The 72,089-nt window shown below is 38.3% G+C and overlaps 2 protein-coding genes across 8 annotated transcripts; one reads left to right on the plus strand and one right to left on the minus strand.

Annotated features, from left to right (window-relative positions):
* Positions 1-1,615: 1,615 nt before the first annotated feature.
* Positions 1,616-22,612, minus strand: MTFR1 (mitochondrial fission regulator 1). 3 transcript variants are annotated; one of them, XM_087707002.1, is made up of 9 exons: positions 22,419-22,612; positions 19,157-19,217; positions 17,573-17,716; positions 16,985-17,083; positions 12,808-12,935; positions 10,805-11,064; positions 3,757-4,006; positions 3,219-3,369; positions 1,616-2,683 (listed from the first exon to the last, which is right to left on the minus strand). In XM_087707002.1, exons 3-9 carry the CDS (start codon positions 17,636-17,638, stop codon positions 2,624-2,626), a joined length of 1,014 nt encoding a protein of 337 aa, XP_087563128.1. In that variant the 5' UTR covers positions 17,639-17,716; positions 19,157-19,217; positions 22,419-22,612; the 3' UTR covers positions 1,616-2,623. The 3 variants fall into 3 exon arrangements, with proteins under 3 accessions (XP_087563128.1, XP_013911700.2, XP_087563130.1); XM_014056225.2 differs by having other exon boundaries at positions 10,829-11,064; positions 22,419-22,598; XM_087707004.1 differs by lacking the exon at positions 19,157-19,217 and having other exon boundaries at positions 22,419-22,611.
* A 2,313-nt stretch (positions 22,613-24,925) lies between these two features.
* On the plus strand, positions 24,926-41,299 carry ARMC1 (armadillo repeat containing 1). Of its 5 annotated transcripts, none has more exons than XM_087707006.1 (7): positions 24,926-25,208; positions 27,558-27,754; positions 29,561-29,652; positions 34,091-34,280; positions 38,032-38,148; positions 38,259-38,333; positions 39,140-41,299. In XM_087707006.1, the coding sequence occupies exons 2-7, from the start codon at positions 27,581-27,583 to the stop codon at positions 39,329-39,331; spliced, it is 840 nt and encodes a 279-aa protein (XP_087563132.1). In that variant the 5' UTR covers positions 24,926-25,208; positions 27,558-27,580; the 3' UTR covers positions 39,332-41,299. The 5 variants fall into 5 exon arrangements, with proteins under 5 accessions (XP_087563132.1, XP_087563135.1, XP_087563131.1 ...); XM_087707009.1 differs by having other exon boundaries at positions 24,926-25,102; positions 27,555-27,754; XM_087707005.1 differs by having other exon boundaries at positions 24,927-25,208; positions 27,555-27,754.
* The last annotated feature ends 30,790 nt before the right edge of the window (positions 41,300-72,089 follow it).

Below are 72,089 nucleotides of genomic sequence, written 5' to 3' on the forward strand. Positions count from 1 at the left end.
AATTATTGGGGACCTAGTATTTCTGAAAAGAGCAATGCCTCATACTGATAAGCTAGGACTCAACGGGACATAATGGGATATAACATCTTTTTTTAACTACAGCTCCTACTGCTAGGCTTGTATCGTTTCTTTGTGGAGTGTTTTTTATTTAATCAACTTACAGGCTACCTCAACGACAATTGCAACTCATGGACCAATTTATTAATTTAAATTTAGTAAATTTATTACCAATTTATTAGAGAATAAGAATACAGTTGCTAACATTTTCTACTTGATCTCCTTGCCTAGATCAAGATTAGTAACTTCTTTGATTCTATGGCTACCTCTAATCTAAATCATGTTTTCAGTATCCATAGCAAATATTGTTCTTTGCACTATAACATTAAAGGTTGTAACAGAAATCTTTTTATTTACATAGCTTCAGCAGTGGTAACACCATACCATTGTAATGCATATAGTTAGTCCTTGATCTATGACAATTGAGAATTTAAGTCAGGGTAGTTGTTAAGTGAGTCATCCTGGTCATTAAGTGCATAATGTAGTAGTAAGTGTGATGCTTAATCACTGGGTGTTTTTGCCAGAAAATGGCAAAAAAATTGCAAAATGCAATCATAAATGTGAGCCAAGTTGCCAACAGCCTGAAATGTGATCACATGACCATGGGTTTGGGAGCAATGCAACATTTTGTGATGGCCTTTGAGGCCAATGTAACTTTGAATTAGTACTTAAGCAACAGTTACAAATTCTGGACTATTCACACAAACAATTATTTTACAACACGACCCATCCATTTACATACATGAAGGTTGTCTTAAACAGCATAAATTAGCAGTAATAGATTAGGTTATGAAGTTGAAAATCTTTTGACTGATAGTGTGCTTAACTGTACCTTCCTCTCATTGGTCTGTTCCCACATCATCCCATTTTATCTAAATAATTATTAGCAGGGACATGATTCATCTCTGTTGCTATACAAATCAGACTGGACAGTTTGAAAATATATTTCTTTTCTGGAGGAATTTTGTAGGATTAGCCAGGATTGGACATAACAATACCCAATCTGGCTAATCCTGCAAAACCTCCTAAAACAACAGTTCAGGTAAGACTGTCATTTTCTGGAGGAATTTTGCAGGATTAGCCAGGATTGGGTATTGTTATGTCCAATCCTGGCTAATCCTGCAAAACCGCCTAAAACAACAGTTCAGGTAAGACTGTCATTTTCTGGAGGAATTTTGCAGGATTAGCCAGGATTGGGTATTGTTATGTCCAATCCTGGCTAATCCTGCAAAACCGCCTAAAACAACAGTTCAGGTAAGACCAATTGTTAATTTGCAAATAATGAATCAGCCACAATTTGGCATTTTGAGCTGTTGGAACATTTGAAGCAGCTGTTCCAAGGTTAAAATACTTTCCGTATCCCCTATTTTTAAAACTATTTTTTCCAGACTAAAGCAAACCTGATTTAGAATTCATCAGATACAGGTTCTATCTTTAAATATATCCAATCCTTTTAATGCATGAATCTTGTTCAAAATTTTATTTGCTTTAGATGTTCTTGGACCCCGTTGTGCAATATTCTTCGTTCAAGCATCAAAAAATGGCCAGACTAATGTAATATATATTATACTGTTTTTTAAATTTTGAACAGTGTTGGAAAAGTTTAAAAATACTGATGTAACTATATGATAATAAACATTAAAGTATCTGGGAGCAATTTTACCTGATCAAATTAAAAACATTTTCATATTTGAACAAATTTCAAAATGAAAGCTTTCAAGCATTTCATGACATTTAGCTTAAATTTGCTCAGTCTCATTCGTAGATAAAGCACATTTCCTTGTCACACTGAATCATTCAGCAGTTTGCAAATACTGCACAAGATGACAAAATAATGACAAAATATTCTGTTCAAGAAGTAAAATATTTTACTCAGCAGGAAAGCTGGTCTTCAATGTTTTTGTTTTTTCCAATTTCAAATTATTTTCTAACTTATTTGACAGTTACTATCTGCAATTCAGTTCAACAAGAGCTTATGAATAAGCAGGTCTGAAGGTCTATGAAGGAGGTCAACAATGCTAACTATTAAGTTTCATTAGTAGCTGTTGATATGCTCATTATATGTGCATAGAATGAATGTGCAATTATAGTGTTTCATCCTATCTAAAAACAAGATCAAGCTTTGGCTAGTTTCTTCTATATAAATATACCTCCAATGCAGCATTTGCTTTAAATTTACCAATTTTGCTGAATAATAATAATAATTCTTAAGTCTTGTTACCTTCACCCTATAGAAAGAAAAGAGGCTCCAGTGAAGTCTACTTCAAGTTCAAAATGAGATGTCAATACAGGCAAAATATGTCCTGCTATTATATTCCAATTATTACATCAGAGTTATAATTTAAACTATAATTGCATTCACATGTTTAAGAGTAACATTTATAACTTAGTGTTAGCCAAATGCAGCATGTACATAAATACTAAAACCTGTGCTAGAACATGGTAATTTTTTCATTTATAAACTTGTTCATGGAAGCAAGGCACATAACTCAGTATTGTAAAATTATAAATCTAATTTTCAAAACTGTTGAGACAGTCCTTTTATACTGAAGCATGATTTTTCTTTTTAACAATTTTCAATTAGATTCTTCATTTTTCCTGTAGGTTTCAGCAGGTGTGGGCCAAACTGAAAAGAAAAAGAAAGCATAAACTAAAGGAAAAAAATCCATGTATTTTCCCCCCTTTCAATGTGTGTATATAATGAGCTGGACTTTTTACTGACCAGCAGTTCATGCCTACTACTAAAACACCTAGATCAACAGCTGGGGAATTCTACAATTTTAAGTCCATGCCTTTTAAATGTGCCAAGTTTGAAATACATTGCTTTAGATTCTATTAGTGGGAGCACTAAATGCACCAGAATGAAAGGAACTTTCCCGGACATGTTGCTCCTTTAACTCAAGGAATGGAAAACCAATCATAAATATTGGGACTGATAATAAGCCATTGTTAAAAGTATGAGTGGAGGTTAGTCAATCTCTTGAGATGAGGCATTCTGGAGATCTCTAGTCCTGAATTTATGTAAATTAAGATGTAGCTTGTCTTAGCCTAAAGTATGAACATAACCTTGGTGGCTTGTAAACTGGCTGATGCCTGATGTTAGTATAACCATTCCACACCATGGCTCAGCACAACATACAAACTTTTGACCAAGCACTTACCAGATTTGTTTCAGAAGTTGAAATCTGTTTATCACTTTCACTTGAACTGTCACTACGGTATCGATATGCAAATTTCTTTTTAAGAGCTTCAGCTATTACTGCAGCAGGATCTGTTGGATCAGCAGTTTTCCTTATAGTGCTTTCCTCCGGCCTTCAAAAGAATAAGATAAGGCTTTGACCCACAGACTTTGAATGATGCAAATACATGTGCCATTTTCACCAATGAACTTTTTTTTGCTTTCACACTTCAATGTCTTTCGTAACGACTCTAGTGATTTGATTAACTACCCCAGGAAAGTCAACATTGTAAATCCATCACAGTCATGTGATATCTCACATGACAAGAGTCACTTGGTTATGTGGTTACAGGTTCCAATATACTCTTTAAAATGGCTGTTTGAAAACCAAACTATGAACTTTAATCATGTGAATAAAGCAAACAAATGATTATCTCATCTCTATCTCTGCTTAGAAATAATCAAAATATTGCACTTCTTCCCTGCAATCCTTTCTCTAATAAGTAAAGGGGAAAATGTACCTTTTCACTGAGCGCAGCTTTACATTGTTCATGTCTTTCAGAATATCTAGCATGTTTGGCATTTCAAGCTTCTTTGGATCACCATCTATCAGAGTTGTGCCAGAATTTATTCTTTTGCCTTTGCGCTCTTTAATAAGGTCAATGGCAGAAACACTCTGCTGAAGTGGTGGTGGCGGCGGTGGTAGGGGTGGAGGCGGTGGCGGTGGTGGTGACGGTAAGTCAGAAAGGGATGCAGAAGAACCTATTCCAGCTGTAAGAACAATGTACATTTAAACATGCTGCAAATATGTTTAATAATTTTTTGTTTAAAAATATACCCATTATTGTGATTATCAAATAGAATCAGCACTGAATTGCTATCACCTAACACTATGTTCCCTCTCTGTTCCCTGGCAGTTTCCATTTTTAACACAAAATATAATGAAAAAGGTGATATTTCTTTTAAGGAAATATAGCTTGGCTGTAAATGGTTATACTGACCCCAGCACTGAAGCGGCTTTCTAGTGTATGGAATTTGTTTATTACTTTTCTGTAGAGCTAAACAAAAAAAACTTCTGTTTACAAACATAGTTTATTATGTTTTCTATTCCTGTTTCCTGCCTAGAGATATAGGAGTTAAGATTGATAGCTGTATGAATTTGTTAACTAAATATAAAAACATTTAAAACACAGAAATATCATAAAGCAATGGAGAAAATAATAACTATTTTTAGTTTTTGTAGTTATTTAGTTATTTTTAGATAACAGTTCTAAAGGCCAATGAGGGTGCCAGCCTAATCTCAAAAGGGAAACCATTATATGAGGGCTGTAAAATAGAAAACCAAGGCCCATAAACCCTGGTCCCTTTTACTTTCTACACATGGTAGACCATTAAAAGATACTGGGAAAATTTCACCATGAACAGGTTGATCAATTTCACTTCTACAGGGAAAAGGTGGTTTTTAAAAGTATTCTGCTGCCAAAGCATATATGGCTTTATAGGTTAATATACCCCACCCCCAGCACTTTGAACTTACTGCTATTCAATCATGAACGAAACAGGAAATGACCGTTGTCTTACCTGAACGGTCCTTCTACCGTTAAGGGAATCCAATCATGGGTTAACTTAGCCCTTTAGCCTTGAGACTGAGTATGTAAATTTCTAAACCACGCCAACTCTGGCTGGACTTCCTTCCTTTCTTCAGTTTTCGCACGAAGTCCACCGAGAATAAGTATGTCAATGTCAATGAAGCCGCAGGCAATCCTGGTACTAAAAAACAGTCAAGTCCAGTCAGAGATAAGATAGTCACAGAGTCACAATCAAGGTGGAGCCCTGGCCAGCCGAAACTGCGGGCGGGTTTGGATTCCCTTCGCAGCACCCATAGAAGGACCGTTCAGGTAAGACAACGGTCATTCTCCTGTGTGCTGCTCTGGGAATCCAATCATGGGATATGCCAAAGCAATTAATTCCCAGGGCGGGAACTAGGCTGGTCAGGCTCCTCCGCAGAAGGAAGGACCCTTTGCAACACTCTCCGCCCGAAGGATGCCTCAGCCGAGGCATAGACATCAAGCTTGTAGTGTCGAATAAAGGGTGAGGGTGACGCCCAGGTGGCCGCCCTGCAAATTTCCTCTACAGACGCTTGTGTAGCCCAGGCCGCTGTGATGGCCGCACTCCTGGTTGAATGAGGGGTGATCCGCCTGGGAACCGGTCGTGAGTGACTGTCGTACGCCAATGCAATGCACGCCTTCAGCCATCTGCCGATGGTATGAGAAGAAACTTTTTGTCCCATTGACGAAGGTTGGAAAGAAACAAACAGTGCTTCCGACCTCCTGAATGAAGCCGTACGCTTCACATAGTGACGAAGAGCCCTGCGAACACCCAGATGGTGCCACTGGCGTTCCTGAGGATGCGAGGGATGAGGGCAAAAGTCCAGTAGGACGAGTTCCTGTGTCCTGTGAAATAGCGAGTTTATCTTAGGGAGGAAAGCCGGGTCCAAACGAAGCACCACCCTGTTCGGATGGAAGATGCAAAGATCCGCGCGAACAGAGAGCGCTGCCAGCTCCGACACCCTCCTGGCCGATGTGATGGCCACCAGGAACACAGTCTTGAGCGTCAACAACCGGAGACTGATGGAGTGGATCGGCTCAAAGGGAGCAGCTGTGAGAGCTCTGAGAACCAAGGTCAAGTCCCACGTGGGATAACGGTGTACGGTCGGCGGTCGTAAGTTGGAAGCACCCTTCAAGAAGGTTCGGACCCGCGAGTGCTGAGATAAGGAGCGGCCTTGACCTCCCCCAATCACAGTAGACAAGGCTGTGACCTGCCGGCGAAGTGTGTTTGGTGCCAGGCCTTTGTTGAGACCGGATTGCAAAAAGTCCAAAACTTGAGGCACCGAGGCCTTGATGGGGTCGACCCCGGTGCGCCGGCACCACCGACAGAAGGCTTGCCAAGTGGCCTCGTAAATACGGGTAGTCGACGGGCGACGGGCTGCTTGAATGGTGGAGATGACTTCATCGGAATAGTGAAGGGCCGCTAGAATAGCCCGCTCATGTGCCACACGGCTAACTGTAGCAGTTGGGGGTTCGGATGTACGAGAGCCCCCTGGTTGACCTGAATCCGATCGTCCGGAATCCTCCACGGACGCGAAACGGACAGATGGACGAGGTCTGCGTACCAGGGTCGTCTGGACCACATCGGGGCGACCAGCAGCACTTCCGCCTGTTCTGTCAAGATCTTCTGAATGACCGACGGAAGGATCGGGAGAGGAGGAAAGGCATAAAGAAGGCCGGCCGGCCACGGACTGCGCAGAGCATCTACCCCCTCCGCCCCCGGGGTCTGGTATCTGGAGTAAAAGCGGGGAAGTTGCGCGTTGTGCGGGTGTGCAAACAGATCCACCTCGGGTTGGCCGAAGCGGCGAGAGAGCTCTTGGAAGAGAATGGGGTGGAGTTGCCACTCCCCTTGATCCACAGTTGCCCTGCTCAGCCAATCCGCTTGTGTGTTGGCCGCACCCGAGATGTGTTCCGCCCGAATCGATGAGAGTCTGGACTCCGCCCAATGGATTAACTTTTCCGCTTCCAGCATCAGAGCTCTGGACTGGGTGCTCCGTTGGCGGTTGATGTGAGCCTTGGAGGCCACATTGTCGGTCAAGACCAACACATGGTTGTGAGAAACAATGTCCCGAAACTCCAGGAGGGCTAGATGGATGGCTCGTAGCTCTAGCCAGTTTATACTGTTCGTCAGCTCCTGATCCGACCAGCGTCCCTGAGCCACCCTGTCCAGGGTGTGAGCTCCCCAACCAAACAGGCTGGCGTCCGTCGTGACCTGAATGCGTTCCGGTTCTTTGAACGGGCATCCTCGGAGAAGCCTGGAGGACATCCACCAACGCAGGGACCGTCGGGCTTTGCTCGAAAGCCGCACCTTGGTTTGGGAATGACTGGTATGCGCTCTCTGGAAGGGCAGGAGAAACCACTGGAGCAGACGCGCATGGAACCTGGCCCAGGGAACCACTCCGATGCAGGAGATCATCTTCCCCAGCAGCTTGGACAATGTCACCAGCGGTACCTGTCTCTGAGACAGCACATGATGTGCCAGGTGGTGAATGCTCTGCCTCCTCTCCGGGGACAGGAAAACTTTGCACGTCACAGAGTTGATGGTGGTCCCCAGATGAAGCAGGGACGTGGTCGGGCGCAAGTGGCTCTTGGGCAGGTTGAGGACAAAACCATGATTGCGCAGTGAGTCCATCGTGACCTGCAGGTCTAGCAGGGCCTGGTCTCGAGAGGGCGACAGCACCAACATGTTGTCTAAATAACAATTGATGCGTATTGGAATCGAGCGAAGGGAGGCTGCTAGCACGGCCAAGAGCTTGGTGAACGTGCGCGGGGCCGATGAGAGGCCAAATGGCAAGGCCCGGTATTGAAAGTGGCGGTCGTTGAAGTGAAATCGCAGGAACTTCCGATGCGCCAGATGAATGGGCACATGGAGGTACGCTTCTTTGATGTCTATTGAAGTCATCATGTCGCCTTGGCGGATGGAAGCCAATATGCTCTTGAGAGACTGCATTTTGAATTTTTGGTATTTGATATAATGATTGAGCCATTTCAAATCTAGGATTGCCCTCCATCCCCCGGAGTTCTTTGGTACTAGGAACAAGATGGAATAAAACCCTAGGCCTTCCTGCCCTTTGGATACTTGTTCTATGGCCCTGATGGTGAGAAGATGGTGTATCTCGGCGTCCATAAGATGCCGCTTTGCTGGGCATCTGGGCACGGGGCACCTGATGAACCTTCTCGGGGGGATGGATAGAAATTCTAGAGTGAGTCCCAAGCTCACAACCTGAAGGGAGCAGGTGTCTGATGTGAGCTCCGCCGACTGATGAGCGAAGGCCAGAAGACGCCCCCCTATGGGCCCTATCCCCTGCGAGTCACCGGTACCTTTGAAAGGATCGGTTGCTTGCTCCCCGGAAAGACCTCCTATTCTGGGGCTGCGTCTGACCCTGCTGGCGACCCCTATCTCTGGTTCTAGCGCGGTCCTGGCCACGATCCTGTGCCTGGGAAAACCCCCTGGTGTAGTTTGGGACATAGGGAGCGGGAGCGAACCCCGAGTCCCCGGATCGAAAGGGCTGCCGTCGATTGTAAGGCTGCTGCCTTCTGTTAATACGAGCACTGGTAGAGGGAAGGACCTTACGCTTATCCTGTGTTTCAATGAGAATGGGATTCAACACTGAACCAAATAAGGCTCCGCCCTTGAAGGGCGTGGACGATCCCACTGTTTCTGGATCAAATCAAGAAAGAGCTTGGGAGATGGGATAACATCCTGCAAAGCCACCTGCTCAGCAAAGAGACGCTCAGTGGCATCCAGACCTACAGCAGCACTTTCCTTGGAAGCCGCCTCCCCCATGTGGGTGGTGGTCTTGGCCTTATACAGCAAGGATTTGAAAAGAGCATGCCTGAATAGTCCAGGGGCAGTAGGCTGATCTCTAGGGAGGCCTTCGTCATCGGAAAATTCCCTATCCAAGATTTCACCTTCCTCCACTAAGGCAGATTCTGCACTAAACATGGAGGGTAAAGGCGAAGGAGGATCCGTTTGTAGAATGGAAGAATCCCCTTGCAATGCCTGGGGAACCAGGCCTGAGTGGGCCGCAGTGGGTCTGGGCGCCTGGGATCTACGCATTAACTCTGCATCCACCCCTCTAGAAATGGCCTCGGAAATCATGAGGTATAAATCAGAGGGAAGGCCCAAATCCTGGCCCTCCATAGGCCTGAGGCCCGCAGCTGTGGGGGTGAATGTGGCAGAAGGCCCAGCGCGTGGGGGCGAACGAAGAGAGACCCCACTAGCTTCAGAAATAATTGGTGGGGATCTAGGCCCAAAAACCCCCGCCTCAGGAAGAGGGGCCTGGGGGAGCTGAATATCAGGAGACCAACCTTGCTCATTAACACGCACCGGAGAGATATTTTGCTGAGTCAGAACTGGAGGTGGGCAAATGGGGCCCCCAGATGCTTTTGGGGGAACCTTGGCCTTGTCTTTGCGCTTATGCGACTTATCCCGGGCAGCGGATGAGGCTCGAGGCCTACTACTAGAGGCCCTGGTTGCGGCCCTGCCAGGCCTAGGGCTAGCCCCCCCCTCGCCAGGGGAACGGGGCTCAGAAATTGGCTCTACAGTACCTTTAACTACTGATTGATCAGCCATGATAGGAGATTTGAAAGAGCTCAAGCACTGAAAACAAAGGAATCAAATTGTACACCACTCGCCAAGAACGCCACGTGAAAGCAGAGACAGAGACAAGCGACCTCCTCCCTGAATCAGCAGCCTCGAGTGAGGGAAAAGGGAGGGGCGGTAGAAGTGCGCAGACTCCAGCGCGCGAACAAAATCTGCCTTCTCATCCCCGGGTAGCAACACGCATGCGTGAAATCGCTCCCAAATATGGCGATCGGCATCAAAGGTGCGAAATTTAAATGCAAATGGCAGGGAAAAACCCCAACAGCCGATCCATGCAACCCTCCGGCAGCCGCTCCAGCGAGAGGACGAGGGAGGTAGACGGAGAGAGGGGGGGGAAATAGCCCCGTCCGGCCACAGCTTCGGATCCGACCACGCCCGCAGGCGGGTGCTATCCGGCACCAGAATAGCGGCTCTGGGAGACTCACCGTCCCAATGCGCCGAAACAAAGGGAGGACAGACAATAAGGCCGTTTACAAAGCCGGCAAGATCGTCTTACACTCCAGCTGCAGAAGCCCTTAAAGGGGAAGCACCAATGATGAGGAATCGGGCTGGCAGAAACTGCCACCTTACCTCATAATAGAAAGAAATCCACAGAAAAGGAACAAATACTAATCCAATAATCCTGAGAAGTTTGTCAATTAGTCAAGAGAGAATTGAAATACGTCTCGTAGGCTTGGACTGAGTAAAGAAAACTGAAGAAAGGAAGGAAGTCCAGCCAGAGGAGGCGTGGTTTAGAAATTTACATACTCAGTCTCAAGGCTAAAGGGCTAAGTTAACCCATGATTGGATTCCCGGAGCAGCACACAGGAGAAATAACATTTCACTGTTGGGTAAAAGGAAAATTGGAAACACAGGCAAAAAATTATGTGTGTCAACTGAACCTTTCACAAAATTGTTTTTAGATACTTTATAAGAACAGTCACATGATAAGTCTCATTTTAAGATCTTCCAATCAAAATCTTTACGATTAGCAAAAGTTTGTAATACAAATCCCAAGATCACCTTGACTCTTGATTGTCTAATGTAACTTTGCCCAACCTATTACTAGTATTATTCTTTCCAGTGCACCAGATTACGCTTTTCATCACATGCGCTCAGCAAAGTATGCTGGTTTACAATCATGGGTGCTATCATCTACCACAAAGGGAAAGCAACAGGTTGTGGAAGGCAGGCAAAAGATCATATGTGCAGAAGGGGACAGATAGAGAAGTATGCCATTCCAGATCTTTCATGTCAAGTTAAAGAGAAAGACTACCACAACTAATTTTCTAAATGTCGTAATTTATACACCAAGGATATTTGCATCTGAATCTAGTATTTTTTTGACTAAAGGCATAGCACTTAAAGCTTACTAACATTGAGGAATGGGCAATTTGATACCTGCTGCCAAATTTTGTTCTTGTAGGCTCACAATTTTGGCTATTTGTGCTCTTAAATTAGCAAGCTCATTTTCCAATATATTTATTTTCTGCAATGCTTCGTCATTTTTGGCTACTGCAGTTTTGGAATCTTCCATTTCTTGTGATTTCTTGGGCAACAATTCTTTAGTACTTGAATCTCTTCCTGAAGAGCCTTCACTTTTAAGAAATGGTTGGGATTTTGACCAGCCTTCTGATCTATAATAATAAAAAAAAAGTTTGTTTTTTTCATCATATAGCATAAATCTCTTGATCAAAGTTAAAATTCTGTCTATTAAGCCAAATGACTTATTCTCTGCAAATGTAGAATGCTGCCTTTGCCATGTTTGTATTTAAGCTAAAACAATGTTTAGGAAGTTCCTGTAAACATCAGAAACCATACTGTGTTTTGTTGGAAAGAAGGTGAAGGCAAAGGCTTCATTTTTATTCCTTGGCCTTCAGCACAGATGTTAGAAATCTAATAGCATTAAGAAAAACATAAATTGTATTTAAATAATAAAATGCTTTCATGAACAGATGGTTTAGAAATTAAATTCAACCACTGTTTTTCAATTACTGTATCTGCAAACAGTGCAGAAAAATTCATCTATACAGATATTATTAATCTAATAATATTTTAACAGCTTTTTTATTCTAATTTCTTGGTCTATCTGAGCTTTAAAAGATGTCTTCTACTCAGATGCTTAAAATGTTACAAGACATTTTATAATTTTGCTTTACTGATTGTTCTCTGGTTTCTTCTACTTTCTACCTTTATAACTGCAGCAACTGCTAAAGCCCCTAAAGATCTTGTGCAAACACTTTTCCTTTTGTACTAGAACTGCTGTCAGTCGTCCCCCCCCCCTCTTTTCAAGGGCTTTCACTATACATGACCTTATCTAAACCTACTTCACAGTAACTAAATCAAAGTAGGAGAAAATCAAATAATATATTATCAGTGCTTTCATTTTCATATTTCTTTTGCTTTGTTATTTTTTAAAATTATCTGTGAACTTCTCTGGATAGAATCAGATTATTACAAATCTAGCCAATACATAAATTCACATGTTTTCAATACTGGAGTATCAATAGAATATTCTTCCCCATTCTTTTATATGTAAAAATGTAACAACGGTCATCATTGTGCCAAAACCAGTTGAAAAGAACTGGAAAGAATCTAGATACAGGAGGTCTTCAACTTACAACCATTTGTTTAATGACCATTCAAAGTTATAATGGCAAAACGTGCTTATGATGAGTTCTCACTCTTATTACCATTGCAGCATCCTTATAAGTCATGTGATCAAACTTCGACTGCTTGGCAACTGGCATGCATTTACAATGGTTGCAGCGTCCTGGAATTGTCATTTGAAGCCTTTCTAGGGAGCTTCTGACAAGAAAAATTAATGGGGAAGCTGAATTCACTTAAATAACCGCATGATTCATTTAACAACAAGTCATCTGCTTAACAACCATGGAAAAAACAGTCATTAAATGGGGCACAATTCACTTAACTTGCTTAACATCAGAAATTTTGAGCTTAATTGTGGTTGTAAGTTGAGGACTACCTGTAATCTATTTCTTTAAAATGGATTTTCCTTTCCTAGAGTTGCAAATAACATTCTGATTCTTTCTCAGAACTCATTCTGGCTAAAATAATATTGGACATCTATTTGTTGTCTACTACCCAGATATTTTGGTACCAAAATAGGAACATACTATAAAAATATATGCTTATATAACCATGAAGTTATTGCGTAAACAGAAAGGCTAGATAATAAAACATATTTATTACGTTTTTAAAAGAATCCCTAAAAATTGTTTTTTCCCTTGATCAATAATATTGGCCAGTTTTCATGTTATCAGAAAACCTGTAACCTCATAGAAATTGGTTAGTGGTCAACAGGTTATCTATGAAAGCTTAAAGAGCCAGTAATAGAGGATAAGCTTTGAGAAACATACCGGAACCGTGTATAGACTTTGTCTCCTTCATTATCTTCTTCAGCAACCCACCCTACATCTACAAGGGAGACTACTGCCTCTTCTTTTAGTTGGTAAGATTGAGTGCTTTCTGCAGGCTGAGAAGTAAGCTAGATTGATTGGATAATGTTGCATATTAGAACACATGCCTCGATCACTAGGACATCACCATAAAGGTAACATGAAGATAAAATACATAGTGCAATCATGAATAGAGATGGAAGGGAAAACAGGTTTATACCAGAGTTAAAACACCAGTGTTTTTCTCCCCGCATTTAGGCGAGGTTTCAAATTTACTATGAATCCAATCTAAGAAATCTAAGGAATGTATTACAGCATTAACATTTCCACTGTTGTTTCCTAATGCATGGCATGACATACAAATTGGGTACTACATATCAAATACAGGTTAGGAAATGTACATATACTAACAAAATTACATAGGTGAATAATCTGATTAATTTCAAACTATTTCTCATACATATTGCATTATATTTGGATGAGAAACCAAAGACAGAAATTAGTTTCAGAGAAAGAAACTCCAAATCTTACACTAATTGTTTCTAAATGTTATTTTACTGTACTTGTTTCCACATTTGGCAGCCCAGGTAAGGAGCCATCAAAAGTACTTAAAGAATAAGAACTACTTTCTAGAAATAGCTGAAGTTAAATTCGTCAACACTGTAAGGTTATATCTATCGAAAATCAAGCCCATGCTTGCTATTCTACAGCATTTAACAAAAGTATTGTCACTGTGACTATTCTGGACAATATTGGATCATTGTGACATAATTTCCAAAAAGGAAAAAAAGCCTTTTAATAGTTTAACACTTTATTCAGAGATCATTTTCATGGTCATGTGAAACTAGAACTTTTCTATATTCAATAATTGCAAGTGGATTAGAACTTCTTGCTTGATTATTATTTCAGACTTCAGTTGCTTTTTTGGAGACCTGCCATAGGACAAACTCAGATTTGTCTTTTTTCAGGCTTTAAAATAGATAGGCAACTAAACTCAAGCATTGTGAAAAGATTAAACTTGGGGCACCAAAATAAGTATCTAAATTTCCCATCTACATTTAAAATATCTAGCTAACTATACTAATTAAGTCTCATACACCCTATTAAAGTAGAAATCCAAAACGTATTTGTCTTTAAGAAAAGTTTTAATTTTTCAGCAAGATTTTGCTCTTAGGTTTCCAAAAATGACAAAACAACGCCATTAAAGTTCTTTAGCTCATTTTCCATGCACAAGAAAATAAGAAATACAGAAGTTAAATTAAGCTTCTTAACAATCAGATTCATATGTAAGTAAATACCAATAGTTAAAGTGAACTTTAGTGAAAAAAGAGAAGACTGACTTACAGTAGGCTCAGTGCACGATCCTGTGATATAATAGCTAGAGAGCAAGAAAGGAAGAAAAAGGGAAAGAGAGAATGCTATAGAAAAGTTTCAAGAAAGCATGAAGACAGCTTTAGGTTTATTTTAAAATGAATAAACAGATGGCAGAGTTTATTCTCCTATCATTCAGAAAACTATAGTACTTTTCAGCAAAGGACAGGGAGAGAGAATTTTTTTCGTCTAACAACTATTTTAAATATCAAACACATGACAACTTAAAACACACTTGTATCTTTCTACTCTCTTGGGCTTGGTTTTAAACTGAATTTGTGCCCACCATTAAACTTGGCATTTCTCTTTGGTGAATGAATTGGTGGAGGCTTTCCAGAGAAAAGTTTTGATTAAGATAGAAGATATTAGTCCTTATTCTTTTATTCTATAAGCAATATTTTGAATCAATTTCTGCCCAGGTTTTATCAAAAATATTCAGAAGTCACTGACAGCTTAGATCAGTAATATCATGAAATAAATATAAAGGTAAATGACTTGCACATATGTGCTAGTCATTTCTGACTCTAGGGGGCGGTGCTCATCTCCGTTTCAAAGCTGAAGAGCCAGTGCTGTCTGGTCATGTGGCTGGCATGACTAAGTGCCAAAGGCGCACGGAATGCTGTTGCCTTTCCACCTAGGTGGTCCCTATTTTTCTACTTGCATTTTTACATGCTTTCAAACTGCTAGGTGGGCAGAAGCTGGAACAAGTAATAGGAGCTCAGTCCGTTATGCGGCGTTAGGGATTTGAACCGCCAAACTGCCACCTTTCTGATCAACGAGCCCAATAATAAATATAGCTACAGGTAAAATATTAAGGAAAGAAATATTCAATATTTTATCCAAGAAAAAAAGGACATGATGATATTCACATATCTTACAAAATGTTTCTAAGCTGCTGAATTTGTTATGTGTAAATATGATTTTATCTTTGAATGCCATTTCCACTCAAAAACTGTTACAAGAGTTCTATAAAATTCAATATTATTGACATTGAATTAGAATAGAAATAAATCATGACCAATCTTTCCAAAAACATGTTCTCCCTCCAACTTTGAAATATAACAGATTAGTTCTACTATAAATCACAATTACTGAAAAGTCTTTTCAGAATTCATTACTTAGTATGAAAAGAAAGTTCTATTTAAAATACATGGCAAAAAATAAACCTAACAGTAAAAATATACTGAATTTGACCTTTGTGTGATCAATGGTATTCATAGTTTGCCATTTTCAACATAATTACAAAATGATTTTAAACATTCTTATTTTGAAGGAACTATTTTTAAATCAGAAAATACTACCATTTTTCACCTACTTTTAAATATGTTGACATTCCTCCTACGTATGTTTTATTCCTTCTTGATGCAAATGTGTGTGCATCAGCAGGGTCCTAAACCCAATTATCATTTTTTACAATTTTTGGGCACATTCCTGCCAGTTTTTTGGCAAAAATATAAATAGGAATCTGGGGGTGCAGTAAAAAATGTCCAAGTGCATATTAAACATCTAAGAAAGAGAAAAACATCTAATTGCCATTTACTTAATCCACAAGAGAGAAAAAATAACATCCACAGATGTAATTCCTTAAGCTGTAGACAAAAGGAGTCCTGTTTCTACAATAATTTACAGAAAATTTAGAGCCAGCCACTAACTGCAAAAATTGTAGTGCTGTTCTACAGCATTATCTTAAAGTTAATGCAAGCTGCAATATTCTACTACAAGAAGAATCCTGAGGCAATCTCCCTCTCAGAATGAGAGATACACACTATTTGCCTATGTACAGTTTTGTCTTTGACTTTGTGAGCTTTATTATATAAAAATATATCCCATAACAAATAAATATTTTGCTTACTATTTCAAAATAAAATATGGTATCAAAAATTCCACACTTATCAAATGAACTCCTGTGGATTTTTTAGGCTGATATTTTCTTCTCTCCAGACTGATGCCACGAAAGCTTTAAGTGGCAATATCTTGCAGAATAAATATTTTGTGAAGTATATTTTACTCTGAAGATTCAGAGTTTAAAGAACAACTGACAGATTCTGGAATGTTTTAAAGAAATAGCAGCACGCAAACCAGTGAAGTTAATAATCTGTTCAGAAGGGAAATTATTTACATTAAAGTATCATGAAAGCAGTTTTAATAACTCTTCAGTGGAACTTGCAAATAAATTTCATAGCTTATCACTGGAAAGCTTCACACTCCAGTTTTGTTGGCTTTATGGGAAGATTACACACAGATGAGAAGAGAGTTATTCAGGATGTACTGTAATTCAGGATATATAGGTTGCACTTCATAAACTAGTGAGGCCAGGATATAACATTTCAGTTCAGTTGCATTTAAAATACAATTTAATAAAAAATAATTATATAATAAAATCACATCTGTTTCTATCATATAAAGAAATTAGAATTCAGCAACAACTTTAGGAAGTCTTTAGGATGTGTATTTGTTTCAGGACCTATGTATGCGCCTCAGACCAAACTTCTGTTATAGTTTCATTAGATATTTGAATTATTTTCTATTCTCATCAATGAAGACTTCGGGATCAGTACATCCAATTTATCAATCCATGTCATTTTCATTTAATTAAATTTTAATCTTTAAATTTAATATAACTACTAAGGAAATAATTTAATTTGGGGGTGTTCCTATTTTTTGTTCCAAACTGACAGAAAGAAACTTCTATCCACAAATAACACAGACCCAGATTTTTAGGTCTTACTAGTTTTTGTAAATCAAAGCAAACAAGTAAACATCTTACCTGAAACTGAACCCTTGGACACTGTATCAGAGAAAGGTTGGAACCAATTTTTCTTACAATACTTCTGTTTGGGCCATAAGTTTTATTTGACCAAAGCAACTGAAAATAAAAAAGTCTGTGTCAATATTACTTTACTTCGAAGTTTTACTTACAGTTAAATAAACCCTGTTTTTGTATAAGCATGAATCAAGTTGCATTGTAAGCCTGGATATACAGAAAACAGATTTAAAATTTAAGATTTATTTTATTATATACTTCCCAGAGTCATGCAAGTGACATGGGCAGCTATATAAATTTGATAAAGTGGCACAATATTCTGTCCAATAACATTTGAATGGCCTCACAATCAATATCTCTCTTAAACCAACAAAATTATTTTGATTATATTTTATAATGTAATGAACTATTCTCAAACATAATCCAGAAAACTTTAGGCATACTTATATTCTAAAATTCAGTTATATTTAAATCTTATACTGTGTATTCATGCCTTTTTAATGTCATTGGCATTTATGCATGCCATTCCTTATACATTATTCAGACTTTTAGTTTTTGCAAATATATCACTGTAATAATAGGTATACTTACTGATTCCATAATTAACCCAACTTGCATAAATATCACTCTAAATAGATGTTTAATCCAGCAGATCATCTAGAATAAAGTAAATCTTTCAGTAATTTGTAATTTGACAACCTGAGCTTGCTAGAAGGTAGAAGGTCCATAGTCAGCCTGGAGAGAAAAAAAATGCTTAAAAGAATATGCAACTGTTTCAATGTGAGAATTCATCTCAAAATAAATATAATAACAGTATTTTTCACCAAAAGTATATAACTGATACTGTATTTTCCCCAAAATAAGACAGGGTCTTATTTTCTTTTGACCCCTGAAATAAGCACTTGGTCTTATTTTCAGGGAGGTCTTATAATTTTTGAGCTGCAAAAGGCAGCGAGCGTTGTCACGGCTGCTGCTGTGTTGCAATATTTTGGGGGAGGGCTTATTTTAGCACATGAGCTCAAAAGCCCGATTGGGCTTATTATCTGGGAAGGTCTTATTTCAGGGAAATAGGGTAGTTTTAATTATACACCATCTTAAATTAAACACTATATTTTAACATTCAAAACAGGAAAAAAGGTTAGAAGGAAAACAACATAAGCAAGAACAATTGTATAAAAATATACTTTTAAAGTTATACAGGGTATACCACAAGACAGAACCCATAGACAAATCACAATATATTTTATTATTTTTTCAGATTAAAATGTTATTGTAGTTAGGAATGTTCAAAGATCACACTTCAAATGAGCACAAAACTGGTATCCAATTCAATTATTTAATGTAATTTATATAATAAATTGTCTATAGGACCAGCTGGGGTACCAGCAACTGAAAACAAGTATAATTTTGAAAGTACACTGTATTAAAACATTTAATATACTTTAGGCAAATAATATATTAAAAAGTCTGTATGGTGAGTATGGCAGGACCTGGAGACAGCAAAAGAGAAGATAAAGAACTGGAGGAAATCACAAAATATAAAGACTTGTAAATAAAAGTAGAATGACTGCAGCAAAAAAAAAAGAGCAAAGATAGTACCAATAGTAATAAGTACCTTGGGTGCAATCCTAAAACACAATGCCAAATACTTTCAGCACTGACAAAATCAGCATCCATCAATTGCAAAGGCAACTTTATTGGAAGCGCTTATATGCTACAATGATACCTCTTAACACCATGAAACATCTATATATCCGAAGTCCTTGGGTGGATAAAAATACTAAATGCAACCACTAAAATATATGGTTTAATAGTGTGAAATTTAATCCCTGAAAATGAATTTTCTTCCACAGCAAATATGCATATCCCTAAAGAATAAAATTCCTTCTTACTCTGCTCACAAATAAGAACAATTTAGTCAAGTGAACGTAGTTATGGTTATTTTGGAAAGTAATCAAATTTCTGAGCTTTGTAATGGAAAAAATGCAACCGAAGAAAAGGAAATGAAATTCAAGCAAAACTGCTATCATGAAATACTGGATTATAAACTTGTTTTAGTTGATGGTTAATTTCTCCTAGCAGAGGAAAAATACATTCATTTGGAAAGGCAGTTCCTAGTTTTAGCTTTATTACTTGTAGCGGTTTTTATTGGCTGTTCAGTTGTCAGTTTCTCACCTGGGAATTGCAGTTCATGACAAAAGCTTCACAGTTGACATTTTAAAAATATTCTTTTAACCTGAAATAAAATATAGTATTTGTTCTTAAAAAGGAGTATTGACCTTAACTAGATTCATTTTTGCTCCCGGAGCTCAAAGCATTTTATAGAGCACTTTTTCTTTCAATTTCTTTCTCATAAGAGCAAACCTGTAATGGAGTGAGAATGACTAACCCCAAATCATCATCCAATAAGCATCCATAGCTGAGGACTTTCTATAATACTTCAACATGTTAACTTTAATACCCATCTTGGCTCTCCTAAGAGCTTCTAAATGGAAACTCCTGTCTGATCTGGATAAAAAAGAAGTTATCCCATTCTCAAAATTAAATGTAACAACATAGTACATTTTGGCCTCAGTCATGGTTATAAGATGAGGAATACCTGTACAGTTGCAATTCTTCATTAATATGATCAATTAAAACAAAGAGATTTATTTATAACACAAATCTGTCCACAAAACATCCCATCAATCACTTAGAACGTCTCTTGGATTTATAAATTCTAGTAATATGAAAATGAGAATTTACATTGCTAAAAGGTATTATTTTGTATAATTATTTTGTAACAAGTACAACCAAGCTATCTGAGAACAGTAATGTACTACATAGAGAATAAAATAAACAAATGTGATTTGTTCAGTAATGTTTAACACTGACAAGATCAAGGGCAATCAGTAAGTTTCAGCTATTTTATTTTGGCTGCTTTATTAAATTATTTTTTATTTCTATTTTTTACTTTGCAGATATGTGGGTTCTGGAACGTTAATTATAAAATCAAGTTGAAGCAGACAGTTAAATAGTTTTTTGTGCTAAGGACATAACATTTAAAGTAGATAAGTTATTATTTTGTTTTTGATAGACGATCCAGTTGTGTGAAAGCTTGTTTACAAGTATAGAATCAAATAAATTAGTAAAATGTCAGCCTATCATTAATAATGAATAATGCACCCTAAATTTTAAGACATTTTTTTCCATTTTAGTTCCTAAATTTAGAATTCAATATTTAGAACTTTAAGGAGATATTAGAATGCTTCTTCTAAGGACTAAGAATCCAGAAAAATACTCTCTCTCATTTATACTGAAGTTGTACTGACTGTTGACTGTGGGTCAATGACTTGATGTCAACTGTAAGCAAACCATGATAAGATTTTCTCCATGGTGGTCTTTCCTTAATCTAGTCTTTCAGGTTTTCCAGTGGTGTACTCATCACCAATATAATTGCTTCTATTAGGAATTGTTTCTATGTACTATGTTCTATTATAAAATGCATTTATTATTTTGGTTTATATTGTGTATAATTTTTATTAACTTATACCAAGCTTAGTTATGCACACTTAATACAACTATTTTATAAATTGCTAACAAAATGACTAATATAGCCGTTATCACCTTTTTGTCAGTTGCTATATACTATGAGTACATGACCATTCCTTGGTAACTTTCTATTTGTCTTTGAAGTAACTTAATTGTGGCAGAATCAAACAAATGACTGAGCCAGAGGTTATAATAATCAACTATGCAAAATTACTGGTTTTGCACACATGGTTGCTACAAATGTTGCAACTCTTTAAGTTTAATTTATGGGAAAACATTTTCGTTGCAAATACAATTATACCGGTGACAAGCAAGTATCAGTACATAACATAAAAAGATCAGATTATTTTCTATCTAGCTTAGTTTAGTTGCAAATTCATTGTCAGAATAGTTTTATCTGATGTCAGTTATTTCATATAATTCCCTACTGCATCCATTTAACTGCAGAAACCAAATATTGTGATTACAGAGATTACAGACAGTTCTTGTTTAGTGACTGCCTCATTTATTAACCATTCACAGTTACAATGGTGAAAAAAGTAACTTTGTGAGCAATCCTCATATTTATAACGTTTCAGATCTGTAAAGCAAAGGAAAGCTGAAGCAGAGTCATGGGGTTACATAGTGATTTCACTTAATGATTAAGTTGGGGGTCCCAATTCTCACTAAATAGTTCTGTGTGTTTATCATTACCCTATTTCCCAAAATATTATTGAATCCAACCCCACAATTTTTTTAATATTTTCAATATATACTTCAATATCTTAACTACCAAGTTCTGAAGCATTTTGACTATAGCTGTCAGATCATGAACACATTTTCTAACAATAAAAGTAATGTAACAGACATAGCTAATGTCAGAGATGAGCAAATTTTTAGTTTTTGCCAGATAAAGGTTGCACTGGGAGATGATTCAAAGTGGGAGAGTGATGTGTTAACCATGTAGGAAGGATGATTTTAAAATCATTTTGAGTGAGAGAATCTTTTTAAATGTGCAGGAATCTTACCATAAATCACAGATGTTGTGCGCCCCACTTTGAATTTTCCACTACTTATTAGTTAAAAGCAAATTCTGGATGGGTTTACCGAGTTATTTATTTTGAACCACAGTTCTTAAGCCTATCGTTCACAAGACAGCTGAGTCTTCTCCACCCGATTATTTTTTTGTTGTGGTGCCCAAAGAAATAAACAAGGAAGAGGAGGAAAATCTGGCACTATTAGAAGCAACAAACGTGACCGCGGAAATTCCGTTTAGATGCAAGAGCAATTGTAAGGGTAAATTGCCTTCTCCGGAGCAGCCCAAGAGAGAAGGGAGAAGACAATCGAGGGAACCGGTGTAAACCAGACGAAATTTCTCAGATAAGCCACCGGGGCCTCGCAGAGGGGAAAAAAAAACATCCAAATACCAAAACACTACGCCCCGAAGAATTTAGAAAGGGCGCAGAGCAGTAATTTGAGAACCACCAGGTTTAGGCCTACCTCAAAAATCAGATCCTCCCGGAGACAGGATGACATAAAACGGCCCTCCTGCGCGTACTCTTCGTGCCCCAGCCGAACACGCTCCCACCCGGCTCTGCCTTGATGGACGGGGAAGAGGGGGGGGGGGGGAGAAGAGGCGCAGGGCCAGAACGGGGAGTCGCCGGCTAATAGGGCGCAAGAGCCAAAGCAGTTGTCGCCGGGAAGGCACGACTCTCGTCTCCCGCTTTGGGGAAAACAAAAAGCGGCGCCCGGCAACGTCAGCCGAGACCTTCGGCGGCAATGGCTCGTGTCCTTGACTCACGATTGGCGCGTTCTCTCTCTCCGCCCCGACCTGACAGGGCGCCGTTCATCTCACGCCCGAAACTTCGTGACAGGGTTGAACGGTGACAACAAAAGGAAGGCCCTGAGGTAGATGGAAGCAACTCACCCGCTCGTCAGACCGCTCCAGGGCTTATTCCTTGGCTCGGACTCTCCCGGAGCCGCTGGGTCCCCGCCGGCCAGCAATCCCTCGATTCCCTTCGTCGGTTTCCCTCAGCAACCAATCCTGCGGAGCGCCGGCAATAGGCCTGGCCAATCGCTGACGGCCATTTAGGGAGGCGAGGCTTAGCCTTGCAGTCCGGCTAGATGACGTCGTCGGTAGCATCATCAAGAAAGGATAGAAGCCCGAAGACTCTATGATCTCTGGAGTGACATCCGCTCCATAGGTCTCCCTTCTCCTCTCGATGGTTTCACTAAGTTCAAACCCCCGCCTAATGTTTCGGATGAGCTATTTGCGACAAAGACAGGAAAAGCCCTGCTCTTCAATATCAAAGGATCGCGTAAGGAGCGCCATCTAGTGCTATTTCACTACTATCTAGTGCTAAGTTTGCGTAAAGGCGGTAGTTTGCTTTTTCTGTGCTGCGGTAAATTTTGGCACTATTAATTGACCGACATGCCATACATCGTTATCTACTTAACAGCCACAGGTTTTCACCATAATGCTCTGTCCCAAATTGGTCCTTCAGGTCTTTCAACGGTATCTCATCACCGCTCCAACAGTGCCCATCTACGGTATCTTACTGCTGGTTGTCCTACTCTCGGATATTAGCAGAGAATCCTTAAAAAAAGAGCACACATTCAACATATTTTCAGATCCCTTTATTTTGCAATTCTAGTACTACACAAAATGTTTTATATAGAGTAAAACCAACTTATTAAAACTTAAAAGTCTTTTTCAGGGTTGCAGAACTGTATCTCTCCAAATTCATCACTGTAATCCTTGAACATTAGGTGCATTAGTTGTGCCTGATGAGAACTGTATTTCAATCTGTAGCAAACCAAAGGTTAACTATGAGAACACTGAACTACAGATGTGATAACCACCCTCAACCCCAAACACCATACCAACAGGTTAAGGATATTGGAAAGTTTAATATTTGATCCTTTGCTTTTGGAATCTTCAAATTTTGGTCAGGATGGATGCAATGCTATATCTATGGAGCACCAGATTAGCAAAGACTAGCATCTTGAAAGCATGTCACACTGAATTGTGTGAGAGGGTAGCTTTCTGTGATTTTGATGTACAAATAAAACAAGTCATTGCTACTATTGCAAACAACACTGTAGATGTTTATGTATAACTTAATCTACTATTTTTTTTTAAAATCTATTCTCAATTAAATGTGTACAGGATTGCACCCTTAACCACATCCATGTGTTTCCTAAAGACCAAATGAATTTGTCTACTTTAAAAGTATAGTACACCTATACACTTATATATTCTTGCTATCTATGATAGCAAAACTTTACAGAGTTTGTCATCAGAGATGCTAATTATGTATAGAGGCCTATTTTGAAGCACCATGTATGTGAGTGTAGAGTAGAAAATTAAAGAATTAGAATTATATTTATGGTAGCAGTTGCACTTCAGCAAAGTTATTTTCTGGGTATCATAAGCCTATACAAGAAACCCACTGATGGGTTTAACAATCACACAAACCTATGGTTTCTTAATAAGCAAGTAATTTGGTTTTGCTGGTACATTAAGCAAACTGAATTATAATAAAAACTTTGGTTTATAAATAGCTGGACTTATTCAATGTATAGTTATGTATAAATCAGGCCATAATGTAACCCTTTTGTAACTACTTATATATTTATCAGAAAACTATTCACAATGAGTCATTTTCGATTTTATAGCAACCTTGAGAAAAAGAAATTTAAACTGCAATTTAAATACAATTGTTCGTCCAACTCTATGTAATTTATTTTAAGGCAAACTAAGCCCAGGTTAGTACTTAGATGAAAAACTTTAGAAATGCCCGTGGCTGTTGTTTAGGTTGGGGGGGAAAAGCAAGAAAGATAAAGGCAAAGCATTTCTGTAGAGCTGCCAACAAAATTGCATACCTGTTTCTCTGAAACCAGGTACGGAGTTGCTTTTGATTCAAAGGAAAAATCTTGGACAAGTAAATATATAATTGCACTATAAAAATTCCACTCTACGTCAGCCTCTTAGGAGCTTTCTTTCAGGACTCATACAGAAAGAATGACTACACATTATATTCGACCCTAAGATCACAATCCTATATATTTGATTATTTGGCTAAAATAGTTAGGAGCTGCTAAACTCGGTGTGTGTGTATGTGTGTGTGTGAGAGAGAGAGAGAGAGAGAGAGAGAGAGAAGAACACTCTTGCCTTCGAATAAGCCTCACTACGGGAGTCCCCAGGCAAGCAAATGTGCGAGATCCGTCCCAAGGCGCACGGTTTACACATTGCGCCTGCAAAGCGCAAGCGTAAGTACCATCAGAAACCGAACCAGAGCTTCTTGGGAGTTGTAGTTGTTCAAAATGCCACCTAAAAAGTTGATTTCATTCTAACCCACAATGCCTCAGAATCCTTGACCCGGAATAAGCCAATCGGAGGGGGGCTCATAATAAGGCGAACCACGAATGGAGGGCAGACGCCTTCGGTTTCAGCCAATCGCGTCTCAGGGATTGCAGCGGTGCCGGAAAGCGGCGATCACCCGCCTTGCTGGATGAATGCTGCCTTGGCGGGTCGGCGATTGCACTTCAGCTGCTGACCTTCGCCGGGCGCCCGGAAGTTCTAAGCGTCTCCTCTGCCCGGGTCTCCGGGTATGCGAAGGCGGCGGCAGCGGCATTAGCCGATACGTGATTTGGAGTGGTCCTTCCTCCGTGGGGCGGGAGTACCAAAGCGCCTCCCCTTCTGCGTCCAATGAAAGTGAGGGCGGTAATGGGGATCCCTGGACCTGGGAATGGGGCTTGTGGGGGACGAGGACGGGACGGACGGGTGGGCAGGAAAGGGATGGGGAGTTGAGGTGGGAGTGGATTGAAGGTGGCCGGCAAAGAACACAAGACGAAGATCATGAACGCCGCTACTTCTTCGATGCCTGGAGTTCTTTTAGAGATCCAAATTATCCTCCTGGCCAAGACTAAGGATTTGCAATCACACAAGACCCAGTGGCAGTTGGCTGCTAGTTAAGGGTTTAGCCTTAGAGCTCAACTCAATCTTGTTAACGTTCAAACGGAAACACAGATCGGGTAATTAGCTTTTTTTTAAATGAGTGAGGTTGCAATCCTATTTACCTCCCTTAAAACCAGTGTAGTGATTTCGTTAATATTATAGGATCCCTCCCAGTGCAAGAGTTGCAGTGCAACAAAGTGCCAGGAGGCCAGGCAGTTGTTGGCGTTAACCACTTGTAGGGATGAAAGCAAAAGAAAAGGTGCAAGGTCCAGTGTCCTAACTGGAATATGTATTGCTAGAAATAAGTTGCAGACTACTGGTGGATGAATATGCATAGGTTTGGACTTTGCAGTGCCATTTATCTGAAGGCTGTAATTGCGTGCTTGGAAGTGCTAGTGAAATTGCTCGATTTCCAATTAAGTATCCATAGAACAGCACTTCAAATTCAGTCACATGTTTTCTTTAAGGCACTATTTCCCATAGTGGGGTTTCTGTGGTTTGAATCGTAGGAATTCATCAGATCTTATTATCTACAAATTTTTAAATGAAGTTTCTTTCTAAAGTTTGTGCGAGCAAGTTATTGGCTTTGAATTTAGTTATAGTAAGAAACTGTTGAGTAGTTCTATGATATTTGTGTCGCACTAAACAAAATTTGCTCATATGTCAACTATATAAACAGCAATTTATATAATATTTCTTATGTCTGATCCTAAAATTCTTCACCTTGGCACGCCTTCAATTTGCTTTGGTGTGGAACTTCTGGATAAGAATCAAGTTTTTAGGGTTAGGGTTAAAGGCCTATTCAAATGGGGACAGTCACTTCCCATTTAGAAGGAGCTCTGCAGATAGTTGTCAACTTATGACCACAGTTGAGCCTAAAATTTCTGTTGCTGAATGAGACAGTGGTTAAGTGAGTTTTGTTAAGTGAGTTCTATTGTTGAGCGAGACAGTTGAGTGACTTTTGCCCCATTTTATGATCTTTCTTGCCACAGTTGTTAAGTGAATCACTGCAGTTAAGTTAGTATCATCATTAAGTGAATCTGATTCCCTATTGATTTTGCTTGTCAGTCGGTCGCAAAAAAGGACCACATGGCACTGGGACAATGCAACCATCATAAATATGAGTCATTTGTCAAGTGTGAAAAAGGATCACAAGTTATTTTTTTCAGTGCCATTGTAACTTCAAATAGTCACTAAATGAACTCATGTAAGTTGAGGACTACCTATATTTTGGGTTTACCTGAACTGAAAATATACCCTGCTGGTACGTATACTTCAAAGTAAGATTTATAGTGGTGGTTTTTCAGGGAATGTTGATCGCCATTATATATGGAATTAACTGTGAAACTTATAAGAATCCTCCAATATTTGTGGGAATGTAATATACTTATTGTGTTTCTAGCTTTTTATTTATTTAAAGAATGCTCCAAGCTGTGTGATTAAATTAAAACACCTACATTATTATTTATTACAAATACAAATAATATACCAATTACTTTATTATGTATTACAAATACAATATATATTACAAATACAAATAATTATACCTATCACATAATGGGTAATTGTAGCCATGTTTAGTCTTTGAGAGAAAAAAATTAATTCACAAATGGTTATCATACTTAATAAATATTAAATATATACTTTCTATGTTTTTGTGATATTAACAAATAAAAAACTAAAATATTTATTTTCTGCATATATTAATCTTGCTAATGTGTTTATGTAGTCCTGTGGATTCTGATGCAGGACTTCACAATTTTAAAATCTCACAGCTTGTTTGTATGTGTGTGTGTGTGTGTCTATGTGTATCGTAGATTTTCATGGGTGTAGGTATGTTGGTCTTGTTGTATTCGAACACCAGCTTGAAGATGGCGAGTGAGACCTCGTTGAAACGTTGCCAAGACAATTTCAATCTTACACGGGAAAAGACCCGAATACAACAAGACCAGCATACCTACACCCGTGAAAATCTACGAAAGCATACATACATACATACATACATACTTATAAATTATTTTAAACCACAGCATGCATTTATGTTTTAGCACTTACGAAATTACTTCATATCACTATAGTTATTGATAACAACTTCCTTTGTAGTAGAATCATATGTATGACAAAGAAAAATGAATACCTCAATGAATGTGGAGCCTGATGCACTCACTGTAGTAAACCAGCTGAGAGATCTGGCAGCTGATCCTTTGAATAGAAGAGCAATTGTCCAGGACCAGGGATGTCTACCAGGCCTTATATTATTTTTGGATCATCCCAACCCACCAGTTGTCCATTCAGCACTGCTTGTAAGTATTATTGGATAGCTCATCTTGTAGCATTAAGGGCTTTGGGTAGCTGTGGAATCTGAAATGTAAGAATCTAAATGCATATTTGCTATCATGCGTTTCCATGATTACACTCAATGTGGTTGCAGTTGTTAAGTGATATCAAGGGTCGCTAAGCAGACAAGGGTCCCAAGTAAAGAACACGGGCGAACCTTTCATTGGAGAAGACCTTGGGAGGCCTGATGCAGTTGTGTGTGAGTTCTGTGGGGTGTTGTGGACAAGTTTCTCTGCTCTGGGGGTTGAAAATCCTCCCTGATGAAATCTAAGCAGGATTTTTAGTTCTTGAGCGGAGAGATACTCATCTGTAGGTTGTGCTGGGTCTCCCAAGGCCTCCCCCCCCCCCCCCCCCACGGGGTTCCCCATACTCCTTATCTTACTGAGCTGCCTCCCTGCTCTCTCACTGAAAATCCTTCCTGGCAAAATTGAAGCAGGGTTTTTAGTGCCTGAGTGGAAAAACAGTGCATAAATTTAAAAGTAATTTTTGGGGGTTTTAACATATTTTGCATATACATCAGTTGGTTTTGTAAGGAACATTATAATTTGTATATTGATATGGCTGGGGATGGGTGGCTCCGGCTAAGACACTGAGCTTGTCGATCAGAAAGGTAGGCAGTTTGGCGGTTCGAATCCCTAGTGCTGCGTAACGGAGTGAGCCCCCATTACTTGTTCCAGCTTCTGCCAACCTAGAAAGCATGTAAAAATGGAAGTAGAAAAATGCAAGTAGAAAAATAGGACCACCTTTGGTGGGAAGGTAACCGCTTCCATGTGCCTCTGGCATTTAGTCATGCCGGCCACATGACCACGGAGACGTCTTCGGATAGCGCTGGCTCTTTGGCCTTGAAATGGAGATGAGCACCACCCCCTAGAGTCGGGAACGACTGGCACATATGTGCGACGGGAACCTTTACCTTATGGTTGGGGAAATCAAGGCTGATGTTAATCAAAATGTTGGAAATATCATTTCTAGACAATCTTTTTTTCTAATCTTTTTTGAAAGCCTGCAATGATGGAGCAGCCACAACTTCAGGAAGCAGACTGTTCCACTTCTGAATGGCTTTCAGTCAACTAAGCTTCCCCCCATTGGTTCTTGTGCTACTCTTGACTGCTCTGGAGAGTAATTCATATACTCTGCCCTGTGACATTCTTTCAAATATTGGAAGACTGCTATCACATTTCCCTTAGCTTTCTTTTCTTTAGCCTAGGATTCTAAGACCTATGCACTTTTAACCAATTTCACAGGATCTCCAAGTCTCTCACCATCCTTGCCCTTTTCCCTGCACTCTTTCTAATTCGTATTCATTTAACTCTTCATTGCATTTACCTAATTTGTGCTTCCAGAACTAATATGCAAATTAAAACCCAGTTATTTTTTAATATGCAGTTTCCCAAACACAGACTGTATATTCTAACTGCATATGTATTAGGTGGAATGTCCACATGATTATTAAAATCCCAAGTGTAGAAATAGCCAAATTTGAAAAAAATATATCTGAAATCGAACAAATCAGAATTGCCCATTATTAATTTTTTTCATAGAGAGACAAACATTATTTTTATATTTACCTAGCACATATATGCTAACAGGTGAGAAGGGTGATATAGAAATGTGATGAATGAATAAATAAGCAGTAGCTTTATGTTGTAAGCATCAAATAACCTATTTCCCAATCTTTTGAATTACTACAATGCATTTTTGAGTGGTGTGAAAGAAAATGCTGAGAATGTCTTTTGCTTTGGTTGATTCTTTGATCCATTTGTTTCTAATAGGCTTTACGTTATTTGGCGGAATGTCGGGCCAATAGAGAAAGGATGAAAAGTGAACTAGGGATGATGCTGAGTTTACAGACTGTCGTACAGAAGTAAGTATAGCATGCTTACTGTGGTAAATGTGCCTTAATTGTCTTTTCCTTTTAAATTGCTTTCCAAGTCATATATACAGCAATTCAAAGGCAATTTGTTTTTGCTGATTTCATACAATATGATCATTTAATCTCAGCTTTAAAGGTAACAGTGATCATATGACTGGAGATACAGTGCACTGGCTGGAATTAGGAGGACCTGTCATAAGTACCATTCATTCAGTGCCACTGTAGATTTGAATTGACATTGAATGACTGATGATAACCTGAAAACTACCTATATGAAGGTCCTAAGAGACAAGAAGTTAGCCCTGCTGTATTCCAAGTACAGGTTTCATCAGCTAATCCCAGCACTGCCAAACTTAAGGGAGTCTCATATTGTCGTCCAAAGTATCTGAAGGATATCAGTGTCCTAAATGTTGCTAAAAGGTACTAAAGTGCAGATTTTGTGCAGTTGTTTTGCTTATTTTATGCTTTATGTTAATTAGATCAGCGATCCATGAGTAGCTGAAGGTTAACATTCATAGCTCGTTTGATAATCCTGAGGATCTTTACAATGCCTTCCCCCCCCCTATTTTATAACTTAGGGGGATCTTGATAGCTAGGAACTTTTAATGCAGATTGGCAAATTAATGAAAGCCGAACTCTAATTATTTAGCTAGAAGCACTTTTTATTCCATGGTAGTCTACTTTTGCTAGGATATGTTGAACTAAATCCAGCACAGATTTTTCCAATTTATTAGTTGCCTAAAATAATCAGCTAAATTAATATGTATTTAATTGCACAAGAATCCCTTGCAGGTATGTATCTCCCTTACCCCTACTTCTGTAAATCTAACCATTTCCATCAGTTTTAATTTAATACAGCTTTAATTGCTTGTAGTTCCTATTGGAAAAGTTTAAACTGATTATCTTGCCAGAAGCAAAGGGAGAATGATATCCTTCAATATGGTAATACTATGAATCCAGATTTCCTTGATGATAATTGAATAAAATCCTTTAGCTACTATGGCTATTATTCAATACAACAGAAGATAATAAGTGCACTGCTAATGGATAGCAGGAGTCTATTTTGAATCTATAGATTGAATTTTGTATTTTCTTCATGATTGACACACAAATTTCTCATATGATGGTGAGAAAAATACAATTGTGACTCAATTCATTTTTAAGCTGGATTTTTTAAAATTATAGTTTGTGGAACAATAAGTATTTTGGTTTATGTACAATTAATGGTAAGCAATATCAGGAGAGGTAGCTCATTCTTTGATTTTGACTTTCTGGGATTCTTTGAAATTGTGAACATTTTATACATTAATCATTGAGGTAGTGAGACAATGGATGCACATTGTATTGTGCAATATGGAGTTTAGGAATACAGCTTCAGTTTAATTTTAATGTTTCTAAAGAAAAGGCAACAATGCCATCTGCTGTGCTTAATTGGAACATGCCTAAATAATTTTTTGAAGATATAGTTCACGTATTTTTAATGCAATTAGAACTAACTTATTGGGGAACAAAACAAATAATACAGCAAGTGTTTATTTGCTCAGTAACAAAGTACCTTGACTGACAAAAGGGTATAATCAAATAAGTTAAATACAATAATAAAATACTTACTGAATATTTACAACTGAAATTTTCTAGGAACTGATAATATTTTCATAACTATTACACAAAGGTGCCATTCCAGAAATATGGAGAAGAATTAACATTATTATTGTACCAAAGGAGCATTGTTCTGATTAAACTAAAATAGTCCCTAAATATAATCCCATTTTCAGCAACATTGGATTTCTATTTCTCCATTTTGTGGGGTATATGTGTGCTGAAATGTATTCATTACCCTTGTGATTTTGTGTTGATCTCTGAAACTATAAAACATATGTTAGATGTTAGACAAAGTGTGTGTATATACCTACAGGAAATATACATAGATACATATTTCAAAGCTACTATTTAACTGTATGCTAATAGCCTTTGTTAATGTTCATCTTAATGTTCATATAACAGCAATTTCCCATCTATCTTTAATATAATACTTTCTGAAAGGAAATCCAAGTAAGGTTGGGTTGTTTTATTCCAAGGCTAAGTGCTACTTTCTCAAATTTTTTATATAGCAATAGCAATAGCAGTTAGACTTATATACCGCTTCATAGGGCTTTCAGCACTCTCCAAGCGGTTTATAGAGTCAGCATATTGCCCCCAACAATAATCCAGGTCCTCATTTTACCCACCTTGGAAGGATGGAAGGCTGAGTCAACCCTGAGCCGGTGAGATTGAATAGCCGAACTGCAGAACTGCAGTCAGCTGAAGTAGCTTGCAGTGCTGCATTTAACCACTGCGCCACCTCGGCTCTCTGAGTAATATTCTCAGAGTAATATAACATTACTCTGGATGGGAGCAGCGTATAACATTTCTATTCTGTTCCAAGCAACTTCCATATCTTTTTCCTTTATGTTCAGTTCCCCAGACTATCAGGTCAGTCATGCTTATAGATTTAGATTTATGCCTTTCCATATGTACAAATAAATACACTTACGCTTAAACCCTGTCAATGTTCCCTCTAATTTTTTTCAGTGTGTGTGCGGAAAAGTATAGTGTTTGAGCGGCACATTTTCATGCCTGAGCACATGGATTTTTTTCACAGATGTTTCACAGAGCAATTGATATAGGATCTGAATTGGAATGGAGAAAAATGGTTTTGTGCATGAGTGTGTGTGTGTGTGTATGTGTGAGTTTGTGTTTGAGTGAGTGAGGGATCCGGTAAGGGAACTGCGCCTATTTAGAAAAGAAGGTAAATTATTGCAAACATGATCAGTTGAAGATAAGTATGGGGACAGGTTGGGCGGTAGAGAGAAAGTGATGAAAGAGTGGGAGAGAGGAAGAGAGGAAGAAAAGAGGGAAGAGAGACAGAGAAGGAGAGAGAAAGTGACAAGAATGGGAAAGAAGGAGAGAGAAAGAGAAGAGAGACAAAGAGAAAGAGGATGAGAGAGACAAAAAGAGACAAAGAGGAGAGAAGGGAGAAGGAGAGAGAAAGTGATGGAAGAATGGAAAAGAAGGAGAGAGAAAGAGAAGAGAGACAAAGAGAAAGAGGATGAGAGAGACAAAAAGAGACAAAGAGGAGAGAAGGGAGAAGGAGAGAGAAAGTGATGGAAGAATGGAAAAGAAGGAGAGAGAAAGAGAAGAGAGACAAAGAGAAAGAGGATAAGAGAGACAGAGAGAGAAGAGAGGAAGAGGAAAGAGTAAGAGAGAACATTTCATTTCAATCCTGAGGTGCAAATATTCTCTTTGATTGGTAATTTTATTTGTCCATTTACTATCCAATACTCTCATTTGTCCTTAAGTTCATCAAGAATTCCCTTCTTTTTATTGAATTTATCACAATACTTTGAGAACAACTTTTTCAGCATAGCTTTACAGCTATTTAAAATATATGTAATTTAGGTCAGGTTTTCAGAACATTAGTCTATTTATAAGTCACTAAGTGCAAAGAAACAGAATTCAGAAAGTTGGCTTCCCTTTTTATAATTGCCTGCTTAATTTTCTACCTACATTTTTGATAACTGATATTCACTGTTGACCCAAGAAGCAAAGAACCCCTCCCTCCCTCCCTCCCTCCCCCCCCCTCTCTCCGTCTGTCAGTCTGTCTCTCTGTCTCTGTCTCTCTCTCTCATCTGGCTCTCCTCTCCTATTATCTCACAAGGCGTCTCACAAAAACCACTGTGCGGCATTTGGAAACTGCTGCGCGGTGTTTTGTTGCCATGTGCGCAGCCATGCAGCCGCACAGTTTAGAGGGAGCATTGAACTATGTGTTAAATATTTTCCCTTAAACAGATATTATTTAAAGAGTCATATTTCTAATTCATTGTTGGGGCTCTGAATGTCTCAATGTCTTTTTTTGAATTCTCTCATCTGATTGTCACTCTTTTATTCACTGTCAGCTACCAGATTGTTTTGCTCCTTATACTTCCTTTGTCCATGCTCCCTCTCCTCCCATTCATCTCTGGTTTTTCTGTTACTACTATGAACTGGAGAATGTCAGTTGACTACCACAAATCTATGATTTTTTTCTTATAGACGTACAACAACTAGCTCAGTGTTTCTCAACCTCATCCACTAATATGTCTGGACTTCAACTCCCAATAGACAATTTAACCCAACATCCATAATAAATTAACAATAATGATAAAACAAGACACCAAACTCTTTCTCTGTCATCTTCTGGAAAGTATTTAGCAAAGGAATCTTTTTGTAAGGGGTAATTGTTTTGTAAAACTAAGGACCAAGATTGAAAAATAGTCTTAGGATCTATAGTCCTGGTTATATTGTAGAAGTAAAAAACAAACAGCTGTTTTTTCTGGGAGAATTGTAAAAGAAATTGGGTTAAGAAAAAACTATAATACATCTAAATAAATATGATTTTGCTTTGCCTTAGGACCACAACGCCTGGGGAAACAAAACTATTAGCTTCAGAAATCTATGATATTCTTCAGTCTTCCAATATGTCTGACATGGACAATGTGAATGAGATGAATTCTAGACGTCGAAAAGCTCAGTTTTTTCTTGGAAGTACAAATAAACGTGCTAAAACAGTAGTTTTACATATAGATGGCCTTGATGATTCGGTAAGAAATTCATATACATTTTAGAATTTATAACTCACACTGAAATATGAAAAAGAAAACAATTGTTTTTTGTAAACATATTCTTTGTGTGTAAATTAAATGTAATGTGTAACTAAATGTAAATATAAATAATCTGCGTTAAGTCTATTTTCAAATCCCTTGGGTATGATTTATTACAAATAACTTTGTAATGAACATTTCAGGAATAACTTTACATTTCCCAAGAAACTAACCACAGAAATGTCTCTGAATATATACACTTATTGATCTATGTTCATCCACTTTAAGGCCTGGAAGTAAGTAAAAGACCTGGGTAAGAAATTGGGCATATGTAATTACAATGGAAATCTATAGGAAAATAGTGACATAGGCCGAACAGGCTGCCAATCTTATCAGGTGGCTGGCTACACGTTCTTTCAGAATATTCTTTTCAGGTTCATTCTAATTTCCATTCTCTCCTACACCAATTGATTCATACAAAACATGCAAGCGTTTATATATTATTCTGCTTGGTGGTTTATAATATACATAGAAAATTAAACTATAAATCACATAATATAAAAAAGGTACTAGGATTGCCTAGGCACACAAAATTCTTGGTTATTTTAACTTTCAATACCACTTCTACCAATTTATCTGGAATAAATAAAGCTGACTAACATATTATCCTGATCCCCCTGGTCTCTTTTAAAAATTAGTGTCATATTTGATGCCTTCCAGTCTTCTGGCATTGAACCCTATTTGACAAACAAGTTACTCATTTTGGGGAGTTCAGCGGTGTCACATCTTGAGCTCTTTAAGAACTCTGCCATCTGGACGTGGCGATTGTTTTCTAAAACAATACAGTATGGGAGACAGCAATATTTCACCAATACTACAACTGCTGTATGGGTTATTTGCAACCAAATAAAGGGAACGTTATTTTTCTTGCTACTTTTTTATTTAAAATTCTCCTTAATTTTTTTTATTAAGAATAAAAAAAAATTGTGTCTACCAAAAAAATAGTAAGTTTTTTAAAAAAAATTGGCTTTGTTTGCAGTCGTTATACATTGTATATTTCTTTTGACTGTTGGATAGTAGATATTAAATGAGATCTCAGTGGAGTTTTTATAGAACGTCAAATAGATTCTGTAAATTTATCCTCGCATTTCCCCGTAGAAAACATCCGAGGGCCATGTCTAGCTTTTTATGGCTGCCCAGAAAAATATAAAACTGTTTGAACAGGTTATCTACAGTGCCCCTTATGTTTCAGTTTCAGTTCTATATCATTGTAAATTATTGAACCTGATCTTTTGCTGCATTGCCTTACATCTTGATCAAGTTAGCCTGTAAGAGAAGCAGATTTACAGATGATGAATCCTCACTAATAAAGCTGGTGGGGTAATAATCTGAGTAACAATCAGCATGCACGATGTGGGAAGTATGAATGAGATGAAATCGGATCTGAATTGATCCAAATGGTTGAGGCAGGTTGATTTAAATTACAAATGATTCCAAAAAACATTTCTGTGGAAGGATTCAATTTGTTTTAATAGATTTAAAGGCATCTCACATATTTAATGATTCAGCTTTCTAAGAGGATTCAGTGATTTGACTAAATCTTCAAATCAAGTATTTGCTCAGACCCAGTATGGACTCAGGCCTACACTTCCAGAATAACATTTATTTCTCTTTTGGCTTTCTTTCTCCTTCTTTCATTAAAACAGAGCTAATTAGTTCGCCTAAATTTGTCCCTGTTATTGTAATTAACTTGGTTGTTTATGTGTTTGGCCATTGGTGTGTCTTAAATGTTTCTAAAAGCCAAGAAAATACTGTCGAGTCCTTTGTGCTCTCTGAACTTGATTATTTCCTTGCAGACATTTCATTACCCAAGTAGTAAAGACCAAACTCACTCTCACAGATGATGTTACCTTAGTTGGATAATTAAATGTCCTTAAGGTCTCCTCATAACCAGACATAACTTCATATCTCTTTTAACCTTGATCAAGTACATCAATTTTATAATCCCTTTAATAAAGTTGATCTTCAATCCCTTCAAATAATGTTCTACAATTTGATTTTTTAAAATTATTTTCTTCTTCCCTTCTCACAAAATTCTTGGAAGTTTTAACAAGACTCTTTTGTAAATCCAATGTAGGAAAATTATCCAGGACCACAATTGTTGGGGGCAATATGCTGATTCTGTAAACTGCTTAGAGAGGCTATAAACACTATGAAGTGGTATATACGTATAAGTGCTGTTGCTATATTCCCTATCATTTTTGTAGGCTGTCATTTTTAAGTCTACTTTAAAATTAATCTCAATCTTGACAGGGAAAACTTGTTCCTCTCCCATAACATTTATTAAACACATAGATACTTTTAAAATTAACTTTTGGGTCCATTGTTCAAAAATATCCTTCAATATATCCAATGTTAAAATTTTTTACAATAGTGCATTCACTAATTTATGTGTTCTTCTCCTTTAATTGTTACCTTTAGTTCTTCTGGTGCCCTCTAGTGTCCAACCGTCAAAGTCTCATCCTAGCTACTTTTTAAAAAAACAAAACAAAACAAAAGCATTTTCTCACTGAAAAGGTTTTTATAATAATTTTAAAATCTTACTCCAATTCATCTGTTCCATCAGTCTGTTTGTAACCTTCTGAAATTAAAATTCTACTAACACTTTTGCTGTTTCTTCTACACCCTTGTAAAAAAACAACCTTTAAACGTCTAATTAAAACTTTTCCCAATAAGTATAGAAGAAAATTCACTCATTGATTTCAGCCTTGCCAAACCAAAGAGTTAACCAACAATTTCTGAAAGTAATTAGAAAAGGAAATGTGTGAAACTAGTATCCTTTTGAAGGTACCAACCGTGGTTTGAGCAACATGGCTATTTTCTCATCTTCCATAACTGTTAAACTGCTAGCGAAGAGCAACTGTCCGGAGCAGCGGTCTCCAACCTTGGCAACTTTAAGACTTGTGGAGTTGCCGGCTGAGGAGTTCTGGGAGTTGAAGTCCACAAGTCTTAATGTTGCCAAAATTGGAGACCCCTGGTCTGGAGCATTTGCGGGTGATCTGAAGGACAAGGAAGGAATCACAAAGATCTGGTCAACTTGCTGGCTCTTCCTTCCACTGTAGCCATTCGCTCTGCTTTTAGCAGAGCCATCTTCAATTTGCCATTTCTTCCCCAGAAGTCCCTAAAAGAATTAAAGCATTCTGGGGCAATCCAGAGTTGATGAAACTAGCATAGGTTACTGTTGTGTTGTTGCATGGAAGAGGCCCTGTCATTTGCTTAAAGCATAAGATGAGCTTGTGATTTTATAAGCAGACATTGTCAGTTGACATCAGAGTTGAGTTGTGTAGTGCAGTGATGTTCATGAGCTGCCACAGATAAGGAAGCTGAAGGATGTAACAGCTGCTTTGATGCATTCAGTCAGTATGGATACAAGATGTCTGATAAATAGCAACTTAAAACTAACTGCTCATCAGCTAGGATTTCAGTCAGTCAGAACTAAATCACAAGAGACTGTTTAGCTGATCATAACAAAGAAAAGCTGCTTTGCTTTTCAGCACTTTCCATCATTATTCACAGTTGATTTCTCCCTAGTTTGCCTTCAAAATGTAAGCAGAAATGTTACCTTTTTATTTCCCTACAGCCAAATACAAACAATTATTTCTTTTTGTTTAAAAATGTTGTTCTGCTAGATGTTAACTTCATGTTATTTTCCTTAGCATTGATCCATTAACTGCATCTCTTTAATTTCCAGTCACGGAGAAACCTGTGCGAAGAAGCCTTACTTAAAATTAAAGGGGTCATCAGCTTTACATTTCAAATGGCAATTCAAAGATGTGTTGTCAGAATCAGATCAGATTTAAAAGCAGAGGTAAGCGTTCCCAATGGTTTGCTTTCATTATTTTCAGATTCAGGTAGAGATTTTTTTTATTATTTTTTATCTTGCTGCTCTTATTGTTTCCCTTTTCCATTTTTGTGCAGGCACTGGGCACAGCAATAGCATCAACCAAAGTTATGAAAGCCCAGCAAGTTGTAAAAAGTGAAAGTGGAGAAGAGGTGAGAGAACTGCCCACCCAATTAAAGTATATTGTTAAAAGTGTTGGCACTCAGACAGGGGTGTCAAACTCATGGCCCACAGGCCAGATGTGTTACGTGCCCACCCCTGTTTTAGCGAAGGGGGAAAAAGTCATATGATATGTCACATGACAACAACATGATGATGCAAGTTTGACACCCTAGCACTAAGATAACAGCAGCAACAATAATTGTAATCTTTTCATCCAATATAATAATATCCATCACATATAAATGAAATTCTAGGCAGATAAATTTTCCAACCTGCTTTGAGCACCAATATCTGCATAACAGTGCAACAGTATGTGTGGATAAGAAAAGCCATCTATGTTTAGATAGCCCTGTGGAACTCATGAGCATAAAGAATACACACACACACACACACACACACACACACACACACACGCGCGTGTGTGTGTTATTTGTGCTGATAAATAAATAAAGGGAGATACTACACAAATGTAACAAAGGCAACAGTAAAAATATTGGGTTTCTGTTGTGATGGTCTCTTGTGATGAGCCGATAGACAGAGAATGGAAGCAGTTTGCTTCCTCCCACATTTGGGCATACCAGGGTTTGTGACACTAAATACATACATACATACATACCTAAGCTTTTAAAAAAACACCCTTTAAAAATCATTTTTATCCTTTCTGCTAATAAAAGTGAAATGATCTGAAAGTGATTGCAGAAATAAATGTAGCCTAGCTGAAAAGCAAAAGCAAATTTTGAAAAATAACGTATGATATTCCACGATGCGTGTTAACACCATGTTTCATTTTTTGCAGATGTTGGTTCCTTTCCAAGATACTCCGGTAGAAGTGGAGCAAAATACTGACCTTCCTGAATACTTGCCAGAAGATGAAAGTCCTTCAAAGGAGCAAGACAAAGCCGTGTCCCGGGTTGGATCACACCCAGAAGGGGCAGCCAGTTGGCTGAGCACAGCTGCAAATTTTCTTTCCAGATCCTTCTATTGGTGACTTTGAATCAAGGCTAAAGGACTGTGCCAACCAACAGGGGGTAGTTTTCCCATTATTTTGGCGAACTGCCGAGTGCAATTTGCAATAAGTTATCGTAACAGATTTTTTTAGACTACACAAAATATATACTGTGTTTTACATTTTATTGGACATTTTGGCCTTTTGAGCATTCAGAAGATGGAAGCCTCAAATCAACGTTTGTTCATTCCCTCCCCCCCTCCTTTTATGTTTTATTGCCTCACTTTTTAATGTGGGTCCATGATCAACCAAACATTTTTGAATTTATGAAGCTTTAAGTTAACATTCATGATAAATAGGTGCAGAGCCCACTCAACAAAAATGTCAGGACATACGTGCAAAGAAATTGTTAGCTCTGATTTTACAAAATGAAATGCCTTTTTTTTCCTTTTCTTTTTAGCCTTATTTCAGATTATATATTTCAATTAGAAGAAAAGAAAGACAGATTTATTCACCTTTTTTTTCAGAGCCAGGGTGTCATGCTCTATTTGTAGGAATGTAAGATGACTTGGACTTGGAGATTTGTTTTTTTTTAATTGTTAGCCCATAACCACTTTCAATAGGAACGTTTTAGTAAGAAGAAGTTAAGACAGAAATGCATGTGTATTTATACACATAAATAATCTGCTGTAAAAATGCTTCTGACGAAGGCTGTGATTTTCCAAGGATGACAAGAAACTATTGATTGGAATGTAGGTCTTTGCTTTTCACAGACTTCAATTTGTTCCCATGATACTTTGTATGTAGTAGAAAGTGTGGTGACTGATTTGGAAACAAACTTTTGAGTGAGAGCTGAAAATACAAGTTTATGAAGAAGGGATAAGAAACAGGATGCTGAATATGCCATTGTGCTGCTACATTTTAAACGTTTTGGCTTGATAGAAACCATATATTATTCCTATTGCCTTTTAAAGAAGCTGATGTCCTGTGTCAATAGGGCTGATATTTGGAGCTGTATGACAGTCTATGTCATGTCAGAGCCAGGAGCAGGGCAAAATTAGTGCCTGATAGCTAGGGTTGAGGGGCATCTTTGAAAAGATGAAAAGTTCCTAAAAGTGCATTGTAGTTAGTCTGTTAAAACGCCTATACTTGGAGAGCATCATCTTGCATCGTAGCTCCTTAAAGAAGTTCTAAAGTGCTTGGATCTTGTCTTTTAGTTCCCAATAGTGATAAAACAGGTGCTGTTTCAGTCGGCAAGATGTTGAGAAGAACAATTAGATTATTGAAATTTCAGCTGAGATTTTTCTCAGTTTGTTAGAACAACTGCTACGTTGCACCACAGGAGTATAGCTGAGAAATTGCAGTGCTGTTCAAAATTAAGTCCTTTGCAATTCATTTTGTGCTACAGTTGTTACAGATACTGACTTTTTTGAGGCAAAGCTTTATCTTTTGGAAGACCGTAGATTTGTCTTGCACAATTGCAGCAATTAAATAGCATCATGGAATTCTCATATAAACAAAACTAATGTGCAACAGAGAAGGAATAGTCCAAAAATAATTTAAAATTCACCTGAATGCAGTGTCCTTTTAAGATGAAGAATTTACTTTCAGATTAGATTATTTTCTTTTATCATATCTTTATTTGGTTAAAGTTTACGCACACAGAATACAAGCTTTCTAAGGCATGTATTATAATCAATATGTATTACAAAGCATATTGCTGTCTAGAATGTTACAATACCAAATGTGTTTGCAAAGATCTCCGCTGTGTAACTATGGATGCAATGTTTACTTTTCATTTTAACATCTTTTCTCTACATTTTGCATTGCCGCACACCTCCTTTACTACATGACACATCTCTTTGGATATTAGTGATTCTATACTAGTAAATATTAAAATGTGCATTTGGTTTGTAAGTATGCTTTTTTGGTCAGTATTGCAGCTGTCCAGTTAATGTATCTGTAAAACAGATTTTGCAAAACTGTAAAATAAAAGTGTAATATAATGAACTGGCATCCTTCTACTTTTATAAGGATTTTTCCAGCATTTTTGAAACACGAAGTTCAGAATTCATAAGATGACGGTTTGTTTGCAGCGGCCGAAAAGGATTTTTTGTAAGTGCAGTTGCATTGTGAATGTACACTGATTGCTCACAAAAATAAAAATAGGAAATAGTTTTTCAACCTATTTTGACCACAAATAAAACTTATGCTGCTTGTTAGCAGAAACTGAGAATATGGAATGCTTCAACCTCAAAATGCCCTTTTACATCCTTACTATAAGTGTCTTGATGTAAGAATAGCTGTTCTGATTTAATGGCAGAAATATGTCCTTGAAACGGACTATTCTAAATGTTGTACCAAGATTTAATTATTCTATTATTTCAAAGCTGATCCAATTCTGGTAAAGTTGGAACAAGACATTTTGGTGAGACTGTGTTGTAATCTTGAAATATTTTGAATTTATCTATTAAATCTTATGCAACAATGAGAGGTTTCCTCTTTGGAGAAATCATTTATATACTCTCCAGCAGGAGAAGAAAAAAAACTGCATCACACCTTATCTATTACTTTAGGTAAGGATATAAGAAAAATGGCCCATAAAATGAAAAGATTAATTTAATTTCTAGATATAGTTCTGATTGCAGTGTCCTTCAAATGTGGACAGTGCATGTTTAATCAAATTTTATGTAAAGAATATCACTAAAACCTCCAGATATTGGCAGAGTTGTATATTTTATATATTGCTGAGCCAACTGAAGCATGTTGCTGTCTATATTATGGAGCCGTTATATTAATTTCCCAGGTGAGCTGAACTACTGAAGCAAAATATGGTTCTTTGTAAGAAGTGTTTTTTTCATCAGGACACAACACAGGCCAAATAGTCATGCAAACCATACAATTATATGCATTTCTGTTCAAATGAAAATGCTACTAAGCTCATAGTACAATATTGTAACTACCTACAGGATAATTTTATTCTTGCTGTTTTTTTCAATACCGGATTTTCAATTTAGAGGGAACCGCCACTTGTAAGAATATCACCATCATGGCAAAACGTGTTAAGAAAATTCTGAAACTTACATTAATTTTTATTTTCTTTTGGTTTCTATTTTTAGTAAAAGGAACATTTAATTTTTGTGACCTTTCATTGTTCTGTGGAAATAATGTCTCCTGGATATTTAAGAATGAAAATTACTTTATAGAAATTCTCCAAAACATGTTATAAATCCCCCCTAAATGTCTGTTTCTGCTCTCAGATTGGTCATATCTTCATATCGTGCAGGAAGATTTTTAGATTGTTATGATTGATTGATTGACATTATGATTAATTAGTAGAGAGTGTTCCCACTGCAATTGAGCAGAGATTCATTTTTCAGATTATTTCCTTTTGTTTTAGTGGTTGGATCTCCAGTGTGATCTTTCCAATGGACATGAGAATACATTCTCTTGCTCAATTCATGGTCTTAACTAGAATTTCTATTTTCCCTTTCCTGAAGTTTGTGGGAAACAAACAATCTGATGGGAATTCTCCTACATTTTGGCCTACGGTATAGTTAAAAAGCCAGATGTGGGTTGCTAGTATCAGATGAACAGCAATAAAATCCAAAAGTCATAATTCAAACCCAAATATAGAAAAAATGCATAAAGTAATACAACATGGCTATGTTTGGTTTCAATGCATTTCTAGGATGACTTAATGAATTAATGTATTTTTACTTCCTTCCTGTGTGATTGTCATTACATTGGATACTTTTCCTTCAGTATTATTTGAAGGCAATACTACAATTAGTTGTTAGCTAGTAGCAGTTAGCGATTGGTGTGTGAAATCATGTTGACATGTACATTTTGCCCTAGTGTTAATTTCAAAGCCACATCATTTGCAAAGTAAAATGCACGTGTGCAGTATATATGGGCTAAAATAATTGTTACTTGAACTACCTGTTATAACTTAGGTACTCTTCATATTTATTTTATTATGTACAAAGTGGATGGATTCCAAAGCTTTAAAAAAAAATCTTTGAAGTATTTGCTTTCTGTTTAAACATGTATTTTAAAATGTGATGCTGTTCTCTCAAATCAACACCAGATGGCAGAACAGTGATAGTATTGTGGAAATTGAATATTAAAGATGTTGATTGCAAATGCTCTCTCATACTTAGGTGAGAATTGTTCATTTACCTTGGTCTTTTGCAATATGTAGATTACTTTGATTCATTTAATCTCTAATGTAGACTATTTACAATATAACGTAAAATAGTAGATTGTTATTTTAATAACTTTTTTTTAGTGTTTATGTGTGATTGAATTAGTTGCAGCAAAAAACAGCATCTTGTGAGGTTTTAAACACCTTTATTAATAGATGTTTTTGTGGATTAGAGTTTAGTTTAGCAGTAACATTCTGCAATATTTATTTGACGTTAATAAACTTGACTGAGGGGAAAAATGATCAGAAAGATTTGTCAGTTTTTAACGAACTTTAACAATGATAAAATATAATTCATTTCAAAATTTAATACATCCAAACCCACATAGTTGACACATTTTTGAGGAAAATAAAATATCAGAATATCCTTTATTTGGATTTATAGTGGAGTAAAGGGGATAGGAAAACAGGCGGGAAAGGGCATATACCATAAAGAACCAATGTAGAGTGTAAAATGAATAGGTTCCCCTCACATATGTGCTAGTCGTTCCCAACTCTAGGGGGTGGTGCTCATCTCCGTTTGAAAGCCAAAGAGCCAGTGCTGTCTGAAGACGTCTCCATAGACATATGGCCAGCATGACTAAACTCCAAAGGTGCATGGAACACTCTTACCTTCCCTCCAAAATGGTCCCTATTTTTCTATTTGCATTTTTACATGGTTTCGAACTACTAGTTTGGCAGAAGCTGGGACAAGTAACGGGAAGTCAGTCCAGTACGCGGTGCTAGGGATTCGAACTGCTGAACTGCCGACCTTTCTCATCGACAAGCTCGGCGTCTTAGCCACTGAGCCACTGTGTCCCTCATAAAATGAACAGGCTGTTACAAAATCAAGCTCTGCTATTGCATAGCTCCACATTCTTGCAGTGGGAGTTGCTACAAGCAGTAACTGGATAGATGCTGTCAGAATCTAATTGTATATAATTCAGTTTGGTCACTGAGGGACCTAGTGTATGATAAGAAAACCATGTTTTTGGTCTTGTAAAGATAAAGTAAGAGAGTTACTACTGCTCTATGATGAGTTAGACAAAAGCAAGTTGACATTCCAACATTCTAACTTTCTTTACATTGCTCCAATCCCCTCCCTGCAGGATCTTAGTGATGGTGGACATTCAGGACAGGACTTTCCAATTAAAGCAGTTCAATTCTTTGCCTAAAGAAGTCAGAGGAATTTCTTTATTGTACCTGATATAATACTGAAAAATACTTTTTCATCAAACTTTTAAATTGTCTCAATTTTTACAAATTTTATTTTGATAAATGGGCAACAGTCTCACTTCAAGTTAATTTCTAACTCACCTGGTTCGGTATTAGCGACCCAGACTATCAGCTATTGTCCCAATGTTCAGGAAGAGGTTTGGATTCGAGAATTTTTTTCTATGAAAACCAAGGTATTCTTTGTAGACGCTGATTTGATTATCTTTACTTTTTTGCTGTTCTTTTTAAATTTCAAGTTTTACCAAGACTCCAAAGAAATGAAATAATAAATGGGAAAGCATAGAAACTTGATAGGAACCATCCTTCAATTGCCTTCCATAGTCTTTTATAAATCAGTAAAACAGTAAAATGAGTGAGATCCAGTTCCATCTGCCTTATTTTTTTTAAATAGCTTTCTTTCCATCTCACTTCAAAATACTTTTTGAAACTGATTCATCCTCAAGAGGTAATAAGACCAGATTTTGTTATGTTTTATTTTTATGCATCATTGTTCTTAATTTTATGATTTGTGAAACTTGAGACCTACCAGCATAATGCTTTATTTCCACAAATAGTTACTTTTGGCCAAATGTCTTGCATCAAATGTGGTGAGACCATTTTTATGACTTTTGAAAATGTTTTGGCTTTCCTTCTGGCTATGAAATACTGGATCAGAATAAATGCTTTTCAGCTAGGCTTGATAGTGTTAAACTAACTCAGAATGTGAGCAGCTACCATGCTGAACTGGCCTAACTGACTGCTTCTTGTCTCTCCTTGTTAGACAGATCAGGACCACAGGACATATCAAAAGCCTGTTACATCTGAAGATGAAGGTTGCATGTTTAGATTTCATAAATACTAGCCATTCTACATTCTTTAAGAAGATTTGGTTATGCAGATTTGGTTTTTATGGTGTACGCATAGCTCTGTTTATATTGGGGTGTGTTGACTATCCATTTTGAAGGATGCCACAGGAAATTATTACATGGATACTTTTCCTATACAGTACCTTTATTATCATAGACACAGTGAATGATGGTTCTTTTTTTTCAAATCCAACTCCTATTTCATATGGAACAATATTCCATCTCAGACAAAATCTCCAAGATTTTCAGATAGGATGACCAGAGTAGGAAATTCTGGGACTTGTAGGCACAACACATCTGGAAACACAAATTTGAGGAAAGTCAATATACTTCTCAGGAATTCCCGTAACTTTTCTGGTTTTCTTCACTTCTTTACCGTATCAAAATCACATCCAGTCATGTCAAGAAGCTATTGAGAACTTCATAAAACACAAAGAATCTGTTATCTTCCTATTTGCTTCCAACATTTATCTCAGTGTTATATCCTGATATAGAGGGATCCATTCACGTCTATCAATGAAGAAGAGTATTTATAGTAATTGGGCAAGCATCAAAGCTGAAGCATAAAATAAATTCAGGGGGGGGGGGAGGGAGGACACATATAAGCAATTGTCAACACTCCAAAAATGCATGACACTTAGCTCCAGTAATCATGCTTACAAAGGATTTTAAGAATTAAGTGGCTATTTGCTAATAAGATTGATCTTTGTGTAAGAGATTAGCAACATCACATAGTGTAGAGATCTGGTTCAACAACATTAACACTGCATCTGTTATTCCTCTATTGCAACAACAGGTTAGTTGCAAGTAGGGAGAACTAGGTAAGATTTTGATTTTCAAAAAATAGTCCTTTCATCAATGAAAGTGCAAAAAGAGGGCTACAAGAGAACTCTTTTAAAATCAAGTTAATATATACTTTAATATGGAAGGACATACTCTGACTAATGTTGAAAGTGTTATGTAATATGCTAAGATTAGATTGACTGTGAACTTGTTTCTCTCTGAAAAATCTTCAAAGATTTTTATCTTTTTTTGTAATATGCCTTTACTCTTTCAATTTGGAGTTACAGTAGAATGAATCATTTGCAATAGGTATTGTTTCCATTTTCAGATTAACTGTCCAGTTTTTTCAGCAATAGAAAAAGCATGGGAATAACGTAAGGACTCCTGCATGGGAAAACACTCATGCTTTTTAGGCAGTAAGTGACACCACAATCCCAGCATTTACTCTCTTTCCAGCCATCCTCAAGTGCTTGGTTTGCATGTGGAAATGTATAAGATAGAGAGGATCCAATAGATCTTTGCTAATTGGATTCCAGATTTATTTAATCTTCAGTTCCCAGAATTACTAACCAATATAGCCTGCAGCAAAAGGGGTGTAAAAACTAATCTGATTATTAATAAAAAGGCATTAATCATGTGGAAGGAAGCTGGAGTCATTCTGGAAGAAAGTCAGTGAAGTAATGTCAGCTTTCCCTAAGCTGGGGATGGTCCAGATAGTTAAGTGAACTCAGAATTCCCAAACCCATATGGTGATTTCTGAAAATTTTTATTTTATTTATTTTTATTTTATTTATTTTGTCAAGTATGAATTAGATAACAGATATAAGTATAAACATGATTTTGAATACATGAAATGGATACAAATAAAAGAAGATTAGGACAGGGATGGTAGGTACGCTGGTATGCTTATGCACAGCCCTTACAGACCTCTTAGGAATGGGGTGAGGTTGACAGTAGACAGTCTAAGGTTAAAGTTTTGGTGGTTTGGGGAAGAAACCACAGAGTCAGATAGTGCATTCCAGGCATTGAAATTTCTGTGAATTAGCTACATGTCTTGAGGGCACCTTAATTTGGGGAAGACCGGTTAATACACAATATCAACATTTCATACTCTTTTTCTGTCTGACTTGTTTACATGTCACAAAAAAGTTTATTTGTTTTTACCATGTTTTACTGGGTACATCTAGTCCTTATTTTGTAAAACTCAAAAGTTCATCTTCTAAAATGGTGCTGTTTCGACCTCATAATATATTTTCCCTTTTGGGTGAGTGTTTCTTTTCCTATCTCTTGATAGGTTCTATCTACTGAATATACTAGATTCCCTCAAGGTGGGCTTCTTATAAAACTTGATTTTTTTAAAAGGTGCTCGTGAAAGCTGTAACTAAGTCTAATCACTACTAACCCATAGAGTGGTTATTCAGTGCTTAAGATTCTTTTTAAAAAAAGATGCCAGTGCTACCCACAAAAGTGCTATGGAGACAGTAAAATTCCGTATTGCCAGAAGGCACAGAGGAAAGTGGTGGGTGTTGCTGATTTTGCTATCAAATATTTTGCTACCATTTACGGAGTGGTACAGCTAGGGATGTTTTCAGTGCAATTATGAGGCAGCAGTACAAATACTGAGTCAACTCATAAAAGTGCAGAAATGTGCACCACAGCAGATGTATAACAGAAGACGCTTATGTATAGCCGACTGTGAATCAGTGAGGCTAGGCACAACACTGCATTTTATATGATGGTGATGACTTAATGTCTTGCATATGGGGGATAGAGAAAGGTGGATAGACAAAGAGATGTAGTCTTGTCATTATTTTTCAGGGTGAAAAAAAAGAATTTTAAGGATGGCCTTCTATATTGTTATGGGATGTATCTGCTTGCGTTGCTTTATGTGGATTTTTGCTTAGCAGAGGATTGGAACTGATGGCCTAAATCAGTGGTCCCCAATTCCTGGGCCATGGCCCACTACGAAGCCTTGTGCAGTTTGGTACCGGGCTGTGGCAGTGGCAGGCAAGGTGTGTGTGCACACATTGCCACTTGTGCAAGCATCATGTGAGTGTGTGTGTGTATGTGTGTGTGTGTGTGAGCTCCATTTGTTCAAACAGCATGCATGTGTTGTGACCCGCCAGCAGCCAGCAGACTGGCAGCAGAGTCGGACAGTGAGGAGATTGGGGAGGAACATGGGCCAGTCCTGGAGGCTGGGGAAGACTCAGACGAGGGCTCTGTGTTGGAGGCAGAGATGGGGCCAAAGCCGTCTGGAAGTTCTCAGGTATCTTTGGAGCTAGACAGCAGTGAGGCAGATGAACAGCTGGAGCCTGTTCCCAGTGTGCACCTGCACAGAGTTGCAAGAAGAAAAGAACAGCTAAGAAATCAGGATCGACTTGGAAGTAAGGCCATAGGTGGATGGTGAATGGCCCCTCCCATAGGAAACAAGAGAGGAGCAAAAGGGGAGTGGGCTTTTGCAGGAAACAATTTGTTTATTTGTTCATTCATTTCAGGAGTATGAAGATCTGTCTGTGAATCTCAGAGACTCTGTGCCAAGTCTTTCCCTGCACAGCATTGCATTTGGAAAATACTTACAGGGCAGCTTTCCAAGCTAGATAAGGTCTGTGGTCATAAATTCACCTTTGAAACACTGATTACCAGGCCTTTGCTGAATATGAATGAGAGGAATTTAAATTTGTTTAATAAAAGGGGTTTTGTCAGGAATCTGCTGCATGTTTTTTGCGGAAACCTAAGTCAGAACAGCGTGCGTGCCTGCCACTCACACAAAACCATCCCCTCTTCTCCCCCTTCCCGACAAAGCTGGAAAGGTTGGGGAACTCTGGCCTAAATAACTCTACCGAATTCTGAGCGGATGCTTTCAAAAGTGTCAAAAATGATGGCATTAAATGAGCACCCCCAGTTTTCCCCTGGCTTATTGGCTACCTGGATCAGAACTGGAATTCTTCTGAAACTTGTATCTTTATATTGTCTTCATCTTGGCTCCTTCCCTGGAGTTCTCTTCCTTTTTTGGGGGGTCTTCTCATCAATGATTGGGAAAGCTGAGCAGACTCTTGTGGCGCTTCTTATCACAGTCAAATGGCTACTACTATGCTTTCCATAAGATGAGGTACAATTTGTGATTTCATCTTGGCTGAAGCTCTTGCTTGAGTGACCGCCCTCGTTTATGCTTTAAAGCTTCTCTTGCAGTTTCTAAGAGACAATGACACTCTGCCCCGTCCCTTGTTAAATAGCTGTCATGTTCTTTATTTTTAGAGGTTGAAACAGATCTCCTGGATGGATTAAAGTAGTTTGGGATTCTTAATAGAGACCTCTGTACAAATACGAGCTTCACACAAGTTGGATGAAGCTTCCTGCTTGAGAAGCTGTCAGCCTCGGTGCCCTCAAAATCTAGCTTTCACAGTTTTCCATCTGGGTCTTGGATGAAGCCTGCAAAAATGTTTAAAATTGCATGTTTCATTTACTTAGAAAAGATAAAATAAAATGATCTACACACCAGCCAAACTTAACATATTAGTTTTTTTTTAAAAAAGATAAAGAAGTCAACCCCTCTCAATTGAACTAGGATGTTGAAGTTCTACTAGTGCAAAAAAAGAGACACAGAGAGAATTATCTTTGACCCAGAGCTCTGGAACAGGCTATTTAAAAAGAGAAGAGGTCTGACACAAAGCTGAAGTTTGAAACAAAACTGAGTATAAAAGGAAGAAAGGAAAAGGCATCAAAAATAATGTTTAATTTTTTTCTTTCGTGTTGGAGTTTCTGGAATTTTTGTTTCTTTTTAGAATGAGTTATATAGGAGCCATGGTGGCACACTCGTTAGAGTGCAGTACTGCAGGCTATTTCTGTTGCCTGTCGGCTGCTTGCCATTTAGCTGTTCAAATCTCAGCGGGCTCAAGGTTGACTCAGCCTTCCATCCATCCAGGGTGGGTAAAATGAGGACCCAAATTGTTGGATGCAATATGCTGACTCTGTAAACTGTTTAGAGAGGGCTGTAAAGCACTGTGGAGTGGTGTATAAGTCTAAGTGCTATTGCTACTGCTACTGCTATTATTTATAGCAGTTGAACCCATAAGTGAAGCCTGAAGTGCTCTCAGAATAATAAAAAGTCACCACCAAAAGCCGCATGAGATTCAAATACATGATATAGAAAGAATAGGGGATGCAGAAGGAGATAAAAACCAGACAATTCTTAATGCTTTCATTTTCATGTACTGGCCTACTGGATGGAAGTGGGCTGGTCATTGAGATTGAGAGGGCATTATTTTTCAAAGTAAGTCCCTTTGTTCCTTTTCCATCAGGATAACTTTTCTGTGAAGAGCAGTGGTGGGATTCAAAATTTTAACTATCGGTTCTGTGAGCGTGGCTTAGTGGGCATGGCTTGGTCGGTGTGGCAGGGGAAGGATACTGCAAAATCTCCATTCCCTCCCCCTTCCAAGGGAGGGTTACTGCAAAATCCCCATTTTCTCCCGATCAGCAGGGACTCAGGAGCCAGATAATAGATGGGGACAGGGCCAGTTAGAGGTAGTATTTACAGGTTCTCCGAACTACTAAAATTTTCTGCTACTGGTTCTCCAGAACTGGTCAGAACCTGCTGAATACCACCACTGGTGAGGAGGTAGATACAGTTTGAGCCAGTTGGTAACAGCTGATCTGAAGCAGTTGCATAGTAGAGATAAGGAGGAATGAAAATGCAATTTTGTAAACACTAGGTCATCTCTGAGAAAGAAAAGAGAGGTGAGAAAGAAACACAAGATTATCCCAACTTGATTCTCTTCAGCATAAGAGGTCTTTGTACTCTAGAAAAATATAGCAGAGCTTCAATAGTTCTTGTGGCGGCTTTTTCTTGTCGGGTGTATCTTAATAGCTGACAACACTGAATAAGAATGGGTTTGTGTCTTAGCACAAGGACTGAAGCAAGAACTCAGAACAAAACTAGGATTTTTTCAAGAACTGTTGCAATTTATAAAATAAATAATGTTGCAATGAAAGCTATGTTCTTCTTGGTATCCTTCCTTAAATAAACTTTAAGAAACTGATATCAGCCCTAATGCATTTAGCATTTAGTAGAGCTTAATCTTAAAATAGAAATAGTATTTGACCTCCAGATAGAACAGGAGTGTCAAACTCGATTTCATTGAGGGCTGCATCAGGGTTGTGTTTGACTTTGGGGGGCCATGATGGGCATGGCCAGCTCAATGTCACTTCTGCCAGGGATGCCTATGGTGGTCCGAGTCCTCTGCCCATGGAAACAGGCTCTTGAGCTCCATTTTCGGCTGCCACAGCCTCCTGCAACCCTCTGCCAGTGAAAACAGAGCTTGGGAGCCCATTTTCGCTGGCAGAAGCATCATGGGCCAGTCCTTTGCTGTTTCCAGGGCAGCCCTGTGGGCCAGATCTCACTACCCTGCAGGCTGGATCTGGCCCCCAGGCCTTGAGTTTGATGCCCCCGAGATAGAACTTTCTACATATACCTGTTGTTGTATTGTGTGTTTTTTCAATAAACAAGCTAGGTAAGCTAACTTTATTAGTAAAAAAACACTTAGTTTGGTTAAGGCATGTTATATTAGATGATTTGTGGTATATTCATATATTTTTGTGACAAAAAAGCAATTCATGACTGTTACAAATAAAAAAAGTTGCATCTAGAGATTAATTGTTTTAATTAAGAATCTGGAGTGTCATCAGGGCAGATAATGTTTGAATTTTTTAAACTGTCAGAAAGCTTTCTTCTTCCCCAGGAGTGAGCTGAAACATTTCTGGCATCAAAGAAAGATTTTTGAAACACAGAAGTGCATCTGGTGTTATTAGTTCTGTACTGGCTGAAGTACTGATTTGATTCTGACTGCATAGAACTGTAGAACTGGATGATCAAAAGACTTTGGCTTTGCTAGAAATTAAAATAGAAACGAGGAATGAAGAAGATGTTCCTGGCTGGGTAAATGTCTTCTCCTGCTTTCCTATGTGAAAGATTGACTGCTCTAATTTTACTGCAGGGCCCTTGTCAGTGGCCACACAGCAATGCAGTTTGAAGGAGAGATTTGATGAATATCTACAAGTAAAAAGGCAAAAGCTCAAGGGCTAATATATTCTGCATAGTATATTCTATGTTTCATTAGCTTAGCTTAAGGCCTTCATTGACATTAATAAGCAAAAGGGACAGAAGGACAAAGGTAAAATGCAAGTAGATTAAGAATTATAGTTGGCTCAAGAATTTTATAAGTACCTGCCATATTTAGATAATAGGTTGGCACAGTGGGAATTTATCCTGTCCTCTGAGACAAGGAAGGGTATAGTATTTTCTTTCCCTTCATTATCACATTTGTATAGTTCCTATCTATAATGTATAGATATGACAATGAAGAAAAGCTCAGGGTAGCATAGAATGTTGAGTGCCTGTATGCGCGCGCACACTATTATATAAAAAATACAAACGAACATGTGTCGACTCATATACTAAATATGTCCTTTAAAAATAATTTTCAAATACAAAATTGACTGTCTTTTTCACTTAGGCAAAGGAAGTGAATGTCTAAATGCAAGCTTTTGTATTCTGAATGTTGAAGTTAGCCTGGCTCCAGACTCTAGACACAAGTCTTCAAAGCTAAGAATGCTGCATAAAAATTATCTTGTGCATTTTATCAAGGATGAGGGAACCTTTGATCTTCCAGATGTTGTTGAAATACAGTTCCTGGCATTCCCCATCAGGGCCTATGATGGCTGGAGTTACTGGGATGTATAAATCAATAACATCTGGAGGTCTGCAGGTTCTTTGCTGATGTGTTGTAGCTTCTGCCTCAGATACACTGATGGATTCTAAGTCTAGTCTCTTCTGCCAGATAAAAAATCATCATTCAGTACACTGTAAAGGAGATTTTGTCTCTCATAGACCTATTTTGACTTTGAGTTAACTTTGACTATGGAAGATCTCGAGCCTTTGATTTTGAGATATTCTGTTTCTGATGCCTATGTGTGGCTCCCTTCTTTTTAAAAACCCTCTGTAAAGATCTGCACACTTTCAATATTCTTGAGTTGGGTTTATATCACTTGGATAATTATCATAGTCATCGTCTACGTGCAACAAAATTAACAGAGATTCCATTTGTTGGAATTGTATGGAGACTGCAACTGCACGCTGCCTTATTACCAAATGAGTACAGCATGCCCTTCAATAATTCTCTAAACTCTCAAATGCCTTGAAAATAATATGCTAGAATATTACTGAACTGTGACTGAAACACCATTTGTGCTAAATGTGACAGTGCACAAATGATATTCCTCTATAAAAGTTCAAACTACATTAATCTTTCACAGAGGTTCATCGGCTAGGAAGATACCTTAGTTACAAAATAAACCATAGCAGCCCTTCTTGAAATCATTTCTAGCGAATTTTGCCTTATGTATATTTTTTTGCCATGCATATATTATTTTCTATTTCATATTATGTATGCGTATGTATATGTACATTTGCACAAGCATTGGTATAAACATCAGGTCTGCATTTGCATTTGCAAACTTTTAAATCATGGTACCTTCAAATATAATATATAATTGTTGGCAATGTAATATACTTTTTATTTTTATTCCTTTGGCATGAACTACTAGTATAACGCCGAGGGACGCGGTGGCTCAATGGCTAAGACGCTGAGCCTGTTGATCAGAAAGGTTGGTAGTTCAGCAGTTCGAATCCCTAGTGTGGCGTAATGGAGTAAGCTTCCGATACTTGTCCCAGCTTCTACCAACCTAGCAGTTCAAAAGCATGTAAAAAAATGCAAGTAGAAAAAAATAGGAACCACCTTTGATGGGAAGGTAATGCTCTGTGCACTATTGGAGTTTAGGCCACATGACCACTGAGATGTCTTCAGACAGCGCTGGCTCTTCGGCTTAGAAACTGAGATGAGCACTGCCCCTAGAGCCAGAAATGACTAGCACGCATGTGCGTGGAACCTTTACTTTTACCTTAGTAGTATAACTCATCAGCATATTTGCTTTCCTGAGATACAATGAGTTACAGAATGATCGTTCCCAGAAAAGGAGAAAAATAGCTTCCCTGCACCTAAGTACTTGCAGTTGAAAATTGTCTTACATTGGCTCCACAACTATTTAGAATCACGTAATAAACAAATATGATTTCTGGTAAACAGGTTGCGTGGTTCTAAGTGTTTCAGATAATAATTTCTATAACTCCTGACCATTTGCCATTGTGGTTGAGTCTGTTGAGGGTAGTTTTAGTTCAGCAAGAGCCACCAGACAGGCTTTCCCTGTGCCAAACAAATCAAAAGTGGTTGGTTTAACACTGGCAAGGGCAATCTCTTCAAATGATAAGTATCATTCTGTAGCCTTGTGCAATGATATGTGTAGCAAAAAGGAAATAATTAAAACTTAAATGACTGACATTGTAGGGAATCACAGTCTCTTGAGCTTACAGGAATCCCTCTGCTACAGGGTCTGTCCTGAGTTGCCACACGTTGTTTGAATACAGGCTTTATCCAAATGGCAATAAAACTCTAAAGCTACAAATGTATTTGGATTTCTTGTCCCAAACTTTTTAGCTGTAATTTAAGTAGTTTTAAGAAACAATAAAACGTACCTTTGGCATATTAGATGTCTAGTGCTAATACCAATCAGTATTTCAAAAGTATTTCAAATACTTTCCCCTTCATCCCATTGTATTTTCCACATAAAGGCATTTCAGTACATCCTGCTCAAAATGTTAAAGGTCTGGAACTTTCCTCCACCAATTCATTTGTTATCTAGTTCAGGGATCTCCAACCTTGGCAATTTTAAGACTTGTGGACTTCAACCCCCAGATTTCCTGCAGCCAGCGTGGTTGGCTGAGGAATTATGGGAGCTGAAGTTTATGTCTCACAGTTGCCAAGGTTAGAGAGTAGAGACCGCTGAGTTGACTCTTTATCTCAACCATTTACCCTGTTTCCCTGAAAATAAGACCTCCCGGATAATAAGCCCAATTGGGCTTTTGAGTGTATGTGCTAAAATAAGCCCTCTCCCCAAAATAAGCCCTCCTCGAAAATATTGCAACACAGCAGCAGCCATGAGGTGACCATACTTGCCACCTCCTGCACCTCAAAAATAATAAGACCTTCCCAAAAATAAGGCCAAGTGCTTATTTCAGGGGTCAAAAGAAAATGAGACCCTGTCTTATTTTCGGGGAAACATGGTACCTAGTTTTCAAGAGTGCCTCAACAGGAATCTTTCCTAATTGTATTATCTATAACATTCAGAGCAACGCTTATTTAAATAGTATACCAGGAACTTAAAATGGAAAAAGAGGAAGCTGGCTGGGAAGGTTGTAAATGGTGATCATATGACTCTGGGATATTGCAAGCATTGTAAATACACATCTGATGCCAATTTAGATCACATGACCATAGGGATGCTGTATCAGTTGTAAGTGCAGGGATAGTCACATTTTCAGTGGCATTGTTGTACTTTTGGTTACCAAATGAATGGTTGAAAGTTGAGGACTACCTGTAGTTATATTTTTATTTTATGATAGCTTAACAAATAAAAAAGCAAGTAAAATTAGTTTGAGGGGTGATTTTGCACCAACATTCATATACATTTTTGTGCAAAAAAAATGCATTTAGTAACTTATTTTGGTACTCATGAAATTCATTGCAAAATGTTGGATCAATAAGCCACGAAAGAATTGGTTTCCAAACCAAGAAATAATATGTGAAACTTTAATTATACTTTCCTGAAGCACCTTCTATTATTTATTTGTGCCTCCCTTATTGTTTTATTAGTTCACTCACTCTAATTGGATGGCCCATAAACTCATAGGGCCCTAAAACACTGCTTGATGGGTTTATTTCTATCAATAAAACTACCATGAACTCAGTTTGTCATCAGCTAAGCATCTGATAACTCAAACACATTCAGGAACCAGAACTTTGTGGTAAAAAAATGGCGTCCCTCAGAAATGAATTGAAACAGGTAATATAAACAGAGCCTTTGAATTAAAGGGAAATATTTCATCCCCCATTCTGCTCATTAAGAAAAAAAAATGACTTCTCCTTCTGAACTCTGATCTCTTACTTCATGGCTTAACTGATCACAGTAGAAGATGTGGCCAGGTTTGGGTTTTTTTTTTTTTTTTGCTTTTAGAAACAGTTATCATAGATTTAAGTGCAGTATGAGAGGCATAAAACCATGAATGATTTATTGGGGTTCTCTAGTTCATCTCTCAGAAGGGGAGTTCAGTGCCTTCACTTAAAAGATTAACCACCTAATCCTAGAACAACGATTATAGCCAGGAGCAACCTACATTACATAATTTAAGCCACTAACTTATTTATTTATTTATTAGACACATTTATATGCCGCCCAATCCCAAAGGACTCTGGGCAGCTTACAAAAATAAGAGAAAAAAACACATAACGAAACACATAACGAAAGAAACAGTTTAAAAACAGCAACACCTCATACATTCATTCTAATCGGGGCTGGACCTCAACAATGAGATCAACAGTCCCAGGCCTGCCGGAACAGCCAAGTTTTTACAGCTTTCCTGAAGGACATGAGAGTGGGTATGCTCCGGATCTCTGGGGGTAGCTGGTTCCAGAGAGTTGGAGCAGCCACAGAGAAGGCTCTCCTCCGAGGGCCCGCCAGCCGACACTGTCTGGCTTATGGCAACTGAAGGAGGCCCAATCTGTGGGATCTTACTGGCCGCTGGGAGGTATGTGGCAGCAGGTGGTCTTGAAGGTACTCTGGCCCTAAGTCATGTAGGGCTTTAAAGGTGATAACCAACACCTTGAATTGTGTCCGGAGACCAATTGGTAGCCAGTGCAGGTGTACGTGGGTGTACCTCGGTGCACCCAATATCGCTTGCGTGGCCACATTCTGAACTAACTGCAGTCTCCGAATGCTTTTCAAGGGTAGCCCCATGTAGAGCGCGTTGCAATAATCCAGCCTCGAGGTGACAAGGGTGTGAGTGACCGTTTGAAGTGCCTCCCAATCCAAATAAGGCCGCAATTGGTGCACCAGACGAACTTGGGCAAAGGCCCCCCTGGTCACAGCCGATAGATGATGTTCCAGTTTCAGCTGCGAATCCAGGAGAACTCCCAAATTGCGAGCCCTCTCTGAGGGCCGTAAATTTTCACCCCCCAGGGTTAAGGATGGACTGTCCAAGCAGTCCTTCGGGGGCAGCATCCAAAGCCACTCAGTCTTATCAGGATTGAGCACAAGTTTGTTCACCCCCATCCAGATCCTAACAGCCTCCAGGCATCGGCACATCACATCCGCCACTACACTGAACTGGCACGGGGCAGAAAGATACAATTGAGTATCGTCCGCATACTGGTGGTACTTTACCCCGTGCTGTCACATGATCTCACCCAGCGGCTTCATGTAGATGTTAAATAGGAAGGGGGACAAGACCGAACTCTGTGGCACACCACATTTGAGGGGCCTAGGGGTCGACCTTTGCCCCCCGACCAACACCAACTGTGACCTGTCAGAGAGGTAAGAGGAAAACCACCGTAAAACGGTGCCTCTCACTCCCACCTCCCCTAGGCATCGCAGAAGGATACCATGGTTGATGGTATTGAAGGCCACTGAGAGGTCAAGAAGCACCAGGATAGAGGAATATCATCTATCCCTGGCCCGCCAGAGATCATTGGTCAGGGCGACCAAAGCGGTTTCGGTGCCGTACCCAGGCCTGAAACCGGACTGAAAGGAGTCTAGATAATCTGTTTCATTCAAGGTCCATCGGAGTTGAAGTGCCACCACCTTCTCAACAACCTTCCCTAAAAAAGGAAGGTTGGAGACAGGATGATAGTTTTTCAAAATAGCTGGGTCCAGGGAAGGCTTCTTGAGGAGGGGTCTTACCATTGCTTCCTTTAATGGTTGTGGGAAAGACCCCTCCTGCAAAGATGCATTAGTAATCGTCTGGAGCCAGCCTTGTGTCACCTCTCTGCTGGTCGAAACCAGCCAGGAGGAGCACGGGTCCAGTAAACATGGGGAGGAACTCATCGCTCCCATGGCCTTGTCCACTTCCTCAGGGGTGACAAATTCAAACTCATCCCAGAAAATCCGATTAAGACTAGCCCTCGGCATCTCGGCTGGTACTGCCCAAGTGGAGTCCAGGTCTGTCCAAATCTGAGTGATTTTATCCGACAGAAACTGAACGAACTCCTCAGTTCTTCTCTGCAGGGGTTCCCCCGCCTCCTCACCTTTCAGGAGGAAGCAGGTCACCCTAAACAGGGCGACTGGGCGAGATTCCACGGATGCAATAAGAGCAGAAAAATGCATACATTTTGCCGCCCGTATCGCCACTATATAAGTCCTAATAAAGGCTCTTAATAGTGATCGATCAGATTCAGAGTTAGTAGCCCTCCAACGTCGCTCTAGGCGTCTCTTTTGGCGCTTCATCTCCCGGAGTTCCTCGATAAACCAAGGTGCCCTCCTGGATCCACTGCCGTGGAGAGGCCTCAAAGGCGCAATCCGATCCAATGCTCCAGCCGCCGCAATATTCCAGGCACTGACCAAAGACTCGGCCGGATTGCGAACAAGGAAGTCAGGTATCTCTCCAAGCTCCCTCTGAAATCCCTCCGGGTCCATCAGGCGCCTGGGGCGGAACCACTTAATCAGCTCCACCTCCCTGCAATGGGGGAGTAGTGTCCTGAAGTCAAGCCTCAGCAAGGAGTGATCTGACCATGACTAGGGCAAGGTCTCTATTCCCCTTAACTCGAGATCACGTCTCCACTGCCCCGAGAGAAATACAAGGTCAAGCGTGTGTCCCGCTCTATGAGTTGGACCCTGAGCTACCTGGGTCAAGTCCATGGTTGTCATGGAAGCCATGAACTCCTGTGCCCCATCTGAGTGTTCACCAAGAGACTGCAGATTAAAGTCTCCCAGTACTATTAGTCTGGGGAACTCCACCGCCAACCCGGCTACTGGCCTCTAGCAGCACAGGCAGGGCTGTTGTGATGCAGCTGGGAGGCAGGTACATCAACAGCAAGCCCAATTGAACCCCTAGGTCCAACTTCAAGAGGAGAGACTCACACCCCACAATCTCTGGGGCAGGGATCCTGCGAGGAACTAACGACCTTCGGACAATAACTGCTACTCCTCCATCCCTTCTCTGGTATCACCTGGTGGAGCACCTGAAACCCATCTGGACACATTTCTGAGAGGGGGACTCCTCCCTCTTGGCCCAGCCAAGTTTCGATTATACATGCCAGGTCTGGTTGGTTGATGAATCTATGATGAGTTCAGAAAAGCTGAACTCAAGGCACAAAACTTACCTGAGCAAATGGTTATCATATTTTTCAGAGTATAAGATGCTCCAAAGTATAAGACACACCTAGATTTTGGGGAGGAAAACAATGGAAAAAGATCTGCTTCTGCCTCCCAGCAATTTGCCTCCTTACAACAAACAGTATAGACAATATATACTGTTTGTAGTGTTATATTTCAGACTATACTTGTACAGATGCTGTTAAAATTGATTTGCTTTCTGGAAGTATAGTTATTCTTTGCTATTTAAAAGAATAGCACTTTTTAAAACAATAGCACTGGCCTCTTCAGATCAAGCATTTATTTTAAAAAGCTTTTTTCATTTTGTTAAGTTGTCTAGAATAATAATAAAGCAGTCTTTAAAAAATAAGTCTAATAATTTGAACATTCTATAGGCATTTATAGTTGTTGCCTTACCTCCTTGCCGCAAACAGCCTGATTAGCACAAGAAAAAATAATCTGCTTCCCAGCAATTTGCCACTGGAGCAAACAGTAAGTTTCACTTTTAATTTCTCCTGATCATCAGCTGTTTCAGGCTGCAGGGATTGCTATAGTTTATTGAAGCCCCTGTTTGCTGCAAAGAGGTAAATTGCTGGGAGGCAGAGGCCAAAGGGTTTAGGTTGATGGGTGGGTGGGGCTACATTCAGTGTATAAGACGCACCCAAATTTTCACCCTCTTTTAGGGTGAAAAGGTGCATTTTATACTCTGAAAAATATGGTCATCCTTTTGGATTACTATGATCAATGGCAAGTGAGTTAGCATTTTTTAAATTCTCTCTCCCCCCTACTGTCCCTCTCCCTCATGCTTCTTTATGGGAGAATAACTATGCATAAGTACTTAATGTGGAGTTAAACATTCAACCAATGCTTGTTCAGAAGAGAATTTTCCTCTCATCACTACTCTTAATCTTCCTTACGTGTTAAAGGATTCTAGCAAGAGATAAGTTCCCTGAGGATGGGCTCCAGCATAAGTTTGAAAGCTCGGAAGACTAAATCTCTGGTCCCAGATTGGATCATGCAATGTTATCCTGGGACACCTGCTTCATTCATAGCAAAGGAGTCCAAATATCAGACAGAATTTTGGTATTACATAATGACACAAAGGGAAGCAATTTGTAATATTTAAACTGAAGAGCAAACAATCTGAAAAATCTACCAACAATGCACTTACCTTATCTGACCTGGTGGAATGGACAGATAACCTCAGGGAAAGAAAGTCCTACAAATAGCCTGGCCCTATTTCATTTAGGACTTTAAAGATGATAACTAGAACTTTGAATTGTATCTGGAAATAAACTGGAAGCCAATGCATCCTGCACCTCCACAGTTTATAACATCAGATTTAAAAAAACAAACAATTTGTTGTAGCCGATATCATCCACATTACCATCTTGAGGTTTGGTACCCTTCATTTATTTTGATGATAATGATAGATGGAGTGTTTGTGTTTGAAAGCCCTGTAGCTCTTTACAAAAGTCCTGGTGCAAATGCTTTCTAAAACCAGATTTTTTTAAAAAAACAACATAATATTTTATGTCAAATTTTTCTGAGAAACACCTTTGAATTTTCTTCCATTTATATTTTTAAATAAGCTTCTGCTACGTCTATTTTGCAGAAATATCATTTCCAGATGAGGTTGGCAAATGTTGTTTATTCTAGATAAGGGTTGTTGCTTAGTGTATAGTTTTATCAAGCCATTTGAAATTACTATTAAACTTTAAAATAACCACATATGCTGAGAGTAGTCATTATTTTTGAGATCTGGAACCACAAAAGTAGCTCATGAAATAACTCTGTAAGATCTAATTTAGTTTCTACATTTGGTGAATGGTATACGGCAGTGATTCTCAACCTGTGGTCTGTGGACCCCTGGGGGGGGGCACAATGTTGTACCAGGTGGTACAAAAAGACTTGAAGAAATTTTATGATTTAAATCTTGTGTAAGTCTTGGGGATCTGTGAGCACAAAAGTTATTTATAGGGGCTCCTTGTTAAGTAAAAGGTTGAGAACCACTGTATATTTTACTGGCTGTGCTTTGTGGAATTTAGATGTGGCATTTTCTTACAACCCTTTGATGTGCTTGAGAATAGATGACATCTTTGAACAAAGGTGCATTATCATCTGTTCTGTCCCCCCTTCTCCGCTCGTTAACAGACGACAGGCAGACAAACTTAAAAGGAAAGAACTTTATCAGTCCTTGGCTCAAACTGGCTGCGAGCCCAAAATAAACATAAATAAAGTCTCTGGCTTGAAGATACACAGAATGCAAAACAAATATCTCTTACGGCAAAACCAGGTGTACAAAACGAAAGCAAAGCACTTCTCCAAGTGTCTCTTCAAATCAGGGTTACAGAAAGCAAATCACTTCTCCAAGTGTCTCTCACAAACCACGACCGATGATCAAGGAACGACTGAATGAACGAATGACTCCTGCAATCAGGGCGTGGCAACATCCGTCCTTTTATCCCCAGAAGACGCCACTAAAGAGCCCCAGCTGCATTGTTAATCTTGCATCCCGAAAAGACTCACAGGAGACTTCTGCTGAGTCACAACAATCATCTAATACCTTTAATAGCTTACTACTCTCTGTGCGCCATGACAGGAATTGTGTTGTTGGACCTTTAACTCAAAAGCAACAGCTTTCTCAGCCAGACATAACTGCAGTGTTTGCTTTCACAGCATCTAAAACTAAAGCATCATACCAATTATGTTTTTGACAGGTACAGATATCATTCTATTAGGTATGATCTCTTTTCTGCATAAGTATTTAATTATATTTCTGATGCATTTACTTTACCATCGCTGAAACTCTACTTAAATTTGCATTGTGATATTGTATAATTGGTAGAGCAGATCCAGTGTCCAAGTGCATTGATAAAGTTTCATTGATTTGATTGTGAACGATCATTTGCATATGACATGTCGTGGGCCATATTCCTGGTCTAGTTTCATCTTTTATACTTTCAGTTTAGTTAACCCTATTTCACTTTCTTTATCAACTTTGTCATCTACAAAATGTGCTCTTATGCTGCTTTCAAAATAACAGCTTTGGGATTTTTTTTATCATTAGCAAATTGTTTGTTTTTTCTTGAATGAAAGTCTCTCTGTCCCTCTTTATTACATTTTTATAGGTTTCACTTTTAAAACTTCATTAGCACATATCAGCTTCTGTCACAGTGGTAGTATAGTTCATTTTTACTTACAACTCACTGTTTGCATGCTATTCTAAACTTACTTATATTTGCTTTTATTCCTCACTGCAGTATCTCCAGCCACAGTTTTTATGGAGACAACAATTGCAAAATCTCTCTTAAATATACATATTTTCTTGTTAAAGTTTTTTGGGTATTTTTTAGAATTCCACAGATTAGACAATCTCCCCAGACATAATCTATCCATTTACTAAATTTGCAAAGATCAGATAGTTTAAGTTGTGCTTATAGGTTGCATTGGATTTCCACTCATTCTGTTTGTGCTTCTGAAATCTGAAATATTTTGAAATAATTCATTGCTTCAGGAATAATGTTCCTGCATTATTTGCATTAGTTCTATAAAACTACATTTTGAGGACTTTTTTTGAGCAATTATGCTGCTTGATCTCCTCTTGCTGAATTTATTCAGTCTCCATTTTAAGCCACTACAGTTTATTCATTTGTTAGATTACTATTCCATATTTTCGTCAGAAGCTCATGATAGCGTAGACAGTGGTCTTTATTCAGATTTTTCTGACAACAGCCTTAGAGGTAGGCTGGGCTGAGAGCAAGGGACTGGCCCCAAATTACCCTGTGAATTTATATGGCTATCCAAATAAATACTTTCTTTTCTCTCTGGAGATAAATTAGTACAGATCAAATCAAATAAAGCAATTCTTTACACAGCAGTCGAAATTCACTGTGTGACTCTGGGCCATACTTGCTCAGCTTCACTGGATACTCAGTAACAACCTTGAAAAATAGAAAAAAATAATAAAGGGTTAGCCACCAATGAAGCTGAAAGTGGGAAATTCTCCTCAGTGTCCTTTCTGTGTAAAACAAATCTCTACTATGTTAACTAATTCCCTAGTGGCTTGTCTCTCCTCCCGCATAGCTTCAGTTCAGTAGCCTCAAATTATGACATGTGTCCCTGCATATGAGAGCTTTTGGCTGAGGCTGAACAAGCTTTCTGGTAAGACAGATGTTCAGCCTTTGGATATATAATAGAGAATCCATCTGATGTCTCCTCAGTACAAAATCAATGATGTGATTCAACTATACAGGCCTTGTATTCTTTGTAAACTGCTACATCCATTACTTTGAAAGGGAAAATTTCAAATCTGATTACATAAAAATCCTGGTTGTAATTCATGGATGTAGCCTGGTTCCTGCATTTGTCATCATCAGGAGTAGAAATGAACTTTCCTTTTTTTCCCCAGAATGATCCTTTGGAGCCTTATATAGAACAGCTATTTGGTCCATTTTGGGATTTGAGGGAGTACAATTGACCTTGGTTGATCTTGAAAAAGATTCAGGCCCTGACCTAATTAATACTTGGATGGGAGCCTATCAAGAAATCTCAAGGCTGCAGGCTAAACTAGGAAATTGGGGGGAAAAAAGTTCCAGAATAAATGGCAGACACTTCTCTATTGTTGCTCAAGAAATTATGTGACTCTGTAGCATCCCACTTCAAAGGTATTACATATGTAAGAGAGTAAAGTTTCCTCCCATTAGTCCAATTTCTAGGTGGGAAATTGGAGGACTGTCAGTGGCTGAACTGCCTGGACAGCTCCCCTTAAAGGAGAGAGCTGCCAGGAAGCCAGCCACTTTTTGTTTGCATCGACTTAGAATAAAGAGCTGTTTTGCTACCGATCCGTCCTGCCTCTTCCCTTAGCCCATTCTCTAACAAAATGAATCTGTTTAGAATACATCAGTTCAATGAGAATATCCACAAATACAGTCTAAGGCCACATGCTGGCTTTGAGCTAGTCATATACTGTATTTTCTTCAAAGTTAATATTATCAAATCATCACTGGAGATGTTACAGGGAAAAAGTATATATATAGGATGGGGGCATTGTATAAAAGTCACAATTATTTCTCTTTTAAACATTTAAACATGGTGGACAAAATGGTTACACCATTTCCTGGTGTAAAATGGAAATAATTTAGCAAATTCAACCTCTGAATCAAAAATAAAGTTAACTAAAGCTTAATTAGGGTCTAGTCCAGCAAATTAATACTTTAGGATGTGTTATATTTATCAGAAACTTCAGCATATGAGAATAAAGTGTTTTTCTGCCTGTTAGCCTTGCAATATTAAAGCTAGTCAACTTTCTTCAATAGCAAAACAAAGCAAGTGATGTAGAAATGTTCATATGCACTAGAATCTTACAGTAAATGTAAGATTTTAACTTTAAAAAAGTTTCAATATAAACAAGTAAATGCACATACTCCCCAACTGAAAACTTTATGTCAATTTTACATTATACTCTATACAAAGCCTGGACTGCTTATGTCACTACTTTCAGAGAGAGAGAGAGAAAGGGAGAGAGGAAGGGAGAGGGAGGGAGGGAGGGAGAGAGAGGGAGAGAGAGAGAGAGATCCCAAATTTGCTTCGCTTTTGAAAGTCAAATGTATTATGGGAGTGTGACTGATTGCTTCAATTCATGATGGATATGAACTGAGGAAGAAAATGGTAAAACTGAAAATTCCTTCTTTTTTCCATTTCTCAATCTACTCAGAAGTAAATGATGCTAATAAAACAAGTCATAGTTGGCTAACAAGGTAATTTCTCCCCATATAAATCTCTGACTGAAAAAAGATTTGTATCCCCTCATGTTCACTCATTTCCACATTTCCCATGAGTGACAAAATATTGTGATCTGGATATTTTTCCCTTGGTTGTGAAATCCTTATAAAGCATAAAATGACATTGGTAATGGATTTATTAATCTTGTAGTGCTGTATAGATTACAAGTTATTGCTGATCTCTTTCTAAAAAAAGTTTAGTTTCTCTCATGGGATATTATGGAAAAATATAGGATGCAGAAAAAGACTGATGATAATGATGATGCTAGCCTAGGTTAAAAGAGGTAATATATTCTAGGAAGGATGTAGAAATTATTATAGGAAAAGGAATAGAAGCAGTCGTACTTCAAGGAAGAACTTTTTGTTTATTTAACGGATTTATATAGCTGGTCATCTTAAATATATGATTGAGCAACTTACACCATTAAAATAATAATGCCCCTTTGGCTGATCAGATAGAAACAACTGGGAAGAGAGTAAGTAACCTGTCCCTAAATCCTAAAAGGCTTTAAAGTCCTTGTACATCAATTTGTGGACAGGATCTAAACTGACTTTTCCATGGATCAATATGATTCTGTAGGTTCATGTTGGGGGAAAAAAATGCCAGGAAGATAACCATTACCGATCCCCCCCAACCCACAATCTGTTTCTTGCACTCTAGAGATTTTCCAAAGTCCATCAAAAGTTCTTTTTTAGTTTAGAGGAAATTGAAGAATGAAGGAAAAGCTCCAAAATGTATCTCTCTGTGTTTAGAGACAGTGAAATTCCATTTAATGAATCTCTGAATTCCATCCTAAATCTTTATGATGGATTCCAGATGTGTGATAAACATATCAAATTTCTTTGGTCTTCGGTATTAGCTGAAGTTTAGTGAGTAAATGTATGGAAAAATGACTCCACAATCAACTAGTATATTGTTGGTCTAATTTTTTCTTTGTATCAAACTCTTACATCAAACTGATGAAGGATAATGATATGGAAAGAATGTTTATAATATTTGCATGCAATACAACATTGGACAGATTATTAATTCCCTAGAAATAAAATTTTATCATTCCACATTGTTTTGCTTTCTTCAGAAGTACCTTGGCCTTACTTTAAAAAGGTATAAGAGAAATTGAAAGAAGTTTAGAGAAGGGCAACAAACAATGATCAAATGACCAGAACTTGTTATGTTAAGGGACTAAAAGGTATTAGAATCTCTCCAAGGAAAGTAGGAAGTTTGGATTATAACCCCCCCAATACAATGCATGCATGGACCCCACGCATGCATCCTGCACATGCGCTCACCCCCATACATTCCCCCCACCTCCCCCACATGGGCATGTAGCCCCCTGCATGCGCCCTTCCCCCTGCACATATGTGCCTCCCCTACACACATGCTCTGTCTCCTGCACATGTGCACCCCCTGCAAGCCCCCTGAATGCATAGCAGAGACCCGATGACTAGATTGCCAGCAGGAGGTATGCACACATGCATGGTGGAACTGAACTAGAGCATAAGCTTGCTTATCCACAGAGTGGCTGCTGTGTGCCACTGGTTCGCCATCACAGTTCACCATCACAGGATTATAACATACAAACATATAAAGTTGTTTTGGATTTGCAGCTTTTGGACCAGCGTACTATAACAGAAGGCTGTGTTTTTTATAAATAACATGTGCCTAAAAGGTCCCTTTCTGGGTTCTCTAAATGTCCTAGTTCTATGGAAATTGGATATGATAATCTTCTCAAGTGAAAGATTTTTTATCCAAAGGTCAATTAAGCCACAACTTGTTCTGAGATGTCTTCTTTCACCCAAACCGATAGAAGACTTTTGTATGTACCCTTGTTTGCCTCCAGAACTCCGTTGGATAGATGGGCAGCCTTACAATAATAAAATAAATAATGAATACATTTAGATAGGACAAAACATGAAAATTATCTTCTCCAGGAGAAAGCTTTTAAAAGGACTTTCTTTCTAAGGAGGGATTTCAGACCCATGCAGTTTAGAGTGTATGGAGTACAAAATAAGAAATGATATTTATTTTAATAAATGCAACAACAAAAAAATAGGAGAAACAGGATAGCTGTGCATGTCACATGAGAGTAAAATCTGCACAGGAAAAGGAACAATAATTGATTGTTACAATTGGTCTGACAAAGGTATATAGGAATAGAAAATGGGAACCAATGTAAAATGACTCAAAGTGAGCAAAAGTGGCATTCAAAATAAATCCCATGCTGATGAACTGCCTTACATTAGCTTTGCTAACATTCAGCCCTTCTAGGACTTTTAAAAATCTGCCCCTAAAAGTACTTGTTTCTTTGAAGGTCTCTGGCCAAGATGGACTAGGGACAAAAAAACTTTTCATCTCTTTCTTCCATTTTGTTCCCATCCTTTGTCCATGGTAGTCCACAGGAAGGGACATGGAGAAACAAGGAGAAGGAAAGTATGAAAAGTGCCATGATTTATATATTTGTGTTAGATATCAGATACATGCATATAATAGTAGCATTTTCAGGATAGAATTCCCATGCATGTATCATAATTTTTATATCATCATAGATTTCTATAGACACCTCTTTCTACCTCTCATTGAAAAACACAATGGTTTCTTTCCATTAAAGTCACCTGGTAGCCTAGAGTCTTTAAAAAATTTTTGTAGTGAAAGGCCAAGAATGCATTTCTTGAGAAAGTCTATAGGTTGGCATCTTTACTGAAGGTGTGAATGTGGCAAACTTTATCAAATTGTCTGCTCCCATTGAAACATGCATATAGCAATAGCAATAGCAGTTAGACTTCTATACCGCTTCATAGGGCTTTCAGCCCTCTCTAAGCGGTTTACAGAGTCAGCATATTGCTCCCAACAACAATCCGGGTCCTCATTTTACCCACCTCGGAAGGTTGGAAGGCTGAGTCAACCCTGAGCCGGTGAGATTTGAACAGCTGAACTGCAGAACTGCAGTCAGCTGAAGTAGCCTGCAGTGCTGCATTTAACCACTGCGCCACCTCGGCTCTATATAACCCAGTTGTGATTTGTTTGGTTTAGCATATCATATAAACTCGGCCTTTATAAGAAAATATAATAATCACCTTTTTAAAAATTTAATTGCTCTCAATTTCTCAAGCTGCTGAAGTTTCAAAATAAGAGACAATATTTAATTTTCTTATTATGCCTAATCTTGAATAACTAAAAATCAAGCACTATTTTTAAAGTATTGTTTTTAAAAAATCTTGAAATTCAAATTAATAGGAAAGCTGTCATTTAATGTTCGAAATATTTGAGAAAATGCATAATTTTAATAGAATTCATGAAAGAAGGTAAATATATCTGTCCATGGATAATGTTGCAGGATCCAATTTGGGTCAGTCATTGGTTCCCAGTGACTGACCCAAATTAGATCCTCTTATACTGAAATGGGGACGCGGTGGTTCAGTGGGTAAGATGCTGAGTTTGTCGATCAGAAAGGTTGGCAGTTGGGTGGTTCGAATCCCTAGTGCTGTGTAATGGAGTAAGCTCCCGTTACTTGTCCCAGTTTCTGCCAACCTAGCAGTTCGAAAGCATGTAAAAATGCAAGTAGAAAAATAGGGACAACCTAGGTGGGAAGGTAACAGCGTTTCATGCACCTTCGGCATTTAGCCATGATCACATGATCACGGAGATGTCTTCGGACAGCGCTGGCTCTTCGGCTTTGACACGGAGATGAGCCCCTAAGAATTGGGAATGACTATCACATATGTGCGAGGGAACCTTTACCTTTATACTGAAATTTCCAAAATAACTCATCTTTGTTTAAATATCCAATTTCTAACAATCTGATAGAACGTAAACACACCATGATGAGAAAGGCAGCAGCTTTCTTTGAAAAGACATGGAGTATATTGATATGTAATTCAGGAATTCAAATCTAAGTTATGTTGGGGATTATCTGTTTGAAATCTATCCCTTTGTCTAGGTGGAAAAGTCATACAATGTTCTGTGAAACCAGGCACTGATTTATTGCTTTTGAAAGGACTTAATTTGGTTTTCATGCTGACTTGTTTAGCAGAATGCCTTACTGTAATTGTGTGGGGGACAAAACAAAATCATTTTATATGCCAGGCAAAAAGGAAGCAAATTGCTCAAAGTACATTGCTTGATCCAGGTTAGAAAATTGTTCTATTTATAACAGTTTGATTTACAATAATAAAACATAATAATCCTATATCTAAGCAACTGTGTGGTAATTTCATTTTAGGCTATTTGTAGGTTTTTGGTTCCAGGCAAGAAAAACTGAAGAGAAGTCAGAAATAAGGTTTAATACAGCAGAAAAATTGAGAAAAATCTGAGAAAAAAAAGACCAAAAAGATGGATGCAGATATCAAGTTTTTCCATATGGACAAAATATATTTCTGGATAGCAACCTTAGGACTGGATTAAAGTTAAAATAATTATAGTTCCATTTCACCATCTGATATGCTTCCATATTATTTTCTCTGACACAGTAAAATTTCATAGTTATTAAAATGTATATTAAATTAAATAGGATGTCGGTATCTATAGCTCTTCCAAATTGTGTGAATATAAGAGACAATAGCAATCATTAAAAAAAATCAGCTGCATAGTGTTCCTTCAATTGTAACAGCAATTATGATAGTGACCATCTTCATCTTTGAGAAGATTTCATGTTACAACCCTGAAGTATTTTGGTAAAAATGGACTGAGAAGCAGATAATAGAGATGAGCGTGGCATGACAAAACCGCACTCGACTAAGCCGCGCCCGATTAAATCGCGTCGCTGACGTCATCAACAGGGCGACAACAGCGAGTGCGGAGAAAGAAGGGCGCTTTAAATAGTGCTTTGAAAGCAAGCCGATTCAACTTAAGGTAAGGGTTAGCTTTAGGGTTAGCTTTAGGGTTAGCTTTAGGGTTAGGTTAAGGGTTAGGGTTAGCTTTAGGGTTAGGTTAAGGGTTAGGGTTAGCTTTAGGGTTAGGTTAAGGGTTAGGATTAGGTTTAGGGTTAGGTTAAGGGTTAGGTTTAGGGTTAGGTTTAGGGTTAGGTTAAGGGTTAGGTTTAGGATTAGGTTTAGGATTAGGTTTAGGGGGGTTAGGTTTAGATTTAGGGGTTAATTTTAGGTTTAGCGTTTACAGCGTGCTTCTGTCTCCGCGCTGTTGTCGCCCTGTTGATGACGTCAGCTACGCGGTTTCGTCGAGCGTGCTTTAGTCGAACGCGGTTTTGTGGTGGAACCAGAGATGAGACCAGTTAGAGAGAACAGTTAGTAGAACTAGGCTACCTAAACAAACCAATTTATATTCCTGTTTAAACTCACATAAAAGGATACATGTTTACCCACTAGGCTATTTTATTTTGGTATGACCATCACCATATACTATGGAGTACTGAAATGGTGCAACAAATAGTGAAGAAATAACAGCATGAGATAAGAAAAAGAAACACTTAATTTATATCGTCAACAACTATCTCTCTCTAAAGTTCCTAACTTTGGGAACCATTGTTGTTTCTATGACCTTGATGTACTCTATTTCTGAGAATCTCAGCAGCAGCAGCCATCTAAGTTTTTCTTTTTGTCTTCATCCATTCACTCTTCTTTGATATATTTATTTTGTAGCATTATTCTTTAATATCAGTCATTCACTTTGGAAGTAAAAGTTCATTTATTAAGTATGTATTCCTTGATGCTACCTCTTCCAATTGTACCGCACTAGCTTCTTAAATACCCTAGTCTGACTACTTTCAAATTAACTTGTATGCTTTTCATGACATTTCTATCTCATTGCTATATAAAAAAATGGACAAGGATGTTCTTATAACAGTCATTTTCACTTCTTTCAACAAACATTAATTTGTGCTTGCTTCACCAGTGCATATACTAAAGCAAACATTAATTCCACCTCACACTATTTATTATGTTCTATTAGCATTTGAATATCTCAAAAACTTTCCACCCATTTTATCACTTTTAGTAAATATTGTACAATATATACAGAATTATCTACTTGTTCTATTGTTTTTTTTAGCTATTTATGAATAACTTGCAATCACACATCCATTTTCTTTGACAAGCACTTCCCATTTTTTTCTTGTTATCTCCCCTTGTATCCTTCCTTCCCATCAGAATTCTTACAAATATCTTCCCAGGAACATTTAATCTTATTTATTATTTATTTGATTACTTATATTCCACCTTTATAATTTTTACAAGTCACTCAAGGTGCTGAACATATTCAACACACCTCTCTCCTCCTATTTTCCCACAACAACTATGAGTGGTGAGTTGCTGGGAGAGTGATTGACCCAAGGACATCCAACTGGCTTTCACGGCTAAGGCTGGACTTGAACTCATGATTTTTTGCTTTCTAATCTGGTACCTTAACCTTAACCTCAAGACCAAGAACCACAACAGTACCTACATTTCCTTTTGTATAGTGGAGCAATAATAACATTCTTCAAATCATCAGATCCAAATACAGATTCAATCTTCACCCATACGGTATGTTATACAAGTTGTATAATCAGCCCATAAGTGAATCCACTGTATTATATATACTACATACACAGACACACAGACATGCATAAACATAGATACACTACATGTATGCACAGACAGAGGATTTCTCATCTTATTTTTGTACTATTTATCTAATGCCATGATGGCAAACCTATGGCATGTGTGCCCAAAGTGGCACCCGAACCCATGTCGACCAGCACATGTGGCCTTGCCTGTTTGTC

Source organism: Thamnophis sirtalis, unplaced genomic scaffold (genome assembly GCF_051295495.1).
Source record: "Thamnophis sirtalis isolate CommonGarterSnake01/CBP01778 unplaced genomic scaffold, rThaSir2_p1.2 scaffold_2, whole genome shotgun sequence".
NCBI classification, from domain to species: Eukaryota; Metazoa; Chordata; class Lepidosauria; order Squamata; family Natricidae; genus Thamnophis; species Thamnophis sirtalis.

Excerpts from the sequence above, each read along its gene's own strand:
- ARMC1 (XM_087707006.1), top strand. The coding sequence starts at position 27,581 with ATGAATACCTCAATGAATGTGGAGCCTGATGCACTCACTGTAGTAAAC. Across the intron at positions 29,653-34,090 it reads TTACAGACTGTCGTACAGAA|GACCACAACGCCTGGGGAAA; the intron begins GTAAGTATAGCA and ends GCTTTGCCTTAG. Across the intron at positions 38,149-38,258 it reads GATCAGATTTAAAAGCAGAG|GCACTGGGCACAGCAATAGC; the intron begins GTAAGCGTTCCC and ends ATTTTTGTGCAG.
- MTFR1 (XM_087707002.1), bottom strand. The coding sequence starts at position 17,638 with ATGATCTGCTGGATTAAACATCTATTTAGAGTGATATTTATGCAAGTT. Across the intron at positions 11,065-12,807 it reads AAAGTCTATACACGGTTCCG|ATCAGAAGGCTGGTCAAAAT; the intron begins GTATGTTTCTCA and ends TTATTATTATAG. Across the intron at positions 4,007-10,804 it reads CAAATTGCCCATTCCTCAAT|CTGGAATAGGTTCTTCTGCA; the intron begins GTTAGTAAGCTT and ends TTGTTCTTACAG.